This window comes from Natrix helvetica, assembly GCF_964273705.1.
Source record: "Natrix helvetica genome assembly, chromosome: 4".
NCBI classification, from domain to species: domain Eukaryota; kingdom Metazoa; phylum Chordata; class Lepidosauria; order Squamata; family Natricidae; genus Natrix; species Natrix helvetica.
The window spans coordinates 92058171-92130259 of NC_138550.1; the positions used below are offsets into that span (position 1 = coordinate 92058171).

Below are 72089 nucleotides of genomic sequence, written 5' to 3' on the forward strand. Positions count from 1 at the left end.
CATTGAATTAACACTGGGGGAAATGAAGATTATTATTAATTTATTGCTAATCTTTTATACTTTGAACATAACACATTATATTTACTGTTGTTTCACAAAGTGTTATAATAAATGCTTAATGTTTGGCGGAGAACTCATGGCTCTCTGAACAGAACAACTAGTCATGAAGGTGCTGGCAGCTGCCATTTATCAACCTTTGTAAAGCCATATCTAACATAGTATTCTAGAATTTTTTTTTGTAAAAAGTTTTATTGGTTTTAAAAACATTTATAGGGAAAAGGTAATAGGGTACATAGAAAATTTTAGTAGCTCCCAAGTTGGCAATAGAAATCCCCCCAAATCTCACACTTTTACAATTTTAAAAATAACATGTAAAGGATAGCATAAACAGAATTCTTATTTATGTCAACAACACGTTCAATCATTTCTTTCTTTGTCACTTTCTAGTATATCAACAATTACAATAATATTTCAGATATTTTTATTTTTGTGACCTGAGCCTTTTCGATATTGCTCCCTCCTCCCTGCCCCCGGGTGGAGCCGTGCCCCTCCTCTCCATATCTTGTACATTGCTGCTTTTCCCCCCACCTCCGTTAGCTTCGTCCTCTGGGAGGGAAAGATGTTTTTTAATAAAGGCCTCTGCCTCATCCACTGTCTTAATTCTAACTCGGCTTCCCTCCCAGAAAATCAACATTCCTTCTGGCAATAACCATCTGAACCAAATTCCTCTATTATATAGTTTCTTTGATAAGGAAGCGTACTTCCTCCTTTTTTCTCTAATCTTTTTTGGAATTTGCTTTAGAATGGTAATTTCTTTGTCTTGGTATTTTAAAGGTCCCTCCCTTTGGGCCCCTAGTACCTCGTCTCTCGTGGTCCTCCTGAGAAATTTAACATGTACCTCTCTTGGAACATTATGAATTCTGGCATATGCTGAATTGATTCTATAGTATTCTAGAAATTTATGCCAAGGTTGAAGACTGTATGAAGAACAGAACCTGGAATGCTACAGGAAAGAAGGAAATAGTTTAGCCAATGTGCCAATATTCAGTTCTGTCCCAAAAAATGAGAAACCAGCAATCCAGACATAAAATCTTTGAATAACTATTAGCTGAGCTGAATGATGTATTCTTTGTTTAAATCTCAGTCTAAAATCTGAACATATTCATTACTATTACTGTTAGATCTGGTAATGGAAAGGCACACTCAGGCTGAAGGCAACAACAGCTCTTTATTGTAACAGAACAAGTATGTACAATCCAGCGAAGGTTCAGTCTGACAGCAGCCCTTTTATAGGGAGCTGTCAGATCCTTCGACCAATGAGATTATACCTCTGTTCCCGCCGGAAGAGAGGACCTTGGTGGAAACCATTATAGCAGTTGCTAGTATCTAACACCCCTCCCGTCTTAGATGTAATCATCCTACTGGTAATGTAGTCACGCAGGTAGGCGGGCTTTTTGGTACTCTGCCAGACCTGCACAGTTCAGTTGGAGGGTGTTCTTTGGACAGGTCGGACGGACCTGTTTGCTCTGCAGCTTTGCTTGGTGGAAGCTCCTGGAACCTTTCACAGGCTGCGACTGGAGCTTCTAGAGCTGGTTTGCTTGGAGCTCGTTGCAGGCCTGCAACACAAGTAGCTAAGTATCCCGGTGTCTTCGGATTTGAGTTGGCTGTGGAAGGAGTGACTTCATGCTCTTTCTGGGTAGGGCTTTGGCTAACTCGAGCAAGAGTTACCTCTGGCTGTCTAAGAGTGGAGTTGGAGAGGCGGCCATGGAGTTGGTCAACATGCCTTCTCCAATTCTGACCGTCCTTGAGCTCTACGAGATAAGAGCGCGGCCCGGTGATGCCTATCACTGTGGCAGGAATCCACAGAGTCCCTCCGGCATAATTGTGGGTGTAAACTGAATCCCCTATGCTAACATTCCGAATTTTGCTTGTGGAGTCTGGGGGTGATGTGGCAGAATAGTTTGGGTGTAGCCGGTCTAAGTGGGACCTTAGCCGGTGACCCATAAGAAGCTCAGAGGGGCTTCTCCCTGTAGTGGTGCTTGGCATGATGTGTTGAATTAGAAGATAATGGTCAACCCGTGTTTGCCAATCTCCTGGGCCCATCCTGGATAAGGCCTCTTTTGCAGATCTCACCATTTTCTCCGCCTGACCATTGGAGGCCGGATGGAATGGCACTGTCACTGCGTTAATTGTTTGCTAGCCGAATTGATGAGTTACTGCGCAGGTCATAGGCAGGTCATAGGCCTTATCAGTAAGTGATGTACTGCGTCTGCTCATCACACATTCCAGAGACTTCTTTCCTTTTTTGATCTTTGTTTGTCTGCCAAGAAGGTGGACGATAATTTGCTCTTACCAAAATGTAACAATTAGATAGATTTGTTTATTTTCTTATTTCTTATTTTCATATTAAAGTTTGTTTTAATTAGAACTTGTTATTGGATCTTACTTTCGCTTTCTTGAAGATATGCTGTTTGGAAAAGCCGTCGGTCTAAGACCTCATTAGCTCAGGGTGAAATTTCCCCTGACAGGCACGACCAGGCATGTCTGATTCCCTGTGCTGCTAAGAAGGTCCCGAATTGCATGGCTGTGAATTGAGGCATGTTGTCAGAGACCAGGACATTGGGCAGGCTGTGTGTGGAGAAAAGTCTCCATAGTATCTTGATGACTGCCTCTGCCGTAGTGGAGGCCATGAGGACTACCTCTAGTCATTTCGAGTAGACGTCACAACTACTAGGAATGTCTGGCCATGAACTGGGCCAGCAAAATCAATGTGCACCCTAGACCACAGTGTTTGAGGTCGCTCCCACTCCTTAGCGGGTGCCTCTGGGGGAGCTGGTCTGGACTCCTGGCATGGTGTGCAGGTAGCCACCCATTCTTCAATCTTCCTGTCCAGGTTAGGCCACCAAATGTAACTCCTGGCCAAAGACTTCATCCTGACAATTCCACGATGCCCTACGCGTAAAGCCTCTAATACTGCAACTCGCAGTTTGGGTGGAACAACGACCCCCCCACAGCAAACAGCCATTAATAACAGACAATTCATCTCTCTTACAATAATACATTTTGAAATCAGACCCAACAGGAGCCTTGGGACACCCCCTCCACACCCAGTTCAAAATTTGTTTGATGGTGGAATCTTTTGCAGAGTGGCAGGCAACGTCACTAGACGAGACAGGACCAGTGTCTAAGCAGTCAATAAGAAGGACTGGCATCTCGGGGGTAGGGTCTGCAAGACGTTCTGGCAGTGGGCGGCAACTCAAGGCGTCGGCATGCCCCAAAGTGGAGCCTGGTCGGTGGATGAGATGATATGTGTAGGCCGCTAGGAAAATAGTCCATCTGGTCATCCATTAAGGAGCCCGAGGAATGCCTGCAGCTTGGTTTGATTGCGAGTTGTAGGGGCATCCTGAATAGCTTTAATTTTTTTTGTGGTCGGATGAATCCCAGAGCCGTCGATTAGGTACCCTAAGAATTCAACCCTTGGCACGTTAATTTGGCATTTTTCTTTTTTGAGACGGAGGCCTTTGTCTCTAATTCTGGTCAAAACAGTTCGTAAACATTTGAACAGTTGTGCCTCATTTGCAGCCGATACCAAGATGTTGTCAAAATAGGGGATGATTCCTGGAATCCCCTGCAAAAGCCGTTCCATGACGCTTTGGAACAGTCCATTGGCGATACTAACTCCAAATTGCAGGTGGTTACATTTGAATGCACCCCTGTGCGTCACAATGGTTTGGGCCTCCACTGTAGCACCATCTACAGGCAATAGCTGGTATGCCTGCACCATGTCCAATTTAGCATATACTTTGCCGGGACCTAAAGAATGTAATAAATGCTGTACAATGGGTATAGGGTAAGCGCTTTGTTGTAACGCTTTATGGATTGTGCATTTGTAATCCACACAGATGCGGACAGACCCATCAGATTTGACAGATGTCACTATAAGGGTCTCCCAGCATGCGTGACCAACCGGCTCTAGGATTCCCTGGCCTACGAGCTTGTCAATTTCCAGAACAATTTTGGGGTGGAGAGCAAAAGGTAATCTCCTGCGTTTTAGCATTAGGGGGGCTATGTTGGGGTCCAAATTAAAAGAGATTGGAGTCCCCACATACTTACCAAGACCGGTCTTCGAACTCCTTAAAAATTGCTTTGTCGCTTTCGTCTTTCAAGGCGTTGATACTGGTCACTTCTAGGCCCAGGGCTTCGAACCAGTCAAGCCCCAGGAAGCTGTGCAGGTCCCCGCTGTCCACCATCACTGGGAGCTGGCCGCTGTAGTTTTTGAATTGCACTCGGAAGGTGCAATTCTGAGTGGGCATGATGGGGACTCGGTTCCCCCAGTAATCGTGAAGGTGGATGTCAGGGGCGCGTAGATGCTGCTTCTTCAGGCTAGGGATAGCCCACTTGAGTGTAGACCACGGCATGATGGTCAGTGATGACCCCGTGTCGATCTCCATCTTGCAAGGAGAGCCCTTGATGAGGACTGTGACCTTCAGCTTTTTTGGTTGCCTAGTGCGGACTTGGCCGATTGAGGTGTGATAGGTGACTCTGTGTCGCCATCTGAGCGCCATGGTGGAAGCCGCCATGCCCCTTAGTTGGGCTTCTGCTGACAGTTGGGTCAGCTTCTGGGCTGCCAGGTCGTCGTGGGGTGCTTGCTTCTGCAAACCTTGGCAATGTGCCCCTTTCGCTCGCAGTGCTGGCAGATAGCGTCGTGGAAATGGCAAGACGATCTGGCATGGTTTCCTCCAGAGTTTGCACAAGGCGGGAAACACGGTTTGAATTTGCATGCTGGCTTGGCACGGCTACTGCGCATGTGGCAGCTGTCATCTTCATCTTCTGAGCTCTCGGCCTCTGTAGCCTCACGATGTACGCATGCACTCTTTTGTGCATCTTGTGGAGTGTTTTGGCACTGCAAGGTTTCTGTAGACTTAACGGCTGATTCAGATGCCCTGGCTTCGTCTAAGGTGATTTGTAGAGTGAGGTTATATTTGGCAAGTAACCTCCTCTGTAAATTAATGTCCCACACACCGCATATGATGCGGTCTAGTATAAGTTCGTCTAGGTCTCAGAACTCGCAGTACGCTGCAGCCTTCCTTAGTGCTGCAACGTACTCATTGATCGATTTGCGTTCCTTCTGATTACGAATATTAAATTCATGCCAGCGGACATGCTTAGACGGTTTGGGAGCCTAGTGTGTCCTCAGCGTCTGTTGGAGCACTGACCAAGCAACCGATTGTAGTGGCGTTGGCTCAGAGAGGTCTTTGGCTGTTTCGAACACTTCCCGTCCACAGTAACCGAGGAACATGTTCTTCTTGCAGCCTTCAGAAAGGCCCATGAGGTTGTTGGCTTGAAGGAAGCAGTCGAACCTCAGCATATATGAGTCCCAGTGCTTGGTGACAGGGTTGTAGAGAGTTGGTTGGGCGTGCATGGCCATTTTGTGTTCTGAGGGCGTTTTGAGTTTGCCGCTCAAAAATGGCTGCTTGAAACTGCGCTGAGCTCCAGCTAAATTTGCTTGTTGGATTGCTACGCTTTTTTTTGGTTCGCCTAATTGCTTTCCAATCCCACCCTGGTTGCCAGTGTTAGATCGGGTAATGGAAAGGCACGCTCGGGCTAAAGGCAACAACAGCTCTTTATTATAACAGAACAAGTAAGTACAATCCAGCAAAGGTTCAGTCTGACAGCAGCCCTTTTATAGGGAGCTGTCAGATCTTTCGACCAATGAGATTAAACCTCTGTTCCCGCCGGAACAGAGGACCTTGGTAGAAACCATTTTAGCAGTTGCTACCGTGTTTCCCCGAAAATAAGACAGGGACTTATTTTATTTTGACCCACGAAATATGGCCTTGGGTTTATTATCGGGGGTGGGTGGGGTGGGGGTCTTATTTGCGCCAGCCGAGCGAGTGGCCAGCACTGCTCTGATGTGTCCTGTTACCGCCCTGCGTCGGGCTGGGCTTTCTTTGCGAGGGGGACAATCTGGGGAGTGAGAGAGTTAGGAAGCCGGGGCTGGCGTGGGGCCGTTTCTCCAGTGAAGCGTGTGATTCATCCCCAGGGGTGGGCATTTTGCCTCCTCTCTGCCCTGGCTTGGAAGCTGCAGAGGAAACCTGCCATGCCTGGCGAGGGGGGGAGAAGAGACGACAAGAGAAGGCAGGTCTCGCTCCACACCTCTCACTTCTCCTCCACCCCACCTGCCACCCCTCTCGCTAAAGAGATGGTGGGGAAGGGAAGCAGCCTGGATTCTGTTAGCATTAGGGCGGGGTGGGAGGAGTTGGGCTGCGACATACGCGTCCTACCCAAGACTTGCAGCTCCGTCGTGTTTCTCGCTGTTTTGTCCAGGGAAGCACCCTGTAAAAAAAAATCTCGCGAGTTCAACTTCCGTGGACAAAACAGCAAGGAACACGACGGAGCTGCAAGTCTCGGGCAGGACGCATGTCTCGCAGCCCAACTCCTCCCACTTCCTGCACATTGGCAGTGGCGTCTCCTCACAGGGCTTCTCCCGATGTCCCAGGGGCGAAGCAACATCCCGTAAAGGAAGGCATGGAAATCCATACAACTGGGGATGTCAGAAGAAGCCTTGTGAGAAGACGCTGCTGCCAACATGCAGGAAATCTCCTCCCCCTCCCCCTTCAGATAGTCTTGTGGGCTGGCCGGAGAGGTCTTCAATGAAATTTGCTCTGTCTGTGCCTCTGCAGGCAGCAGTATCTCCTCGCAGGTCTCATTCTTCCTTCTCTTTGGCCGATTCTCATATATTTTCAAGCAAAACACTGCCAAGAGAGGGAAGTATCTCTTCTCCCTTCCTTGCCAAACTTTGAGTGTAGACGTAACGTTTCACAAAGCTCCTTAATCCACGGCTGTTGGCTCCCTTGCTTTTTGTTTTTTATACACATACCGACATACCCACCCTTCCTGGGAATGCCGTTTCCCACTCCCAAGATTCCGTTTCCAAGGAAAGAAAAGCGCTGGGGCCGCACTGGACTTTCCCCCCTGCCCTGACTCCTGTCAGCCTCAACTTTGCTCCTGAAACCCTGCGGGCCACTTCTCTGCTTGAGCTCAGCCGAAGGGGGGGGGGGCTGAGAGCAAGGGCGAGATGAAGCTGATTGCTTCCCCTTTGCCTCCTCTCCCAAAAGCAGTCTCGGGCGGAGCCACTTTTGCAGCAGGAGACTCAAGCCGGCCTTCTGAAGGGTACTGTAGCAGCAGCTATCCACAATTTTTAAATCATTATTTCGTCCCAATCCACGTGGCTCACTGGGCCACGTGGGTCGGGACGAAATAATGATTTAAAAATTGTGGATAGCTGCTGCTACAGTACCCTTCGGAAGGCCGGGGCGAGGCGAGTGGGGTGCATCACTTGGCCTCCTGCTGCTTTTGTGGCCGTAATCGATGGCAAAGGCAGCCGCACTTGCCGGAGGCCACGGCCTGAGCAGCACCCGCAAATCAGCTGTTTTTTGAATGGAAGCCGGATCAGCTCAACTGATCCGATTAAGGAGCCGAGAAGCGCTGAGGTGACTAGGGAAGGGAAGGGCTTCCTCCTGTACTTGCCATGGCACCCTTTCACTTGGGCTTATTTTCGGGGAAGGGCGTATATTTACACCCACCTCAAAAACCAGGCAAAAACCAGGCCTGGGCTTATTAGCAGGACATGTCGTATTTTCGGGGAAACATGGTAGTATCTAACAATTACCTTCATTAAGAGTATATTTTTTAATATTAACTATTAAAAAAATATTTGAGGAATAATTAAGTTTATTCATGCTATTAATGTAATGATTGAAAAAGCATGCAGGGTATATTTTAAAACTCCTCCTGATTCAATTATATGGAACAGAATTTGCTTTCAAAATGAATTTCAGAGAAACAGGATAGATTTATTTAGTGTGATGTCCGCTATTCCTTCACTAATTTAGCTGAGAGGTGAACAAGTTTGTAGGTGACATAGTGTATCATTGTGTAGTCATCTTGTCAGTCTTTTGCATTAAGGCATTCAAAAAAAGAATGTGATGTTCCTGTTACTGAAGACATCATACACATCCTGTTTGATAAAACACTATATTCTGAAGAAATGGCTACTTACTTGAATCCTTACCTAAAAAGTAAAAAAAAAATATTGGGACACTCAGAAAAAACTGTCTTACTTACTTCTTGGTGGGAATATACTTGCATATTACTAGCAAGATTGCAGTTTTTATTTCAAAGATGAAGAGAATAGACTGAGACTGAGAGAGTGCAGAGAAGAGCAACAAAGATGATTAGGGGACTGGAGACTAAAACATATGAAGAATGGTTGCAGGAACTGGGTATGTTTAGCTTAAGAGAAAGAAGGACTAGGGGAGACATGATAGCAGTGTTCCAATATCTCAGGGGTTGCCACAAAGAAGAGGGAGTCAAACTATTCTCCAAGGCACCTGAGGGTAGAACAAGAAGCAATGGGTGGAAACTAATCAAGGAGAGAAGCAACTTAGAACTGAGGATAAATTTCCTGACAGTTAGAACAATTAATCAGTGGAACAGCCTGCCTCCAGAAGTTGTGAATGCCCCAACACTGGAAGTCTTTAAGAAGATGTTGGATAGCCATCTGTCTGAAATGGTATAGGATTTCCTGCCTAGGCAGGGGGTTGGACTAGAAGACCTCCAAGGTCCCTTCCAACTCTACTATTGTATTGTATTGTATTGTATTGATCTGAAAGTGATGTAACAGATTACAGGAATGCTATGGAGAAAGATCCTACATTGAATGTACAAATGAAACTGGCTCATGTATTAATAATTAAAAGGGTTCAGCTGAAAGAGTGACCTAGATAACCTCCTTATAGTGAATTTATAAGATGTTAAAATTTTGAAGAATTTTATAAGGGACACAGAAATAAAATGGAAACAAATAAAGTTCTAGGACATTATTTGAGTGAATTAAAGATCAGGATTGTTAAAATAAAGAAACAATTTAAAGGTGGTTTACTTAAATAAGGTTAAAATAGCTTGTTCATCCTATTTTCCCCATAACAACAACCTTTTGAAGTGAGTTTTGCCAAGAGAGAGTATCTGACCAAAAATCATTCAGGTGACTTTCATGTCTAAGGCCAGACTCACGATCTCCTGGTTTCTAGGCTGATGCCTTAATCACTAGTTTTATCTTTTTAATTGTAATGTTTAATAAAGTTACTTTTAAAAAAAAAAAATGAAGAGGATAGAAGAACTAAAATAGAGTAAAGTTATCTGCTGGAATATCAACCAGATTTCTGGAAGAGGAAAAAAAGTTTTGAGAAACTTCAAAGTAGATTTTGGCATAATATTATTTCATTCCACCCCAAAGAAGATATAAATAGAGCTATAGAAAAACCATTGTGCACAGTGCCAAAATACTTCCATGGGTGTTTTTCTATACTTTTTTGTTTCCTATCAGCTATGTCTTAAAGGACAAAGAGGTAGTCATTCCAAACAACAAACACAGATTGTCCTTTTTATCTCTCTCTATATGTCCTGCTTTGTGTATGTCCTGAAGATTGCAAGATATTTCATGGAACAGTCTTCTTTTCTTCCTGATTCAGCTAATGGCACATTCTTTTCAAAAATCTCTTTTCACAAAAACTTCTTTTCATGGAAAAGTTTGTTCGAGGAAGATGGGGAAAAAGAAGAGCGAGTCATATCAATGGCTACATATTTTTTTCCCTATCATTTCTTGTTCAGTTTGCTGAACTTGAATAAGAATGAACAAATGGCTATAGTAATTAAACCAAGTCTGAAACTTTTGTCTCCACCCATTTTCCAATCATGTAGTGGAACGCCCAGAAGCACCGAGCAGTCTAGAAATATAAAACTATGTGCTCTGTAATAAAATAAATGAGTTCAGCAGGACATACATTTGTGAATACTTATATTCAATTCTGTTGCTGCATTTTTTTCTTGCCCTTTTTGTTTTTAGTACTGTGGATATTACTCAGTGGTGCATGATTATTCAGAGGAAAGCAGATGGATTTCCAGATGATTACCCATATAACAGGTAAGTCTAAAGGTATCATTGTCTTATCATCTATCCCCATCCTTCCAAAAATATCCTAGCTCTTACAGAGTTCCAAAAATAGAAAATAGCTTTAGGATTGCTCTGCAGCTGATCGAGATCTTGGGAATGGGGGAGATGGATGACAGTTTTGAGATGGATGACAGTTGGACGGTGTCTATGGGAAAACACCTGCAAGAAGGGAAGAAAAAGTTCTTGCAGGTAAAGCTTGTATTTCTGTGGGCATCTCAAAACGATCCATGTAATTCATTTGTGGATTTTATGAAAAGAAATGGAAAAGAAATACTTAAATCTTAAAACCCTTTTTCTTTTCTTTCCTGGGGGTTAGAAGAGATTTTTTTAAAATGTTCAAATACATTAGTTTACTTTTTTTAAACAACCAAAGAAACCTTCTTGAAGCTTAAGTATATTAAGAGTCTCATGGTGGAACTTCATAACTTCATTTTTCCCATGACTTTTTTATCCGCTTTATTCTGAATCTTGGCCATGTGCTTTTGACTAAAAAGGAATACAGTATTCTGCTTTTGTTTCTCGGATGATAATTTCACTTTTCCAAGCAACCATTTGTGATGTTCATTTCCCCATTGATTAATTGTTGCAATATGGTGGTGTAGATGTACTGTAAGCTAATAAGAAACTGATGTGTTCTTAGAAGTAATGAAGGAAGGTGTGTTTTTGTTGGGTTTTGTTTGCTTGTTTGTTTTGTATGTTCAAGTCATTGTTGACACCTGGCACCTGGTCTGCTTGAAAAAATCCCTGCAGTTTTCTGGGCAAAGTTTTTCAGAAGTGGTTTCCCCTTGCCTGCTTTTTATGAGAGAATGGCTAGCTCAAGCTGCACTTAGCCCTGAGGCAGGACTAAACTAGTCTTTTGGTTTCTACACTAGAGCCTTAACCTACTCCAATCTGGATCTCTAGATGTAATGATACATGGGAATGGCCTTGGGAAATTTGGGGAGGGGGAGATATGCTTCATAGGGAATGATTAGATGGGAGGCTGTTCCCACAGCTGCATAGTGGGCAGAGAAAGAAATTCAGAAAGTATCCTACCTAACCTATCAGGCTGAATGTTAAGTCCTTCTAGATTTGAAAGGTTCTGTTAATGGTTCTGTTTTACAATAAAGTAGAATTAGCTCAAAAGGTAGGGAGCACAGTGGCTCACAGTTAGGATTCTGGGCTGATGAATTGGCAGGCCTATATTCGAGACCTGGTTGATGGCACAAGATAGGGTCAGCTCCTGATACATGCTCCATTTCCTGCCAATCCAGCAGTTTGAAAGTGGAGGACTGTGAGCAAATAGATAGATACCACTTTTTTTGGAGGGGGGTGGATAAATGGTGATATGAAATGATCCCACAACTGGACATCTACTGGACAACAGTAATGCCACTGTTCTATCCTTTCAACCCAGATATGCTTTGTTTTTCCCAACATGACTGTAGTAGTAGCTTATCAGTTTATCTTTCATGTCTCATCTACCTGGGAAGGCTGATACTAATGCAGGAAAAATGCATGACTATAAAACTTATGACTTGCTTCTAGATACAATTAAGGGACCCTTAAATATTTTGGATGCAAGGTGATCACAATGTAATACTTTTCAGGATTCCTCAGGGTTTTCCTTACTAAGGTATTAGTAAGGGCAATCACAGCTCTTGGAAGATGTACCAATCAGTTGGTACTCAGATGACATAACACCCAAGACCATAACTAGAAAGTAAAGACAGATAAACCAGAAGACAGCACCATACAAGTGGAACTTGTACAACAATCCCTTCAAGAAAGATTATGGATCCAAACTTGGGAAAATGCAAAAATTTGAATTTTAGGTAATGTGCATTATTCCTTCTGAGCAGCACATTTAATTCAAGCCAAATAAAATGGTTGTGCATCGCAGCAACAAGGAAGAGGAGATGTGTTCCTTCAACGACACATACTAGTTCATTTTTTTATGCTCAGTGAAACATAGCAGACAAATCAGTTGTCATCCCTTCTTCTATCAGAAAGTGAAAAACACTAGTTCTGAGTTAAAGTGAGAAAACATTGGCAGATGTTGTTTTCACCTTGATTCCTCTAGAAGGGCAAATAATCAGGTGATGCATTCTGGCACTTCAGAACTGGTGGATGAATCATGCTGGACCAAACAGGAAGTGCAGATAGTTGCTAATGCATCATTTTGAAAGGAAAATAGGAGGGTTGGTAGAGCACAGAGACCAAAATTTCTACTTTAGTGGCATCATTGGAAACCTGCAAGGACAATTAAGGAAGTTGCAGGTGTTCCTAAGCAGAAAATGTGCATAGGAACTAAGTAAAATGGGGTAGGATAAGAGGCAAAACCATAGGTTGCATACAAATGCATGGGGAAATATTTGCTAGGCCTTTAAATCTGCAAGAATGTTTAAGGCATGCAAGGAGAAGGAAGTAGGAACATTTTAAAATAATAGGCTTGGATGTCAAAATACTAAGGCAGGACTGGTCTTTGTCTTGCTTTGTGTGTTTCACCATTTTCCCAACCCATTAAAAAAACCCTCACACATTCTAAAGAAAGCATTGTGTTCTGTTTTTTGGTAAATTTGATTATATAATATGGGTAATGACAACAGTTAATTGGGGTTTGGCTTGTGTTTATTTTAAACACAGAAAAGAAAGGGTGGCGATATAGAAGAAAGGAAAGCAGAGAAGACATGTTTAGTCTTTTCTTTGTATGCCATAAACCCAGGTTATAAAAAGAGCTAATCCAGAACACTTATGCAATTTAGTGCTTGCATGGTGACATCATTTTAACCTGTGTTATACTGTGGGGTTTACACTTCCGCAATATAATTATTTGTTCTCTATTTTGTTCAGTTTATCTTTAATCAAATTAAAATTTCATCTGAACACAGATAGTTTGGCAGAGGTTTCAGTCTACCAAAGCAAAAGTGAGATGAAATTCTATAAGACTGTACTTACATTTAGGAAACCTGATATTTAAGTTGTTTTTCCTTTGTGCATATTAAATATGTTAGTCTGTGTCACAAAATAAATCAGCATATTAAACGTTTGCAGTCACACAAAATATGTTTTCTTCAAATCGTTGCTTAAAAAGTAAATATTGTTTCAGACCAAAGTGTCACCATATAATAATAAAGGTGGGCAGGACATTTCACCTCTGTCAATGTTTATTTCATTCCAAATCATCATTGGCATTATATCTAGCTGGTGAAAGCACTAGAAAAAGGAGCCCACCAAAGTCTCATTGACTGATTTTTAAGCTGCAATTCAGCTCAAATCAAATATCATCTACTTTACCAATGCCCTTTCCAGGGCATTTTTATTTTTATTTATTTATTATTTTCAGTAACATCAGGCCAAAGAGAAGAAGATTAAATCTCGTTCACCTATACAGTTAGGGAGTGTGGATTTGTACAAGTACATGATGAAGCTCTAACAATTCTTATGGTTTTTCAATACAGTGTAGCTTTATGTTAGGTAAAGGTGTTATGAAGAGTAGAGCAACCGAGCAATGACTATATTTATTTGGAAATTGTAAATGTAAAGGTTTCATGGGATGATAAATCCTTCAGTTTAGGGTGTTTAATTAAATAATTATAATTCACTCTAGTCTGGACATCAGTTGGCTGAGATTACTCAGGAATCTCTTGGTCCACATAGGTATATGAACAAGAAAATGTATGGAACCTACCCACAAGTTTATATTCTACGAAAAAGATTAAAAACACAATCACATATGAGTAAGTAATATTTCAGAAACTAATTACGTAGTTTATAGGCTTACTTTGAACCTACAGAAACCAAGACAGGAGAAAAAGAATCAAAGGAAACCAGAAATAAAGGCAATAAGTCTGTTAGGATATTCATTTTTCCTGTGATATATAGAGAATTTGGTCCTGAGGTCCATCATTTATTTATTTACATTAAATTTAATACGGCTGCTTACTCCAATAGATGGAAAATTTCCTATATGACATAGAACCCCGTAGAAGGGCTATAGTCTCTCTGCTAGCCAGAATCTTCTCAAACCAAGTTGTGCTCTGTTCTCTCTGCCCATGGACCTAATCTCACAATGAACCTGAAAATTGTACATACAGCATATGCAAGTATACAAATCACATTTATGGCTGAAGATAGAAAAAATAATAATTAAAATCATAAGCCAAAATAAAAAGCTGGATATGAAAAGGTTGTCACATGCCCCAAATCTAGAAAACTGATCATTAGAATATAATCAAAGCTATCAATCTTTTAAGACCATGTAGCAAAGCAGATAAATATGTCACAGGAAGAAGAAGAAAAATACATCAGTTACTTTATTTTTGCTCTTAAAAGTCTGCATTCCTGTTTGAGGCTACCTTTTAGGGCAGTTAAAGTAACCTTTAGATGTTACAGCTAATCATCTAAGGTGTAATCTAAGCTACCTGCTACTCAAACACTGGTATGGTAATTTTTTTTAAAAAATGATTATTCTTGTGCTACTTTCCCAGATGGGCCGGCCCATTCAGAACCTCGCCAACAGATATCTGAACATATTTCTACTTTCCATGGAGAATGTGAAGAGAAAGAAAAAAAATCTGCTTTTAAAAATTTTGAAACAAATTTTTCAAACTTATATGGGTCAGGTAATACTAACATTTATTTAAAAATATGCTTTTCAATTTATAAAATTGTCTGTTTATCAGATCTTTTGGCCTATGATTCTCAGGAAATGGCTTAACATTTTTAATTTAATGGGTTTATTTAGGAAAGTTTGGAAAAATGCCTTATCTTTTTATAAAGCCAAGAAACAAGTGAAAGAACTAGAATAACTTTGTTTTTTCTATCCAGTTGGGGAAGTACAATTATGAAAACATCCTCTAACTGTGTGGCAATTCTTTGTTTTTCTTTCCATCATGTTATTTTATTGGGGGCTATTTCCTTAGATTTGTTGCCAGCTTGGAATGGTGAGGAATGCACCAAACATTTTCTTCATGAAGTGGTAGATATTATCTTCAGTTATATAAAAAAGGCCGTAGATAGAAAGAGCAAAGTGCTTGATTTCCACCATCCACATCAGCTTCTGGAAGGCCTAGAAGGCTTCAATTTGGAACTCTCTGATCACCCTGAACCTCTGGAGCAAATTCTTGTAGACTGCAGGGACACCTTGAAATATGGTGTTAAAACAGGTAACTAATAATATGTATTTAGTTCAGCATAATCATCTGTTCCCTAATTTTGTGGCCCTCGGGTTTCTTGTGCACACAATTTTCTTGTTCCACCCTGAGCAAGCATATTCTGAGGATTTTACTAGCTAAACTAATTTCATTACTTTTCATGCATTAACAAATGTCTGCAAATGCTAATTCTCTACAGAGACTATAATTTTGGGGAGGAGAGGGTCTTCTGCCTTTCCTGATGCTAGAGTTTATGATTTTAAGCATTTCTGAGGCAGACTTTTAAAATATAAATCTTCATAGTGCATACTTTCATGGACTGTATAATTTTTGACACTATTCATTCTCGGATGCCTCTCTCAGAAATGTCTTTTGTAATGCAGATTTTTGATGAGATTTTTGTTCTTTGTTCACTGTTGTGACATGAATGTTTTGATGGATATTGTAGTCCCATAAAAATGTGAACTCTTTTTAGATATAAAACACATAGGCACGTGGACTTTTTTACACTATCTTCAAACAACCTGTGGCTGCTTTATTGCAATAGTAAGAGTGTCTTAAAATGATGTATTTCTACCATATCTATTTTTAAGGACATCCCCGTTATTTCAATCAACTCTCCAGTGGCCTTGACATTATAGGACTTGTTGGAGAATGGTTGACAGCTACTGCAAATACAAACATGTATGTACTGTAATCTCAGTTTTATATGGGATTAATATTTAGTTGCTGTTTAAGAATGAAAAGACTGTACAAGCTCAAACAAAGGAAGGACTTTGTTGATAAAAAGATTCTTCTCCAAGGGTCACCAACCAGTGATATCTCTATATATTGCCTGTGCATATGCACACATGTGTGCGCACCAGTGGTGGGTTTCAAAATTTTTTGGAGCCTCTTCTGTAGGTGTGGCCTGCTTTGTGGGAGTGGCTTGCCAGCCATGTGACCGAGTGGGAGTGACTTGCCAGCCATATGACTGAGTGGGAGTGGTTTGCTGGCCATGTGACTGGGTGGGAGTGGCTTGGCAGTGATGTCACCGGATGGGAGTGGTCAAGACAATGTCACTGAATTCTTTTCCCCAGTGGATGATCTACAAAAAGAAGATATAAAAAAGGAAATTTAATATTTTGTGCACTTACTACTTAAATAAGATTAAAATAAATGCACAAAACAATAAAAGAGCTACTTACAACTTGTATTTCAAAGGGAATACAATACATATTTAATTTTACACATGTTAACAACTGCTGGAATTGTGTTTGCACAACAGTGGAGGAAACAAAGATATGAAAATGAAAAAAATATTAGAATCTGCAGGGATGAATACATTGAGAATTAAAATCAAGAAGGCTTCAAATATTTTTTCACATGGGATTTGTTTTATCAATTGCTAACTAACAGAAACAGCAATTAGAAATCTAAAAGTATGAAAGAAAACACCAATTATGTAAGGAAAGGTCACTAAAATGTATAAGGAAATATTATTAGTACTTGATCATTATTAATGTGTAGATAACTGCGGGACATTACACACCCACACACACAAACTATGACAGTGCCAGGAAAACACCAAAAAATAACAATTTCCCACCAAAAGACTGCAGATGAAACCAGTTTTTTTCCCTAACCCTAAAAACAGGAAAGACAAAGCCACTGGAATAAAAACAATCAAGGCATTGTGGGAAATTATAAAGGACAGTGCCAGGAAGCTCACAGAACCAGCAACCACCTCACAATTACCTAAACAACCAGGTATCACACAGAAACACACAAAATCTGGCAATCTGGCAACTACCATCAGACAGATGGTAGTTTGCACAGTGCAGCCGGCACCTAGGAAGTCCTAGGAGACCGGCCGCACCACGTAAGCTCCCGCCAACGTCCCCACCTACGCGCCCGTGCTTTCTGGCGGCCAGGCATCTTAGGCAAGTCCGGGGACCTTGCAAAGGCCTTGTGAGGTCCCTGAACTTGTCAAAGATGCTGGCCGCACCGCATAAGCTCCCACAGCCATCCCCACCCCTGCAGCCGTGCTTTCTGGCGGCCCTGTGGCCCTGTGCTATAAGTGAGCCCAGGATCCTTGCAAGGCCGCAAAAGGTCACCGGACTCGCTAATAGTGCAGGGCTGCAGCAGGCTGCTCCAGATGGCCTGCCACTACCCCCCCTGCCCCACGCTTAATTGCAGCTTATTCACCTCAGAGTCGGCAGGCAGCAATAGAGAGCCAAGCAGGCAAAAAGGTAAGTGGGTTTAGATAGGATTCTTGGAGGTGGGCAGGGCGATTGGTGAGTCAGCGATTGGTGAATCAGCCAATCAGTGAGCGGTGGGTAGGGCTAGGATAGTGCGGATGGGCAAGGGGAGTGGCTTCTGGACGGTGGGGGGGAGCGAGCGAGCAACAGAGCTGGGGCAGGTGTTCCGGAACTTACTTCCGGGTCCACCGGTGGAACCTCTTCTAACCTGTTCAGTAGATTTGACGAACCGGTTCTACTGAACTGGTGTGAACCGGTAGGAACCCACCTCTGGTGCACACATACGCACATGAACAAACACTTTTTAAAGTACTAAAACAAGATGTTCCAATGACCATTTTATATTCTAATGTGTTACTTTTATTTCTTTTATACTAGCTTTTTATATTGTCACCTTCATTTTTTCCATTTCCATATAGTTCTCAATTTTTATGTGTTTATATAGAACTAAGTGAATTTACCAGCTGGGAAGTATGTAAATCAAATAAATAAGCATTTGCAATGTATTGGAAGCATGTGTTCTATAAAAAGCCACATTTTTCTATTGAAAAAATGTTTTTCTTTAGGATTAAACTGCACATGCTTCCATGCTTTCTTTCTTAATAAGAAGCATATGCAAACAAATTCCCATCTGGCTTTGGACTATAGTTTTGAGAAATCGCTAAATTACCAGTACCTGGACAAAGCTGCCTAGTTGAATCCATTTCAGTCGGGTTTCAGGTCCGGGTACAGCATGGAGGCATTGGTTGTGTTGGTTGATGATCTCTGGCGGGCCCAGGACAGGGGTTGTTCCTCTGTCCTGGTCTTATTAGACCTCTCGGTGGCTTTCGATACCATTGACGATGGTATCCTATTGCGACGACTCGGGGGGTTGGGAGTGGGGGGGCAACGTTTTGTGGTGGCTCTCCTACCTCTCGGATCGATCGCAGTTCATGTTGACTGAGGGCAGAGATCGACCCTGAGGTGCCTCACATGTGGGGTGCCCCAAGGGTCGGTTCTCTCACCCCTCCTGTTCAACATATATATGAAACTGCTGGGCAAGATCATCCGTGGTTTCGGGGTATGGTATCATCAATACGCTGATGATACCCAACTTTTCATCTCTACCCCAAACCATCCTGACGATGCCCTCTACGTGATGTTCCGGTGCCTGGAAGCTGTGCGGATCTGGGTGGGGATGAACAGGCTCAACCTTAATCCTTCCAATACTGAGTGGCTGTGGTCCCCGGCATCCCGATTTGTGCATCACGTACCATCTTTGATGATTGGGGGATAAATTTTAGCCCCCTCAGAGAGGGCCCGCAATCTGTATATGCGGCTTAGTTTAAAAGAACATCTTACGGCCGTGACCAGGGGGGCCTTTTACCAGGTCTGCCTGGTATGCCAGTTGCGTCCCTTCCTGGATCGGGATGCCCTGTGCACAGTCACTAACACCCTCATCCTTTCTCGCCTGGACTACTGTAATGCTCTCTACTGTAATATGGGGCTGCCCTTGAAGAGCACCCGGAGGCTCCAGCTGGTCCAGAATGCAGCCACACAGGTCCTATGAATGCTGACAATTTTGTAGACTCATTAGTAGTATAGATAGTCCTCGACTTACGACTACAATTGAACTCAAAATTTCTGTTAACATTTGTTAAGTGAGCTTTGCCCCATTTTACGATCTTTCTTGCCTTAGTTGTTAATTGATAAATTAGTAATCCGGTTGTTAAATGAATCTGGCTTCCCCATTGACTTTGCTTGTTAGAAGATCGCAAAATATGACCTTGGGAAACTGCAACTGTCATAAATATGTACCTGTTTTCAAGCATCTAAATGTAAATCACATGGCCATGGGGATGCTACAACCGTCATAAGTGTGAAAAATAATCATAAGTTGCTTTTTCAATGCCGTTGTAACTTTCAACGGCCACTAAATGAACTTTTGTAAGTCAAGGACTACCAATAATTTTATGCCCTACATAATATCTCTGATGGTCCCACATAGCAAGGATACATTACATTGATGCAATGTAATATAGAGAGAGCAAATACCATAAAGAGATTAGAAGCTAATAAGATCCAGCATCCAAGTTTTTTAAAGGCTGATCTTACAACAGCTCCATTAGTATATTAAATGGGTAATTAGAATGTTACTGAATTTATTTAAATTACTTAAATAACAAATTTCATTTATTAACACATCAACAGTGAGAAATATGAGAAATATGAACCAGTTGCCAAGCATCTGAATTTTGAAATGCTGCACAAGTTGTAACTGTGAAAAATGGTCACATTTTTCAGTACCATTGTAGCTTTCAATGGTTACTAAATAAACATAAGTCAAGGACTACCTGTACCTTCTCCACCATTTTTTCTTTATTCAAGAGAAACAAAAATAATTTGGCATTTGTTGTTGAAAACAAACTTTAATGCTCAAGTAGTTCACCTACCAATATTAATAGTGCTTAGAGATTATAGAAGAGGGTAGTCCTACTCAACACAGAAAAATTGAAATACTTTTGCTCATACTTCAGTCACGTGTAACATTCTGAGCATCAGAATTCATCTCCATGGTAATTTTAACAAGATGGTTATTGTGCAAGAAATGTTTGTGGGGGGGGGGAACTGTTGAAAAAAATTCACAGGAGTCAGTAGGAAAGTTGTTGAGAACTCCAGATACAAAGAGAATTAATGGTCATGGTAAATGATACAAAATGTCAGCAAATGTAATCATTTTTCTCTTGTCATAATTTGGATGGAACGAAGAGTGCCATTTGTGATACAAGATGGCATACGTTCAACTCTTCAAAAGCTTTTAAAAAGGTTCTTTTTCATTGCTAAACAGTCTGATTGACATGCAGCATGTTTGATATTTAAAATTAGTGTGTACATAACATCCTTAAACTCTTAGTTTCCTAGGGACCTAAAACCTTAGGTTCTACAATACGCAACTATAGCTCCAACTCATCCATTTCGTATGGACGTGAAAACAATTTGTACTACTGTTCATATTTTATATACATTTTCTATTAGAAAGTTTCCTACAGTTCCTTTTCTTTCAAGGACATCCTTCTGGAAACTTAAATTTTCATATAGTTAAAGTTAGAATGAGCAAACACAACTTTTATGTATTGATTTATTCAATTTATATGCCTACCCATCTAGTAAGTTACTGATTTTCTATTTATAATTGACCATCTAAAGAAGGGAACACCCAAACACAATTAAATACAAGCTAGTATAAATTACATATCACTAGGCTCATACGTACTCATCACTGTTTTTAAAAATCTATTCCATATCTATTCATCTATTACTAAATTATATCACAATTTAAAATAACATGAGAAAAAATAGTATATTATGATTAGTAATTCAAGAACAGTTGGAAAGAATTCCCTTAATATTTCATATAATGCTGAAGCATGCTTAGTGATTAGTTAGAAAATGACAAATGGATAATAAGAAAAGCACTTGAGAAAAGTAGGAGTGACACTAAGAATTTTGAAAGGTTATTCTAAGTTTAGCTGCACATAAGTAGTTATAAGTACTTGCAAGTATTGCGGACCTAATTGGCAAAAGAAAGCTCAGGACCACATAGGTTGGAAATATGCAAAAGAGACCTTCCTCCTGTAGTGGATAGACAATGACTAAAATGATGAAGTACTTGCCCAAGGTACATATCCAGTGCTACATTCTAGGTGAGCCTTGGGATAAACTTCAGAAAAAACAATTGCTCTCAACCTGCCTTCCATTGAGAACCTGTACACTGCAGGAGTCAAAAAGAGGGCTGTGAAAATATCTACTGAAACAATATCTAATTGTTTCAACTTCCACCCTCAAAACGATGCTATAGGGCACTGCACATCAGAACAACTAGACACAAGGACAGTTTTTCCCCTGAATGGCATCACTCTGCTAAACAACTAATCCCCACAACACTGTCAAATTATGTACTAAGAGTATATGCACCAAAGACAAATTCCTTGTGTGTCCAATCACACTTTGCCAATAAAGAATTCTATTCTATTCTATTCTATTCTATTCTATTCTATTCTATTCTATATGCATGCATGCATTAGTCTAGCTATGTTTCTATAGTTTTATTTGTATGTATAGCTACTGGAAGCTGTGAATAGAACTTTTCTTTTTGAACCAGATGGAATTCTGCATTATTGCTTGCTTTTATCTTTGTCAAGCAATTTGGATATGTTTCGGTTTCTGCGTTTTCTGACTGTGTTATGTTGATTACATTAAAATACGTGAACAGGTTTACATATGAAATAGCACCAGTATTCATCATAATGGAGGCGATCCTGGTGAAGAAAATGCAGGAAATTATTGGATGGAAAGAAAAGGAATCAGATGGCATATTTTCTCCAGGTAAGTAGATTAAAAATGTTTCAGTGTTATTCAAAGTATGGGATCAGTGTAATCTGTTGACATTTAAAATAGTGAGTTCCAATCTTGCCCTAGGGATATAAGATGGCTGAATTACTTTGGATCAGCCAGTCTCTCTCAGTCCAACTCATGACACTGATTGTGGGGAAATAGGAAATAGGAAGAAGAGAGAGTGTTAGCTACATTTTCCTCTTGAGTTATTTATAAAAATAATAACTGGAATATATGTACGTACTGTACATACATACATAAGGATAACATATCTTCCTCTTTTTATTTCTGTCTACACACAAACACGTGAAGTCACTGTAAGGCAGAGAAAGGAAACTTTCATCTGCAGATAATGGTGTGTCTTGCAAGGCCTCTACATCCAGCCTGTGGAAGTACTTCCCCTCTGTTTCCAGTGAGATGACTATCTTTTCCTTACTCTTTCTATGTGGAAATAGGTGACATCTTCATATTGAGAGCAATTGCTTTTCACTCCTCAGTAGAATAAAAGCTATGGGAGGATAATGGGGCATGACTTCAGTAGAGGGAGGGAGGTAAAGGGAAGCAAAATTTTGGTCCCTGGCATGATCTATGTTACCACAGATTTGGAGACAGCAATCTCAGCCTTGGGCTCCACTCAATACTTTCTTCCTTCCTTAAAATGAATATAGAAATGGCAAAATCATTGTACTGGCTGCATTTACAGGTGGGTTGCTACCGGTTCGCACTGGCTCGGGCAAACCAGTAGCGGAAAGTGTGACTGGGTCGTTGATCCGTAGGGACGGCAGGCTCATCACGCCCCCGAACTGGTTCTCCGGTCACCGCGGCATGTTTTTTTGGACATTTTTAATGTTCTGCGCATGCACAGATCTATTTACAGGCACCTGACACACGCACACGCAAATCATATGCACACCAAACTGGCAGCAACACCAGCAGCAACCCACTCCTGGCTGGGTTGTCATAAGAACCCACAGAGAAAAAAGGCATACTTAGTCATTCTGTTCTACTCTCTGTTCTCAACTATTTTTGTGGCACCCAAAGCTTTATAACAAAGCTGCAAATCACCAGTGGATGAGAGATGATAGCAATTTTCACTGATCAACGAAGATGGACCATACCAGATTGAAACAATGATGCGCCATCTGAGTATCATAGCAGTTTGTGGAATTCAGCATGTTGGAATCAATGCAACATCATTTTTAACATTAATAAATTATGTTGTATCCTAGTGGATGAGAATGTAATTGGGTTAGTTGTATTTCCATAGCAAGCTTTCCGTGGCTTTTCTACACAGATCTTCCTTGGCAATGAAAAATGTCCTGAATGGAAATAAGCTGCCTCTAGAAAATTGCAATTGAGAACATTACCTGTGTGGATGATCCATATTCACTACATGGAATAACTTAAATTAATCTGCCTTTGGTATCTGAAATTTGTCTGTTTGACTTGAAATGATGAGATGAAGCATTAATTCCCAATGACACTCAGCTATTCAAATGGTAATAAAATCTAATTTTTTACCAGGGGGAAGCATATCAAACCTCTACAGTGTTTTAGTTTCTCGCTATAAATACTACCCTGAGATTAAAACCAAAGGCATGGCAGCCCTTCCAGAGATAATATTGTTTATTTCTGAACATGTGAGTATTTACGTGTGCAATCACACTTGTATAAAGTTATTTGACTGTGGCTGACTGCAATTATTTTAATAAGACGTGATTGTTGAATGAACACTCAGTGTGATGGAATGCCACAAGAATGTAGAGCCAGGACAGAAAAGATATCCGAGTCCTGGGAAAGTAGAAACCATGACAAAGAAATTCAAAGCAAGTCCACTTTCATTGTATTAACTATATGTTGGAATAGAGGAGGGCTTTAATAGGCTTTCAAAATTCAGTTACAATACCCAAAAGCATTAAAGTACATTTCAAGACTCTTAATGATTTTTTTCCCTGACTTTACCTACCTCCAAGGACTGACATTCACCAACTCTCAATTCCACTCGCCCTAATTTTAGCAATTGATTACTTACCACGAGAAAGTTACCTTGTTAAATGGGAGGAAAATGAATTTTTAATGTATAATTCAGGGCTAGTTATAGAGGTGAGGAAATATTGCTCCCTGATAGCAATAATGTACGTTTGTGGTTTCACTGCATTGTGAATTATTTCTGTCATGACTGCCGCAAGAGTTGTGCAAAACTCAGAGCAAAGTCAATGACTAGTATCTAATACATGAATTTTAGCCTAGAAACAGTTATTATAGTTGCAGTCATCCCTGCTCCATGTTGCTGGCACCATATGATTTTTGTGACAACTTAATGCTGTTGATTTCAATTTTGCAAATGGCTCTAGGTGTGTTATAATAGCAATAGCAATAGACTTATATACCACTTCATAGTGCTTTACAGCCGTTTCTAAGTGGTTTACAGTGTTAGCATATTACCCCAACAACCTGGATCCTCATTTTACCAACCTCGGAAATATGGAAGGATGAGTCAACCTGGAACCAATGAGAATTGAACTCCTGGCTGTTATTCTAGAAATATTATTATTATGTATTAAAGATATAATTGGGAGAACTGGAAAACTATGAGTAACAGAACTCCCATCAGAGGTGGGTTTGTACTGGTTTGGCCCGGTTCGGCCGAGTAGGCAGTAACTTGGCTGGCCACGCCCACAAACCAGTTCTATTGGTGGCACGGTAGGGGCCGCCATCTTGTTTTTTGCTTTTGCACATGTGCAGAAGCATTTTTATAGTTCTGCACATGTGTGCGTAGCATACAACAAGCATGCGCACACTCACAGCATGTCCCTGAGCAAACCAGTAGTAGAAGAAGCCGGAACCCAGATGTGAGAACATCAGATGTGAAAGACTTGCCTAATGTAAATTTCTATGCGCATAAAATGTTTCTCACTTTGTCACAATTTAAGGAAGATGACTAGCCTGAGCAGTTATAAATGAATAAACTATAAATCAAAGAATTATAAACTTTGATTATATTTTCCATGTGGATCACAACAGTTATATTATGGTGATATTTTGATTGTAGTTTAGACAAGCCACACTCAATTGGTAATTTAACTTATGAGGTAAGCTTTAATGAAAATAATTTATCTTATTTTATTGTTATTTATTTCACCCTCCCTATGGTAGGAAGGTAACTTTCTCAAAACAGATTCAAATTGTTTATGGTAATTGCTATTTTTTTGCATTATGCCCCACAATTATATGAAATTGACAATACTGAGAAAGAGAGGGGAAGCACTTCCACCAGTAACAAACCCCCCACAAAAGAAGTAAATTGTATTATGGTCATTGCTAATTGACTTTCAAAAAATATTTTGAAATCTTTTCTCCTTAGAAGTATTTAATTCCTTGATCACCTGACAAAAAGTATTGAGAATTTTGAAAGTCATCTGCTGCCTCCTCTAATATCATCACTATTAAGTCTTAATTTGTTTCTTATTTATACACACCTATTCACAGGTTAAAAGGGAAGCGGTGGTTCAGTGGCTAAGATGCTGAGCTTGTCAATCAGAAAGGTTGACAGTTCGACGATTCAAATCCCTAGTGCTGTGTAATGGAGTGAGCTCCCGTTACTTGTCCCACCTCCTGCCAACCTAGCAGTTCAAACGCATGTAAAAATGCAAGTAGAAAAATAGGGACCACCTTTGGTGGGAAGGTAACAGAGTTCTGTGAGCCTTCGGCATTTAGTAATGCCAGCCATATGACCAAGGAGACGTCTTCGGACAGTGCTGGCTCTTCGGCTTAGAAACAGAGATGAGCATCGCCCCCTAGAGTCAGGAATGACTAGCACATATGTGTGAAGGGAACCTTTACCTTTACCTATTCACAGGTTCCTCTAATTTGATTCAATGGGGTTTGCTACCAGATACAATTATAAGGATTGTTAAAACTGAACCGTAGTCCCACTGATGTTAGCAGACCAGTCATGGTTTTAAACTCAATGTTACCATGTTTCATTTTTCTTAAAACAAGGAAAGTTATAAAATTGTTGATCTCTAATGCATTTTGTGAAGTCTTTTTTTTTTTCTTCTATTTGATGATTTCTCCTCTACAGAGTCACTATTCTATAAAAAAGGCAGCAGCAGTTGTGGGAATTGGGGTAGATAATGTTATTGCTATCAAATGTGATGAAAGGTAAGGTTCTTAAAGTTTTGCTGCATAATATCAGTATGTACAATTCGCTTCCTCTAATGTTCTTTGATAGAGATGCATTTTCATCTTCCGGTTCCATTATTTTCACAAAATGCACCCCCTCCCTTCCCAGTAGGTTAAATCTCCCTGAGCAAATGACTTAGTTGTCAGTTATTTGACAGTAATTTCTACTTCCCTGGATCATTTCACAAACAACGAAAAACAGGTACTTTCCCCAGAGCAGCATAGGTTATTTCAATTACTGCCTCCAGACAATTTTTCCTCCAGCATGGTACAGATCTGCCATGAAGTCAAGGGATTCTTGTAAAATGTATCAATTAATTTCTCATAAATAATATATCAGCTCAAACTAGGTCTATTGTCCCCATTGGTGTCATCAAGATGTAGCTGCCGAAGTTTGTTGTCACAGGAAAAAAAATGGCTTTATGTATAAGGATATCAAGAACACCAATGAATATAATGAATGAGTCCATTAGAATGAATGATGCTTTAACGAAGAATATTAGTACAATTTAAAACAATAAATGAGTTTTTTTTCTGAACTTCTACTGTAAATCCAAGTCTACTTCCTCTCCAAGCAGTAAACAAATTTAATTTTATTATTTTATTTTGTTTGGCAAGAGGGAAAAAAGGATAAGGACTTCATTGATATCCTTTATCATTCCTTGAGATGGAAAAGGAGATTTTCATGGCTTCATGACTTCTATTGTGTCTTTATTTCCTATTCTCACAGTTTTCTGCATATTCAAAGGTGATTGTCTATTGGTAGATGACTCTACTTGTGCAGTTCCCACATAATTATTAATGTAGCTGTTAGATAGGGCAATGAGAAGGCAGACTCAGGTTTAACGCAACAACCTCTTTTTTTTACAACAGTCAAGTCTGTACAATCCAGCAGCAGTTAGGTCTGACAGCTCTCCTTTTATAGGGAGCTGTCAGACCTCTCGACCAATCAGATTGAACCTCTGTTCTCGCCTAAACAGAGGACTGGAGTGGAAACCACAGTAGCTTGTGTTAATATCTAACAGTAGCCTCCCTCTAAAAATGCATTTTTAATGAGAATATTGTTCTAAGTATTGAGGAAGTTTACCATGTATCATGAAGAAAATGAACAATGGAGAATTTAGACCTACAAACTCTTCCTTTCTTCTTCACCTTACTGTGTGGTTTTTTTGTGTATATAGGTGTGTCCATTTTGAGAATGATTGGATGGGACTTGATTCTCATGGGGATTTGTTCAAAAGTACTTATCTGTGAATTGTTTCGCTTGCAAAAGAAAGGGTTTTTTTTTTACATGTTTGGAAAATTTGAGCATGCCATCTTTATCAAATGCTACATTTCACTTTTTAAAACATTTAAACAGAGGGAAAATGATTCCATCTGAACTGGAAGAAAATATTATCAAAGTCAAGAGACAGGTTTGTTTGTTTTCTTATTGTATTGGTTTCATGCTTTATAGCATATTTATTAATTTGATAAAGTAGGCTACTTCCCTTCAAAGATTCATGTCCCAAGAAACCTGTAAAATCTTTCAGTCTGTACTCACGCAACTATTCCTCTGAAACATAATTTGGTTTATAATTTGGAATTATCATGCTAATGGCAATTTGGCTTTAGTGGGATATCTAGAAATATGTAGAAACGTTTTCTTTCATTTGTTTGTTTTCCAAAAGGGAAAAGACAAATGAGCAGATACCGATAGAAACAACAACACATTGTTCAGCTTTACTTCTAGTGTAGACATCCGTCACCAAAAAAAGCAGGTTAATGAGAGGGTGGTTTAAAAAGATCATAAAATTTTTCTTCTTCCTCACAGTTCAATTACACCCCAGAGAAGGATATCGTAAGTAAAATTGTCCTTTGGGCACTTCTTATATTAGAAAATGCTGGCATTCGGCAGGCTGCAAATATTTATAATAGAAAAGCAGTGGGGAAGGAGAAAATAGCATCCTTGTAGAGTAAGCTCAACCATAGTGTTATAGAGGTACAACTAGCTCCAATAATTTTAATATCAGGTGGGTCTTTTTTAAAAACATTTTCGAACTTAGCTGGTTACTCTGTTTTATTATATTTTTTACTGTCGCAAAAGCATATGTTCAAATTCTGTTTCACTATCAGTGCTTTGATTGCATGCAGTTCTTATGTTTATCTTATGTTTATTGTTCATGATTTTGAAGTTACTTGAGAAAAAGTGGTTTATAAATATATTAATAAAAAGATAATAAATTCAAGAACAGCCTAATAATGATGCAGAAGAGGAAAATACTGTGGTTTGGAACTAAAGGAAAGATTTTGAGCTTGGTAAGAAAGAACAGTAATTGCCATTATATCGCAATTTTAATTGAAAACACCTGGAAGTCTAACATTTAGAAACATGTACATCATTTTGGGTGTAGAGTCAAAAGTGATCGCAAAATAAATTAAAGGCAAGAAAAAAGAAATAATAATAAATCTAGTTTATATCTTGCAATATAATCTAATGCAAATGTACACAGAAAATATTAAAAATGGCAGCCAGAAACTAGCAACGAAACAATTTCTGTGTTGTTGTATAACATACCTAACCTAACTGAAGACATAAGATTAAAATATACAAGTCTATAGAACTCATATTTCTCTGCCTCACTATGTGCTTCCAGTTTGAAAGTAAAATCTATAAAAAGATCAAAGTTACTCAAAACTCATACATAGTAGAAACAGCAATGTAATATCTAGAAATTAGTCTTTCCATTGTCTCAGTTCCAATCTGAATCCATTACATAGATGACATCTTTGTCAAAATAAAAAATAATAGTTAAAAAAAATAGAATCAACCTTACTTACAAGGGAATCAAATTCACAGAAACAGAAAACAATACATTAACCCTTATAGATTTCCTAATTATACAAAAATACAGCATATTGCAAACATAAATCTTCCAGAAAACAACCCACCAACCAAATCTCCAACTGCAATAATCTCAGCCAAATAGCACATAACAATACTGAATATTAAAATGATCCATGACACACTGCAACACATTGGAATCACGTAAAGAAGAAATAAACTACTTACATGACACTTTCAATACACTAAATAGCCACACATTTTCTTTTTTTAAAAAAATATATTGGTTTTTTAAAACATTTATGGAGAAAGGGTACAAAGGTGCATAAATTTTTTTTGGCAACTCCCATACTAGTGGTGGAAGTCCCTCCAAATCTCATAATTTTTTCAATTTTGAAAATAACATTTAAAAGATAAGCATAAACAGAATTCTTACATTATATCAATCATGTGTTCAATCATCTCATTCTTTGTCACTTTCTAGTATATCAGCAATTACAATAATATTTCAAATACATTTATTTTTGTGATCTGAGCCTTTTTGATATTGCTCCCTCCTCCCTGTCTCCAGATGGAGCCATACCCCCCTCCCTCATATCTTGTATATTGCTACGTTTTTCACCACCTCCCTTATTTTCATCCTCTAGGAGAGAAAAATGTTTTTAGTGAAGGCTTCAGCTTCTTCAACTATGTTAAATTCTAATTCTGTTTCCCTCCCAGAAAATCAACATTCCCTCTGGCAATAACCATCTAAACCAAATTCCGTTATTGTGTAGTTTCTTTGCTAAGGAGGAATACTTCCTCCTTCTTTCTCTAATTTTTTTCAAAATTTGCTTAAGAATGGTAATTTCTTTATCTTGATATTTTAATGGTCCCTCCCTTTGGGCCCCTAGCACCTCATCCCTCGTGGTCCTCCTAAGAAATTTAACATGTACCTCCCTTGGAACATTATGGGTTCTAGTATATGCTGAGTTAATCCTATAAACCAGATCCATGTCTCACCACAACTGTTCTTTATTTGTCTTAATATATTCTGCTAAAATTGTACTCATAATATCTTTAAGATTTTCATTCTCTGTTTCTGGTAGGTTCTGGAATCTGATAAAAAAGGACATTCTTTCAAGTTCTATTTTTGCCATGAGGTTATCCAGGTCTAAATTTCCCTTCCGGACTGCCTTAACCTCCTTTTCCAGCCCAGCTGTCCCCTCATCCAACACCACAATTCTCTGTTTATTTTCTGTAATATGATGTTGTATCCCTCTGAGTTCGTCTTTGAGATCTGCCACCTCCTTCTTCAGCTCTTTTTGACTCCTCATAATTTCCTGAAACATTTGGTTGACAGATAATTCTTTTGGGCTCTCTCCAGCCCCTTATTTTTGTAACAATGAAGTAATTTTGGTCTGCTGCATGGTTGGCAGAAGCAAGAGCTGAAAATGACTTGCCTGTTGGTGGCTTTTTAGGTCCCATTTGTCTGAATTCAGAGATGATAAGTCTTTTACAAAGAAAATGGTGTCAGAGGAGTGCACAGCCGATCCGATCCAAGGTGGCAGGCAAAACCGAAAGTGAGAAGTTAGTTCTCCTTCACTGTTCCAAGGCACGGAGATACCTCAAAAGGGGGAAAGTCAAATAATCAAAATCCAGGAAGACCACGCAATAGGAGAAGTCCAGAGAGCCTTTAGGGGATGTTTTAAGACAATACCAGAGACTCCCCCCCCGAAGGTGGTTTCAAAAGGCAGACTTCATTTATAAGTACAAAAACAAAGACGGGGTGGGGGGGAAGCCATCTTGACTCCTCCTTTTGCAGGGAGAAGAGGAAAAGTTTCCATTCTTTAAGAAAGCAGCTCAGCAATCCCCTCTTGCAACTGTGATTACAATCTTTCTCCCATTGTTAATTCAAGTGGCAAGTCAGCCTTTGTTCTCTCTCCATTCCGATGTAGAGAGAGATAGTTTAAATGCCGCTTTGTCCAAGGGGGGGGGGGGAGAAAACACCCCCCTCTAATCTTCGGTTTCAAATAAGTTGAACACAAACTTACAGTTGTCTGTTGCTTATCCTTTAAGAACTATTAAAGAGATCGGGATGGGTCCCCCTCCGCCAGCATTCAGCTGCTCCAAGATTAACTCCTTCCTCCCGGGAATCCATTCGGCGAAAGGGTGGACAGCCCAAGATAGCCACACATTTTCATCAAAAGGTCAAGCCAACCAACAAAAATATAAATGTTACAAACCATAAAAATTATAGCCATCTCCTATCTCAAATTTATTTTAATCAAATTTAAAATAACCATGGTAAACAAACCAACAAAGTTCTTGAAGAATATATTAAGCAAACCAAAAGACCAAATGCTAAGTTGAGATAAAACAGAAATCATATATAAAATAAACTTCAAATACTGTGAACACCACATAGGGATATCGGGCAAACTTGCAGTCAGCAAAAAAAGTGATCAACTAATGTAGATTAAATCCTCTCTATAGATGTATTAAAAGAGTATTTCAGGTCAACATTCAATAACAGTCAATCATCATAGATTAATCCACCAGTAGCTGGATAGATTATAGACACTCCTCACCAATCTAATAATAAAACAAGCTACAATGCAGCAATCATAGAAAAAGAACAGTACCTTAAGAATCAACAAAGCCTTAGTTTCTACAAAACACTTGTCCGCATCCCATCTAAGAAAGCAGGCAAAACAGAAAGATATATATTCTTTGCCAACCTACAAATCTTCCAAAATATTTTCCTGGTGATGTCATCTAATAAGTCAATGAAATCTCTGCAACCTCAAAATCAAGTTAGAAGTCCAAGAATGGAACATGCCAACCTTGCCTTGAGCTATATGTATTCACTGCTGTTGTGAAAATGTGTTTCCCTTTCTCAATTCCAAGATCATACATACAAATTTGTGAGACTTTGGCTAAAATAGATAGACAATCTTTTCAGTCAATGGCCATGTTTACAATTTTGACATCAGATAATAGATTGTCTAATGCTTGCAAGGGAAACAAGATGGGTCCACAAAATGATTACTGTGGTGGATCAGTCTTTTACTATTGGTTTATTTTTTCAAGTGCTTCAGATGTGTCCTATGATCCCAGATTCTTCTTGGCATATTCTCATAAATTTTTTTTTTGGGATGCACAGACTCACCATTTTTAAATTTACTAATAATGTCTATGAAACTCAGTAGTACTTTAATAATGGTATGTGGGCTTAGAAGGTAAACAGGACTTAGACAAAGTTGTACTTTTAAGGGAAGTGTTAGATTAAGAATTATCCCAGAAGGCAACAGTGGCAAATCACTTCATATTGTTGTCCATATTACCATGAATCACCCAGAAATCAGTCTTCACTTGAGGGTGTAACAAGATATGCTTTGTTTGGTTGAAAGAAGGCATTTTATTTTATTTTATTTATTGTCATATTTTGTCATATTTTAATGAATGTGATATTTATTATCTGGTAGTTAATAAGGAAGGTGTTTAAAGTTATTAAAGTTTAAAGTACACAAGTCGTTACATACATGAATTGATCTCTTCTCAGCTAAAATGTCCTAACTATACAGAACCTAGCCACCCTATCCAAAAGGGAAAGATGTTTTAATTATAATAATGATTATGACAGAGGACAAATTGCATGTGCTTTAATGTAGGATGTTGTATTCTTTTTCAGGGGAAAAAAGCACTGTATGTTAGTGCCACAGCTGGGACAACTGTCTATGGAGCCTTTGATCCTCTTGCTAACATTGCTGACATTTGTGAAAAATACAATCTTTGGATGCATGTGGATGTAAGATCGCTGTTTTCACACTCAATGCTGCAACAAACTAGTGGTGAGATAGAAGTTGGGCTGCTCTACAAGCTGCTGCCAACTGTTCCCTCACCAATGTATAGGCCCAGCTTCTTCAATATGCAAAGTCAGCTTAACGCAGCTGACAAATCAGTTTTATGAGTCTAGAAAAAAATGTGTGTACTGATTGATCAAATTTATATGCAGCCCATTTTACCTTTCAAAATGACTCTGGGTGGTTTTAATGATTTGAAGAGAGGTTGTTTGTTTCTGTGGATATTTCAAACTCTAGTTTCTTTTCAGATTGTATAAAACCTATTTGATAGATGTATACAGCCTGATAAACATACACATGCACCAAAGACATGTGTATAAATAACAGTTATTAAGACAATCTAGAACTCAGTGAATTGGTTGATTTATAAAATTGATTTATAATTGCAAATGATGAGTAGAGATAACCATGAAAGATGTTACTTTTAAATATTTTACAATTTCCACATAAAAAATATATAATGATCATTCTTTGAGTGTCTAAATAAATTTGAAATAATATTTTCTAATTAGTCAATTTCATGTTTAAGTTGTAAGATGTATATTCACATTGCCTTCAGAAATCATGGGCGCTTCATCACTGGAAGTTTTTAAGAACAGACTGGACAGCCACTTAAAATGGTATAGGATCTCCTGGGGGTGGACTAGAAGACCTCCATAGTCTATTCTATTCTATTCTATTCTATTCTATTCTATTCTATTCTATTCTATTCTATTCTATTCCACTCCACTCCACTCCACTCCACTCCACTCCACTCCTGTTCCTGTTCCTGTTCCTGTTCCTGTTCCATTCCTTCACACTTGGTATCATTGATTCTCCAAAATTGGATATTCTAGTTTTTCCTTCCACTATTGAAGTATATAATTAATACTAACACAATAACCTTTATTTTTAATTCCTATAATTAAAAATAATCCTATTTTTAATTCCATTCTTTCCATTCAAGCACTGCTCCTCTCCCAGAATATAACAGAACAGAAAGAACTATTTCTACTTAGTAAAAAGCAAAACATTTATGAAATCAGACAATCAGACTTTTCTCTTTTCTCTGTTTTATCATTTTGGGATTTAGTTTCTCTTTTCCCTGATATTTTTGAAAGGTAGTAAGTAAGGCTGGCAAAATGTGATAACAGGTGGAATCTTTTCATTTAGATAACTGTGTGTTTAATTTTAATAGGCATCGTGGGGAGGCGGTTTATTATTGTCAAGAAAGCATTCCCATAAGTTGAGCGGCATTGAAAGGTAAGCATCTTGTGATGCAATTTATTTGTACAGCAGTGATATTAATATATTATTTTTGTTTGTTTGTTTTTAACCTCTCCCTGAAGAGAAGATAAAGAATATAATTACAACGATAATGATTCATGAACAACCAAAGTTGTTATGAGTAGCAGGGGGTGGCGGGGAATCTAGATCCTATTTCTACAACCTGTGCATCAATTGAAGGAGGAAGAGATATACTGTATGTTGTGCAAACAGAAAAAAACATTAATAGACCCAGTTCAGCTAATTGTCAGAGGGTACAATTTCCCCCTAAAAAAACCCCATTCACACTTGCAGTTAAACTGAACATGGGAATACTTCCCCCCAGTGACGTGCGGTGAGGTTTATGGCTGGTGAGGCTGGTGACGTCATCAGGAAGGCGGGGAATGGGACCACGTGTACAGGAGGCTGAGGCTGCCTCAGCCTCCTGCACACGTGGTCCCATTACCCGCCTTCCTGAGTCAACATGAACGGGACCACGGAGCGCGAGCCGGCGGAGCGCACTCCGCGGTCCCCTTCATGTTGACTCAGGAAGGCAGGGAATCGGACCACGTGTGCCTTTTCCCTTTTCCCTTTTTTTTATTTTCATGATGAGAGCGGTGAGGCTCTGCCTCCCCTGCCTCCCCTGACCGCACGTCCCTGCTTCCCTCATTTTATGTACAAAGTAAAAGAAACGGTAATAACCAGAAACTAAAAAGCTTATCTATAAATATATTTATTTTATTTGTTTGTTTTTATTAGATTTCTTTGCCACCTATATCACTATGAGGCAACTCCGGGTGACTTACAAACATTCAACGACAACAAAATCATGAACAATAAATATTTCTAATGACAGTATTACATTACAATTAAAAAGAGGAAGCAGGATGCACACGGGAGTGGGGTCTTCCCTTAATCCATCAACCACTTCCAGTCTGATGCTTATATACAGTGATTAGTGGTTGTGCACTAAGTTGGTGTGATTGTATGGTGCCTGAATCACTAAGAAATGCGTACATTTACAGAGGATCATAGTGTGATCGGTGATCTGTATATAGTTTTAGAGTTTATGTTTTTCCAGCTTTAAAAAAACCCTGATATTCTTTTCTTTTAAGCGTTCCACATTTAACATCCCTTTTCTTTCTATGTTTTTTTTGTTGAGTTTCTATAATCATATAGTTGCAGATATCAGCACAGATATTAATGCAGTTGCAGATATTATATGCAGATATTCTCTTCTTTAATTAGAGCCAATTCTGTTACATGGAATCCTCACAAACTGATGGGTGTTCCGTTACAGTGCTCAGCTTTTTTAGTCCATGAAAAGGTAATTTCCTTTTTTTGGGGGGGAGTCCAGGTAGGTCTACTTGTTTGCTATAAAAATAAGATTTTTATCTAAATAATGTTGGTATAATATTGCACAAGGAAAGATTTGTAGGACAAGGCACCCATTGTATCACATGGAAGCTACTTTTACTGAAATGAATTTGCTTACTTTTGAGCAATCATAGCAATAGCAAGAGCACTTAGACTTACCGTATTTTCCGAAGTATAAGACGTACCTTTTTTCCCTTAAAAAAGAGGGTGAAAATCTGGGTGCGTCTTATACACTGAATACAGAATTTTTGGCCTACCAAAACACCACCCCCTTTGCAAAAATGGATGTGCAGAGGGTTTGGGAGGCTTGCAAGGTGTTCCTGGGGACTGGGAAGGGCAAAAACGAACAAAAAACAGAGCTCTTTTGCTTGTTTTTGCCCGTCTCCCTAGCCCCCAGAAGCACTCTACAATTCTTTCAAAGCTCTGTATGCCCCCCTTTTTTGCCAAAAAAACAGGCTGTTTTTGCAAAAACAGGCCATTATTTGCTCATTTTGGGGGGGCAGCCCCCAAGTGCAGTCTACAAGCCTCCCAAAGCTCTGCATGCCCACCCTTTTTTTTTTGCAAAAAATGAGGCATGCAGAGGGTTTGAGAGGCATGCAGAGTGCAAAAACCTTTTTTTTAATTTCCCTCTTCAAAATCATGATGCTGATGCTTATACTCCAGTGTATTTTATAGTCCGAAAAATACACATATCACTTCACATTGTTTTTACAGCCTTCTTTAAGTCATTTAGAGTCAGCATATTGCCCCCAACAATGTGAGTCCTCATTTTACTGACCTCGGAAGGATAGAAGGCTGAGTCAACCTTGAGCCAGCGGGACTTGAACTGCCAAACTGCTGGCAATCAGCAGTCAGCAGAAGTAGCCTAAAGCACTGCACTCTAACCACTGTACCACCATGGATCTACAGGCAATAGAGATGTTTAGTGGAACTGGGGAGGGTTTGCTCCAGCACGAGCTTTCTACGGAATACAAGTGGGGCTCCTTAGGAGAAAAAAGTGATGGAACTAACTTGCAACCTTCCCTGCTGGCATCATCGTTGACTTTGCTTGTGGGGAAACTGACAAGGAAGATTGCAAAAGGTAGTCCACATGATCGTGAGACACTACAACTGTTGCCAAGCACTTGAATCATGAACCAACGATGAGCACAGGGCTGCAGTGACAGCCAGAATTTTGAGGACTGGTTGTAATTACCATTTGTTCAGTACTATCACAACTTTAGTCACTGAACAATGGCCATTAACTGAGGAGCACTTGTAATACATGGATATTATACATTTGGCTTGGTGGGAATCACAGTCCAGTCCCGATTCATTTTTAGAAGGATATCAGATCATAACAATATGTAAAATAAAATTGTTGGTAAAAGCTTTTCTCATTCTGTATCTCCTCTAGGGTCTCCTCCAAGCCTGCAATCAACTCCATGCTGACTATCTCTTCCAACCAGACAAGGCTTATGATACAGTTTATGACACCGGAGACAAGACAATCCAGTGTGGCCGACATGTTGATGTCTTCAAATTATGGCTAATGTGGAGAGCTAAAGTAGGAGCACATTCATTACTGGATAAAGCATCCGACTAAAGATGAACGAGTCGGTTTCAGTTTCTTAGTTTTTAATGTTAGATTTAGTTCCTTCTGTGACAAACTGCATCACTTGAGAATATTTTGTTCAATGAAAACTAATACTATTAATAAATGAATACACACATATCCATTTGCAATACATTTGAATGAATGAATGAAGAATAATATGGATTCTGTTCAGTATTTCTGGGCGTCAGCAGTAAAAGTATTTATCTACCATTGTTGGTCTTCTTTTTAATGAAGCTCTAATAATCTGCAGAGGAATCTTTGTATTCTTGAAAAGTCAGCTTCTGAAATTTCAATATAGCCATTATGTTACTTTACAGTGGGAGGACCTCATTTTAATTGTTTGTTGCCCCCAGATAAATCATTGACATCTTACTTTGCAAACTTGCAGTATATAATAGAATGACTCATGTTTGTTCTGCCTTTTGTATCTTACAGGGCACAGGAGGATTTGAAATTCTTATCAACACATTTATGGAACTTGCGGAATATCTTTATAAGGAACTCAAGACAAGAAAGAACTATGAGATGGTTTTTGATGCTGAGGTTAGGAGTTAAGAGTGGCAAGAAGTCTCTGTCTTACTTCTTTAATTTGTTAATCTATAGTTTCCAGATCCCACAAAAGTCTTCTTCACAAAGGATGAAAAGAGTCAGTTTGGTCTAGTGGTTAAGACACCAGCTAAAAAGCAGACCGTGAGTTCAAATCCCACTTAGCAATGAAAACTAGCTGGGTGACTTTGAGCCAGTCTCTCTCAGCCAGGGGTTGGATTCAGCCAGTTTGGACTGGTCCGAGTGAACCGGATGACCATTTTACATCTGGTTCTCCAAACTGGTAGTTGAAAGGACTGGCTGGCCACACCCACCTACCTCTGCCCCTCCCAGGAGTCTCCACACGGCCTGTTTTGGATGCCAGATAAGTGCAGGGCCCATGCGGAGGCTCTGGGATGGGAGGGCAAAAAACGGGCCTCCCGGAAGTTCCAGAAGTTCCAGATGTCTGGTGTCTGGAGGGCCTTTGGAGCCCAGGGGAGGCTGTTTTCACTCTCCCAGAGCCTCGAAGAAAGCCTCCAGAGCATGGGGAGGGTGAAACACTCCCCCACCATGCCGAGTAGGCCATATCACCATGGCCACGCCCATCCAACAATCTGGCAGAGAACGAGTTGCTAAAGTTTTTCAATCCCACCTCTGCTTTCAGCCCAATCTATGCCACAGGGTTGTTATTGTGGGAAAATAGGAGGAAGAAGGAATATTGCCTGTATTTGCCATCTTGAGTTATTTGTAAACACAATAAGGATAGGATATAAATAAAATAAATAAATGGGCACACTAAGTTAATTATCACAGAAGTTACAAAGGTCTTCCAATCTTTCTTGGCTGGATTAGAAGGAATGAATATGTTTTTTTCTCTTCCACCCACACCCTCTCCAATCCTTTTTTTTTTCCTAGTCTTTTTTTTTCCTTAGCTGAAACTTTGCATATGAACCTTCATGCAAGTGAATTCTTTGCATTACACATTCTGGGTGTGAATCAAGATTTCCAGTGACTAGGAATAATGAATCATCTTTTTCCCTAGGTTCAGAAGCTGCCAAATAAATTAATCAGATTAAATAAAAATATGTTTAAAAATGGGTATGAACCTCACATTTCTGCTTCAGCTGAGTAGAATTCTAATGCCTGAATTCTACATTTTCCAGAACTTCTTTACAAATTCATGTGGTTGCATATTTATTTGATGTTAAGCCCCAGAGATTTCCCCAAGCTATTAATGTGTAAAATGTAAAATGTTTCATAAATATGTGAACATCAGAAAAGGCAATCCTTAGTTTTCATAATGCCCCAGGAGAGAAAAAAATAGAGTAGCAAATGTGCAACATGAATCAAAAGACATAAAAATGCTTCACAAATATCAGTTGTAAAATTATAACTAAACTAAAAAAAGGACTATGAAAAGTTAAAATAAACATAAGTTAGATCTGGAAAGGTTCCACAGCCTAAATTTTGGTATTTATGGAATGTTCTTCACACACATCACTTTTTTTCTGAGCTAATGGAAAATAATCAAATTTAAAACATGTAATAGCTCTTGAGATGCCTCAGAGACTTGTATATAATTAATGAAATTTAAATAGACTGTGTTTTCACACATTTTATCTCCGTAGATATTAATAAACATCTCATGGAAATATCCTACACCTGAACCAACGATAATTCTCAATAAAATAAGTTAAAATTTATATTCATGCAGAAACAAATTCAGCCAATATTTAAGATTGCAGTGAAGTTAATAAAAACAAGTTTCAGCTTAATTCATTAAGATTTTTGACTCCGCAGTGGAGAAGTGACCCCTGAGCTATTTCATGATGTTTACTTGGGTTGGCGGTAGAAAATATTTTACCCTATGTTAAACAGGCATGAATAGTTGTGTTTAATGAAGAGGCAATTCTGAAGGAAGGAAGTAGAGTGGCTGAAGTTTCCAATGAATTTTTTTTAATGCTGGGCATTAAATGGAAAAGAGAAGAACTTGTGCAATGTCATTAGGTACAAGAAAATGCCAAAAGAGAAAATCATGGGCTTACCATGGGTTCATATTGATAGTAAGGGTTTTGCATAGAGTGGATTTATTTTAATTTTGTTTATAAGACTTCAGGTTACAACTTCCCCTGCCTGTTTGATGAAGTAGAACATTCGTTGCAGAAATAAAAATGTTTGATTTTACCTCTTCTTTTTTTAAAAAAAAAAATCTTCAAGCCTGAATTCAGCAATGTATGTTTCTGGTATATCCCACCAAGTCTTCGACATATCCCAAAAGGGCCAGAAAGAGACAAAAGACTTCATCAGGTAAAAAAGCTCATGTGTACATTTTCTGTCAGAGCAGGGTTTATTTTTTCAAACTTGGTAACTTTAATATGTGTGGATTTCAATTCCCAGAATTCTCTACCCAACCATTCTGGATATGGAATTCTAGAAGTTGAAGTCTACACATATTAAAGTTGCCAAGTTGAAAAGCCCTAGGTTGGAACAAGTGTTCCATGGAACTAAAATGTTCTATCTTCTATCCACATTTGAGGTAAGTTAAATATATTAGAGGACAACTCCTACTATCTTTACCGATGATCCATTGAGTATGACAGTACAGATGTAGGATCATGCAATTGGGGAAGGGTAGTCTAATCTACGCATAGTAGATGCAATCTGCAATGGCAGAAGGTCTGGTTTTGCCTTTAGCCTCTGATGGACATACCTGATTGTTTCTGTCCTGCATGGTGTCATCCAACATTTCATTCCAGTATGTTTCTACTTGATTTTTTTTTCTAATGAAAGACACACCATTGAATCGTTTTTTCATTTCCTTAATTTGCTTTATTGAATTATGATAAGGCATAAATAATACATTATATTACTTGAATACAGTGCTATTTATACCGTATTGACTAGAGAATATTAACACTAGCATGTTTAAATCTTTAGATGTTAATATCAATATGAAGACATCTCTAAAATATAAAAAATGTTAATATCAATATTAAGACATCTCTAAAATGTCAATATTGATAAGCATAAGGTTCACAAAATTTTTATAAGATATAAATATACAATTTAATTAAAAATATACAATTTAATTTAATTAATTAAAATTAATCATATTTCTGCCATCATTCCAAAATAATGGCTGCTACTACTTTTTCCTTAGTCTCTTCAATGCATTATCCCGGGAATTATGTATTGTTTTCTTCCCTATCTATCCAGGTAGCTCCAAAAATAAAAGCAAGGATGATTGAAGAAGGCACTACTATGGTTAGCTACCAACCTTTGGGGGACAATGTCAACTTTTTCCGAATGGTTTTCTCTAATCCAGCAACCAAAAAATCAGATGTTGATTTCCTCTTGGAAGAAATTGAAAGACTTGGGAAGGATTTATGATAATCAGAAAAAAAATGTATTATTAGTATTGTGGGGATTCTTTACAACAGAGTTTCTCAACCTTGACAACTTTAACAGGAGTGTACTTCAACTCCCAGAATTCCCCAGCCAGCCCTCTTGACTAAGAATTCTGGAAGCTGAAGTCCACATCTTAGAGTTGTCAAAGTTGTGGAACATGGATTGACAAAGGTCTGTTGTTATTTTTTTCATAAAAGTGCTGCGCTGTACTTTCCTTTCTTTCTGCTATTTGTTGGGGTGAAATTCAAAGGTTTGAAACATACTGGGAAAGGAGTTACAGTAGATCTGATGAAATATAACATTTTTCAAGAAACTTGTATTTGTACATTAAGTGGGTAAAGAATCTTACATGTCTTTTTATTCAAAGTAGCGAGCATTGTTTTTCCATAGGCTGAAGCCTAAGAAAACCTCTTAAAAAGTTCATACGATCATGCTATCTTGTTTGATCATAAGTAATCCCCAAGAGAAATCATGTGTGAGAATCACCATGCACAATACAAACACTGGGTATTTTAAAAAACCCACATAGACACATCTCATGGCACCATGCTCAGGGTCAAGTTAGATCCAAGATGGCAGTCCTTCTCACTGCACTCCACTAATTAATAACCAATGATTATCAGAAATACAGATAATCCTTGACTTACAATGATTCATTTAGTGACTGTTCAAAGTGACTGAAAAAAGTGACTTCTGACAAGTTTTTACACTTATGACCATTGCAGCAGCCTCAAGCCAGTGGTGGGATACAACCAGTACGCATCGGTATGGGCATACCAGTGCCTGCTGGGAACACCAGATACCGTTTCGGTACGGTGCTCTGGAGGGCCCACCCGCCTGCCCACTCTCCTTACCTCTATTTGAGCCAACTGGAGCATTTTCTCATGCACATAGGGCTGAGCAGCTGGAGGGTCACGGGTGGTGGGTACGCATGTGTGCACTGCGCACGTGGTGGACGCCGATCCCGTTCCAGCATACCACTGCCCCATGCAGACCGTTGCAGCAGCCCCATGCAGTGGTTGCAGCAATTTTGATGCAAAACTACTTTGCATCAAAATTTGGATGCAAAGACAAAGTGGAAACTGAAAATGATGACTGGAGTACAACTAGAAGTAATCCTTCATAATAAAGATTATTTAGATCCCTTTCAGTCAAGGCTCAAACCTAGGCATTGGGCAAAAACACGCTAGTCATTATTGTGATGGTCTATAGCAGGATGTGGGTGAGGGTGGCATACTTTTCTTAGTCCAATACTTTTGGAAATGCATGCACTAAGTCAGGGTTGTCAAATTCCCGGCCCATGGGCTGGATGCCACACCAGGTTTACCAAAGGGGAAAAACGTCCCAATATGTCATGACGCTGCCGTGACGACGTGAGTTTGATATCCCTGTACTAAGTAGATACAGGCAAGCAGTCAAAAGCCCCGAAGATGGGGTTCTTGGTAGCAACTCCATCACTTCAGAGTAGCTTATTCTAGATGCTGTTCCCATTCAATAATTAGAAAGATGGTGATAACAGCCTTACCTCATGTGGCATTTGAATGGAAGAACAGTGACAGCATAGGTAATGATTGCATGGATATTAATGGATTGATTTTATATTGAATGTTGATTTTAGTGGTTTTAAAATTGTAAGCCATTTGAGCCTAGTCAGTAGGCAGCATTAAATTATTGTAAATAAATGAATAAATAAATACAATCAATCAATCAATCAATAAATAGAGATTGTTTAATTCTTTGAAAACACCTCTGACCATTATCTACTTTTTTCCTACTGGTTTCAGATTTAAAATATTTAAACATTATTTTAAAAATGATATGCCATTTTTCAAAGTCATCAGATTTTCTTGGGGCATATGTCAGCATTTTCACTAGTCAAAGATGTATAAAAATTGTCACTTCTGGAACTTGTGCTTTAGATTTTCATCATGAATTTGAGAAAGATGGGGGTTAATAAGGCAGAAGCCAGTGTCCCATGTAGCCTGTATGTTGTGGACATTTGAATGCCTGAATAGGGATTGTGTCTCAAACAGGAGATTTGCCAAACACGGAAGCAGAATTTTATAAAAATTTAGGAGCAACAAACCTATTTTTCCTCAATGAAGCACTTCAGATAGAACTGCCAGATTTTTCTTTTGAAAGTTAAGATACCTGAGTCTGAGAATCATGCTAATGCAGAATTTTACAATTTAATATGGAGTCTGAAGAAATTGAGCAACTCAAGATGGGAATTAGCTCTACAGTCATGATCCAAATATTCCTATTCACAGTTCCTTTTCACAATTCTCACATATTACCTCTATTATGGCCTTATCTATGCAAAAACCAAGGATGAAGAATATGTGGTCCTCAAGGTGTGGTCTGAATTGCAGCTATCACTTCCATTTCATTGTAACCATGAAAGTTGAAATTGTTGGAAATTGTAGCCCCAAAGTTCCTCACTCCTAGAGTAAGCTGTCTGCCCTGGAAGTAAGAATCTTGACTTCATTCATTTTCAATCCAGTTTGGTTATTTCAGCTACAAAAAGGCTTGCCTTCTACAAAAGACTTAGCAGAACCGAAAAGGCTATCAGAGTTAATTAAATTCAAGGGACTGGATTTAGCTCCACTCATTCATAAGGATTAAACTACCTTAACCCAGTCAACCGATTTATATAAAAATAACCCAATAAGTTACTCCATTTTATTTACTTAGTTTTGAAGGAAAAAAAAGCTGGAGAAGAAGCTTGAAAAAGCAAGTTTTTCTATTGCACTGTTCACTGCCAGAGCCAGATTTTACTTTTATATATTAATTTAATCAATGCTGGTTATTACCTATAAAGCCCTACATAGCCTGGGGTTAGGTTTTCTGAAGGACTGCCCATTTCCCATGGTTTCTGACGGCAAGTATATGCCAGTAGAGTTACTATGCTTCAGGTCTTTATAAACAAACAGTGCCATCTATGAGGACCCAGAAATGTGCCTTTTTTTTACCATGGAGTCTCACAATGAGATTCCCTCTGAGCTCCATATGACTCCCATCCTGATCAAATTCTGCAAAACATTGGAGACCTGGTTGTTCTTTCAGGCTGGGATCAAGATGGATATGGACTCTTTATGTCTTGTATGGAGTGATTGGATCTCATCTTATTCCATCTTGTGCTTTTATTTTTATTGTGAAATGTCCATGAATGATTTGAAGTTGGGCAATGCCTAAATTGAGTTAGATAAATAAATAAATAGTGGCCAACAGCAACATTGATCTAGGGGCATATAATGAGTACACATTTTTTTTTTAAAAAAAGAATGACTCAGTCCCATAGATTCCAATTGTTTTTTTGTTTTTTTTTTGTTGGGCGTTTGGGCTGCAAGTGTTGTATTATGTTTGAGACTGGATGAGAATTTGAAAGGTCTACATTAAACTAAGTTGGAAATGTCATTACTAAAGTAGAGTAACTAATATGCATATAAATTCAACATTAGCCTAAGTATGTTTAAAGTAAGAATTACTTTCAACTAACATAGCTATCTAACAAAAATATCTAATAAGAATAACATTAACTTCTCAAATACCCACATTTGGTGTAGATTGGTCTAATTTAATTGAATTAACCAGAAAGAAAATGTATAACCTTCCAAAATCATTTTAAGTCTAGTCTTTCTACTTAAATAGATTGCTAATGGGCATGTCCAATTACTGAATATAAAAGTTACACTAAGAAATCAAAAGCCACCAAAATCAAGAAGGACAATCACACAAAGACCTGGCCATGAGTGAAAGAATGATTAATAATATCATTGAAATGTCACCCATTTTGAGTAATATGCAATTATAGCTTCAACAAATTAGCATCCAAGCTTCTTGCTGGGCTTACCCTAATGCAAATCATTCAGAGGGTTCTTTCTTCAATAAGGTTATAGAGATTATTGCATATCCTTTTCAAGATAACACCTGACTGACAGCTGAAATAATAGGATGATGATGTTAGAAATAATGGAAAATAAAATCACAGTAACCCTACAGTAGACGTAGCCAAGATTTCTGGGAATTGGGCCATAACACATTATTTCAAATCAATCTGGCTGAGTTTTAAAATCCTTGGGGAAAAACCATTTTCATTCCCACCAGTCAGAAACGTCTTTGACAGATAAGGCAGAAGATATCTTCATGATGGCTACTCCTAGTGTTCTGCAGCTTCCTTATCAAGGGAAAGCGTGGATTTTTAAAAATCTTTAGGGTGCTCTAGAAGGGAAAAAGAATCTTCAGTCTTTTGCCATTTGTTTCAGCCTATTCAGTGTCAGAAGTAAGGATGTTGGGGACTTCTTTTAAATTAAATGATTGCTAATCTGTTGTTATTCAGTTGCTAAGTCATGTCTGACTCTTTGTGACACGATGGACCAGTGGTGGGATTCATTTTTTTTTACTACCAGTTCTGTGGGCGTAGCTTGGTGGGCGTGGCATGGCGTGGCTTGGTGGGCGTGGCTTGGTGGGCACAGCAGGGGAAGGATACTGTACAATCTCCATTCCCTCCTGATCAGCTGGGACTCGGGAGTCAGAGAATAGATGGAGGCGGGGCCAGTCAGAGATGGTATTTACCAATTCTCCGAACGACTCATAATTTCCGCTACCGGTTCTCCAGAACTGGTCAGAACCTGCTGAATACCACCTCCGCAATGGACCATAGCATGCAAGGCCCCTGTCCTCTACTGTTTCCCAGATTCATGTTTATTGCCTCAATGACACTAACCATCTCATCCTCTGCCATCCCCTTCTCCTTTTGCCTTCAATTATTTAGTAATAGATTTGCTTCTTTAAAAAATTGTATTAATATCTTTGGCGTTTTCTCTGCTGTTTCTTTTCCCCATCCCCTCCAGCATTCATAGAAACTACCAACCCAAAGCAAACATAAATAAAAAGACAATAAATAGGATATGGAGAAAAATGCCACTAGAATTTCTCCACAAGGAGAAATGGTGGTGATGATGTTGTGAAGACGGAAAAAAAATGCAGCTGGGTGTGCTTCCTCCCTCTCCCTTTCGCATCAAACACTGGGTGGTAATAATATCCCTGGGATTGAGGGGAAGAATTTCTGATTTCTATTTATTGTGGAAATACAAGATATTAATTGAGTAGATAAAGCTCAAAATGGGGACATAATGACTAGGGTGTGCTTCATGTATGTAAGTTTTCTTAATTAGGCTTGGTGGGAATCTAGTAGCAAGTAGAAAATTCATTGGGATCTTTGGACTGAATAGTTGATTTTCAGTAAATTAGCAAAGATATATGATGCTGAATTTTTAGCAGTAGATATCATTAGCCAAACTATATTTAAATCTTCAGAAAAGTTGAGACAGGTTGTTGCTTCGAAGAGTCATCAATCACTGGAATCACCTATGTCTCCTATACTGCCAAATATTTGCATTTCTCAATATTAGAGAATAAGGAAGATGACCTTGATGGAGATATGAAGCTCTGTAGTCAAGGTGGCAAAGGGGAAAACATTTTCTAAGTCTAGAATGACTAGATAATGCTTGCAAGCAGTTCAGGTAGACGCTTCTCTAATTCACTAAAATATAAAAAGGAGGAAAAGGAAGAGGAAATACAATATGATCAGACTTGTAATCTTCTGTTATTATGGCCAGTCTAGATAAATGTACAGGTAGTCCTTAACTTACAAACACAATGGGGGTCAAATACCTTACAAGATGGTTGTTAAATGAGTTTACTTTTTTTTTTTTTTGCCAGAGTTGCTAAGCACATCAGAATACATATAACAGAGTTGGAAGGGACCTTGGAAGTCTCATTTAAACTTTATGAAAGGAGTTTTCCAAGAGCTACATGAAAAAGAAAAATAACTTATTTTCTCAGAGTTATATCAAGTTTACATCATTCTGTCATTACTGGATGAGAGTTATGATGATTTTGTATCGTCCCTCGAAGTCCTAACCTGAAATGAACTAACATTGACTGACATAACTGCACGCCTGTTGGAAGAGTCCAGAAGAAGGTTGGAAAGAGAACAACTGAGAGAGAAATCACCACAACATGAAGAATCACCTTCAATTGCCTATACTGTTAGAAAATGTTTTTCTTGTGGGGCTAAGGGGCATATAGCTAGATTCTGTAAAAATGCTAAACAACAGAATACTAGAAAGGCTAAGAAAAATGATAATGTCAACTTACAATACAATACAATACAATACAATACAATACAATACAATACAATACAATACAATACAATACAATAGTAGAGTTGGAAGGGACCTTGGAGGTCTTCTAGTCCAACCCCCTGCCTAGGCAGGAAACCCTATACTGTTTCAGACAAATAGCTTAGGTATGTCTACTTTGACTATCTCTAGAAATTTATTTATTTATTTATTTCAAGATTTATAGACCGCCCCCTCTCCCCGAAGGGACTCGGGGCGGTGTACAGGCACCTCATTAAAAACCAGATACAAAAAATAAATACCCTTAAATACCCTTAAAATTGAATTAAACCTAACAGCTGTACAAGATGATAAAAGTTAAAAATCAACCTAAAACCAACCCCAAAAAATTTAAAAATGCAGACTTGAGGGACTAAACTGGGATTAGGCCAGGCCGGCTAAATTGAACAGGTGGGTTTTAAGCTTCTTACGGAAGGAGCGGAGATCGGTGGTGGTTCTGATATCAGGGGGGAGGTCATTCCAGAGGGTCGGGCCCATCACAGAGAAGGCGCTACTCCTGGGCGTCGCCCGCTGGCACTGCCTAGTGGACGGCACCCGGAGGAGTCCCTCTCTGTGAGAGCGGATCGGCCGAAGGGATGTATGGGGCAGGATACGATCCTGCAAATACCTAGGTCCTGTGCCATGGAGTGCTTTAAAGATGATAACCAACACCTTGAAACGCACCTGAAAAGCCACAGGTAGCCAGTGTAGCCCTCGCAGGAGAGGTGTTACGTGGGAGTACCTAGTGACTCCCGCAATTGTCCGCGTGGCCGCATTCTGAACCAACTGCAGCCTTTGGGTGCATCTCAAGGGGAGCCCCATGTAGAGAGCATTACAGTAGTCCAGTCGGGACGTCACAAGCGCATGGGTGACTGTGCAGAGGGCGCTCCGGTCCAATAAGGGACGCAATTGGCGCACCAGGTGAACCTGGTGAAACGCCCCCCTTGCCACGGCCGTCACATGGTCATCCATTGAGCAACTGGTTGAACCAGGGTGCCGGTAGCCACAGCCACTCCGTCTTGGATGGGTTGAGCTTGAGTCTGTTACTTCCCATCCAGATCCGTACGGCTTCCAGACACCGGGACATCACTTCAACGGCATCATTGGGGTGGTTCGGGGTAGAGATGTACAGCTGGGTGTCATCAGCGTACAGATGGTAATCTACCCACAAATGATCTCGCCCAGCGGCTTCATGTATGTGTTGAACAGGAGAGGCGAGAGGACCGACCCCTGCAGCACCCCGCAAGTGAGCGGCCTCAGGGTCGAACTCTGCCCCCCTGTCAACACACATTGCGCTCGGCCAGAGAGGTAGGAGGAGAACCACCGCAAAATGGTGCCCCTCACCCCCAGCCCCTCCAGACGATGCAATAGGATACCATGGTCGATGGTATCAAAAGCCGCCGAGAGGTCTAATAGGACTAAGATGGAGGAACAACCCCCATCCCTGGCCCTCCAGAGATCATCCACCAACGCGACCAAAGCCGTCTCCATGCTATGACCGGGCTGGAAGCAGCAATAAGCCATGATTCATGGGTTGTTGATAGTGGAGCATCACAGTGCATTACTAGAAATAAGAATTGTTTTATAAAAATGTCTGCCAGAAAGCAACATGTATCTTTGGCAAATGGATGGAGGGTGAAAGCATCTGGTGAAGGTATGGCAAGGTGTTCATTTGTAAATGAGCATTTATCCATGTTGTATATATCTAAACTGAAATTTAATTTGTTATCAGTAAGAGCTCTAGTTAACATTGGCTATGTAGTAACTTTAGGGGAGATAACTGTATCATAGAAAAGGAAGGTAATAGGATTACTGCAAAATTAACAAATGGTTTATATATTATAACTGACGACCATACTGCTAACTCTGTGTATGATAATGTGAAGCCACATGATGAATGCATACATCTGCTACATAGGCGTATGGGGCACATTAATTTCAAAACATTGCAACAAACTGTAAAGTTGTCAGAGGGAGTGAAATTAAAACCTTGCAGTAAGTATTTAAATTGTAATGTATGTAGTAAGGAAAAGAGCAGGGTTACTCCAGCAAACTGATATAATGGGTTTAAAACGAAGGAACTTTTAGAAGTTGTTTTTGCTGATCTAATTGGACCTATAAAACCCAGTTTGGGAGGTGCCTGTTATGTTTTGAGTATCATGGATCAAGATATGGTTTCTGCTACTTAATGAAAGACAAGACAGAAACATTTCAACAATTTTTTAATTGGCTGAGATTTGTGGAAAGGAAGATAAAAGCCAAGGTTATTACTGTAGTTACTGATAATGGGACAGAGTTTACAAATTATAAGTTCCAAACTATGTTAAAAACAGCTGGTATTGAGCATAAATGTTCTGGTCCTTATAGACCTCAACATAATTTGTTTGTAGAACGAAGGGGGCAAACGTTACAAGCCATGACTAGAACCATTTCAGCCAATTCAGGATTGCCTGAAACATTATGGGGTGAAGCCATGATGTGTGATAATCATTTACTGAACAACGTTGTAAATGCTTCTACTGGAGAGGTACCATTTACTCTCTGGCATGGTAGGAAACCTGAGTTGAGCTACTTGCACATGTTTGGAGTTCCTGTATGGGTGCATATTCCAGCACAGATCAGATTAAAGCGACAACATAGAGCTAGGAAATTATTTTTTGTTGGTTATAACTCAAACCATAGATCTTATAGGTTATGGGAACTAGGGACAATTAAGATCTATCACAGTGCAAATGCGAAGTTTTTAGAGCATGTTGGTTGGGATAAACTGGAATTAAACAATGATGTAGTGATTGAAACCCAGATTTTTCCTAGTGGTAAAATAGAAAGACCAGATATAAAAATTAAGGAGGAAGTGCAAAGTCAGGATGAAGTGAAAAGTCAGGATGAATTAGAAGAACGGAAACAGACGCAACAAGAGAGTCCAATAGTGAGCCCTGAGTTACCCAGAAGGTCAACCCGTGTAACGCGGCCACCTGATAGGTATCAGGCATCTGTTGCATGTCAAGCAGATAAAGTTCCTGCAATGTATAATGAACTATTAATGCTAAAGAGGAGCAAATAGTTTGGAAAGCAGCAATGAACAGGGAACTGAAATCATTACAAGATCTGGAGGTATATGAGAATGTGAGATTACCACCAGGTGAAAAGGCAATAGGGTGTAAATGGATTTATAAGATTAAAACAAGTGTAGATGGAACAGTTACCCATAAAACTAAATTGGTAGCACAAGGTTTCAACCAGTTGGCAACTGATTATGATGAAGTGTTTGCATCAAGTTTAAAAGCCATAACATTGCGTGCATCATTAGTTTGGGCAGCTAAGCATGGATATGTAATAAATCATTTAGATGTTGAAACAGCATATGTTCATGCACCGTTGCAACACACTATTTATTTAAAGAAACCTGAAGGATTAAACACTGATAGCAACACTGATTGTTGGAAAATAAAAAAGAGCCTGTATGGTTTAAAACAGTCAGACTATGAGTGGAATCAATGCATAGTGAAGGAATTAGCAAGGATAGGGTTTAAAGGTGGATTAGCTAATCCTTGTTTATTTAAGATAGAAAGTGATGGTATGACTTCATTATTGTTATTGTTTACAGACGATATAGCGTTGATTACTAAAACAGAGCAGAAGGCCATTGAATTATTAACCTATTAAAAAAGAGGTTTAAAATAAAACATCTTGGTGAAATAAAGAAATATCTTGGAGTGAAGATAGATAAGACTAGAGGGGGATATAAAATATCACAGGCTGATAAGGTCAATCAGTTACTTAGGAATTACAAAATGGAACTGTGTAAACCTGCTAAAACTCCTATGAGTCAGGAATTTAGCAATGATGATAACAAAAGCCCAGTGTTTGATAAGAATATTTATCAATCCCTAATTGGTAGTTTATCTTATCTTAGTAATTGGTCTAGACCAGATATTTCATATAGCTTTAATCAATTGGCAAGGTTTAATGCCGAACCCACTGAACAGCATTGGAAAGCAGCAAAACGTGTATTAAGGTATCTGAAACAGACAATACACTATACATTATACTTAGAGCCTAAGGATGAGCTGATATTAACCACATACGCTGATGCAAGTTTTGCAACTGAAGTTTCCACACGTAAATCTACATCAGCTATCGCAATATTCTTGGGGAAAGTATTGGTTGGATGGCGGTCTATTCATCAAAAGCATATAAGTTTATCTACAATGGAGGCCGAATTTTCATGTTTGTCTTTGTTATGTACCGATTTAATTTGTTACAAGCAACTACTGATAGATATGGGAATTAATGTTCGTGAGCCTATTGTTGTATACGAGGACAACCAAGCAGCGATCCAGTTGGCAACAAATATTGCTGTAAAGACAAGGACAAAGCATACTGACTTAAGATATATGAATGTATGGCAAAGTGTTAGTTGTAAAATGATTACACTAGAATATTGTATGTCTGAAGAGAATGTTGCTGATCATTTTACCAAAGCACATGGTATGGTCAAACATAAACAATGTTGTGATGTTTATGGATTGAGAATGTGAAGTTGTTGTAAATACATTGACAACCCAAGAGGGGAGAATGTTAGGGATGTAACCCTAGGCTTGGCTTGGCAATGTATATAAGCTATGATTACTTTACTGTTACTTTAAATGCTTAAGAGATGTAATTGGTTTGTTACCTCAAGCAGCCACAAGAGGGAGCCAGAATGGCTGTTAGCTCTCTGTTTTGTTAGACGCTGGTCGGTGTATTGTGAGGTATTGTGGTTTGCTACTGTTTGCTATATTTTGTGTTTTAGACTGACTATTTTGATAACTGAATTACTGAACCGTGTATGACTTGGACTGTTAACCGGACTCTGAATACCTCTATATTTCTACATAGTAAACTACTATATTTTTATACTATTCAGTGTCTCTGTATGCTGGTTTGTGCGTGTTATTCCATATCACTCTCATTAAGCTTCTCTACATACTCGCTCTTCTAACGGGGAGCTTAATTACTTAACAGTACTAACGTTTCATGTCATCTTGATTCTGTCCCTCTTTTAATACCTTTTAATGTTTGCTCATATTTAAGTGGCTGTCCATTAGAACGCTTGGATTCCTCTCCCTGTTACTGCTCTTCAGCCAGGTATCACCTATTCTGTACTTGAAGCTTTGAAAGGGAGGAGGAGAAGTGAACTGGCCTAAATGAGCCAAAATAGAGTCAGTCCAATACAGAAGGAAGGATGAAGCAGATGAACAGAGAAAACAGAAAATAAAATACTGTGTGTCTCAACTGTTGCTTTTTGTATTTTGTAAGACATTTGGAATTGGAGTGTTTATGTATTAACTGTGCCTTAAAGATGTACTGCAAATTTAAGTGAACTACTCACTTGTGTGTAAGTAGTAATAAGGGATCTGCCAAATCTCATAGGTTTAATAGCTCAGAGTTGTTTACCTTTATGCTTGTGTTTGTGTATTCTGCCTTGTACACGTATTCTGATTCTCAATAAAACCAAAGTGCTGATAATGATATACCATAAAGTTATTGTTGACTCTTAGTAACTGCATAGTTCTTATTAAATGTAGATTTATATGGTTCCCTCACTTGCATGTGAGCAGAATTCTCCATGATTGTCTGTTTCTACCCTGGTCTTGTTCTTCCAACAGTGGACTCCATTGTGCAAGCGGTAAATGTTCACAACTGGAAGATTTGTACTTGAAGTTGCAAAAAAGATTAGGGAAAACTAGGCAGCAGACGTGTTCACAGTAAATTGCAAAGACTTCATGAAGATCCTACCTGAACAGGTTTTAAGGGAGACAGCCTCTTAAACTCAGGGCAGCGACATTAACAAATCTGGAAACCAGTGATTGGGTAATTTCTTTTTAAAGAAATATCTGGCTAGGATGTGTTCCTCATGAGACTGAAATTCTAGCTTCAGGAATTATTCAAAACTCATTCCTACTGTTTAATAAATAAGCAGTACAGTAGCCTCCGAGTTATTAAAGTAAAATGAGATGTTTTGGCCATATGAAAGAAAAATCCAAAATCTATATTAGAGTGAAGGATAGCTGGAAAGAAAGAAAGAAAGAAAGAAAGAAAGAAAGAAAGAAAGAAAGAAAGAAAGAAAGAAAGAAAATAGCAGGGAAACTCCCTTATATTGAGAATCTTAAATATCTATTTTCCTAAGTGTCAGAAGATTTAATAACTGAATCTACTTTATAAATCTAGCGCTACATCCAAGTGCACGAAAAATCTACTTTGTCCCATATTATCTATTTTCCCCGAAGAAGCACATTTGCCCAAATACCTGCATCATTTTGAACCTTTTAAACTTATGCTACATTTTCCCCATTAAGAATTGCAAAGATAGTCCACTAATTTTGAGCAGTCTACAAAGAATGCGTATGCTTGAATCCATAAAATTTTAAATCTCAATTTAAACCACAAAACATTGGTGAATATGTTTCTGCATGTCTGCTTTTTCAGCACTAGGTGGCAAAGTTAATCCACAATTGCTGATCCATTCATTAAAAATGTTGCCAGTGCTTGTGTGGTGCTCAATTTTATGAAAACTAAGTATCTAAATTAAAGAATTTCAACTTTATTTAGATTCACCAATCCTTTTGTTTAGCCAAAGCCTATATAACATCTCCCAGTCAACAACTTATGGCTAAATGACATTTTAATGTCATACAATAATGCATGGAATGGGAAGAGGAGTATGTCAATTTGTTACACAGTATATAAAATTAAATTTTTGCAATGCAAGGTCCGTAACCAACAAGGCCCCCCTCATTAATGAGCTGATCTCTGAGGGGGAGCTGGACCTTGCAGGGATAACGGAGACCTGGTTGGGCCACGAGGGTGGTTTACCCCTCGTGGAAATGTGCCCACCAGGTTTCCGCGCATTCCATCAGCCTCGGGCCCTGGGTATGGGTGGTGGGGTGGCGGTAGTTATATGGGAAGGTCTAGAGCCGAGGGAGTTCACTGTTCCTCAGATATCCGGGTGTGAGTCCCTTGGTGTGAAATGGGGCCCAGGGAGGCAGTTGGGTTTGCTGATTGTATACTTGGCTCCTCGCTATACATCAGCGGCCCTGCCCGAGCTCCTCGAGCTGATCTCGGAGACGGCGGTTGAGATCCCCAGGCTTGTGGTTATGGGGGATTTCAACCTGCCGTCGATGGGAGCAGCGTCTGAGGTGGCTCGGGAGTTCATGGCTTCCATGACAGCCATGGGCCTGACCCAGTTAATTCAGGGCCCCACACACGAAGGTGGCCACACATTGGACCTTGTTTTTGTATCTGAGCAGTGGACGAGTGATCTGGGTATAGGGGACTTTGTTGTTACACCCCTGTCATGGTCAGATCACTCATGTCTCCGGCTGGACTTCCCTGGCGCTACCCCCCACCGCGAGGAGGCGGGACCAGATGGTCCAAACTGGTACCGCCCCAAGCACCTGATGGAGCCGGATAGGTTCCAGACGGAGCTTGGGCCATTACCTGTAGCCCTGACCCGCGCTCGGTCGGAGGACCTAGTGGCCGCCTGGAATAGGGCGGCGGATGGGGCCTTGGACCGGGTTGCGCCTTTGCGACCTCTCCTGCGGCAGCGACCCACCCGGGCTCCTTGGTATACCGAGGAGCTGAGGGTGATGAAGCGCCATAGGAGACGTCTAGAGAGCAGGTGGAGGTCCTCACGCTCCGAATCTGATCGAACACAGGTAAGAGCCTATTTACGGACCTACCTTGTGGCATTAAGGGCGGCCAAACGTAGATATTGCGCTGCTCTTATTGCGTCCGCGGATAACCGCCCTGCCGCCCTGTTTAGGGTGACCCGCTCCCTCTTGTCACAGAGGACGCAAGGGGCACCCTTGCAGGGCAGAGCAGAGGAGTTTGGGGAATATCTGCAGGATAAAGTCACTCAGATCCGGAGTGGATGGGCCCCCCTCAGTGCACCGGACGGGCCGCCAACAGCGAGTCTTGTGAGACCATCCTGGGAGGAGTTTGATTCTGTTGCCCCCGAGGATTTGGATAGGTTGCGTGGACGGCTGCGACCCACCACATGTTTAATGGACCCGTGTCCCTCCTGGTTGGTACTGGCATCTTGGGAGGTGACCCGAGGCTGGCTTCTGGGCCTGGTGAATGCCTCATTGGGTGAGGGATCCTTACCAGCCGCCTTGAAGGAGGCGGTGGTGAGACCCTTACTTAAGAGGCCTGCACTCGACCCAATGGAGCTAGCTAACTATCGTCCAGTCTCCAACCTTCCGTTTTTAGCAAAGGTTGTCGAGAATGTGGTGGCGCAGCAGTTTCCACAACACCTTGACGAATCCGAGTATCTAGACTCACGCCAGTCCAGCTTCCGACCCGGGCACAGCACAGAGACAGCCTTGGTAGCGTTGGTCGATGATCTCTGGAGGGCCAGAGATAGAGGTTGTTCCTCTATCCTGGTCCTATTAGACCTCTCGGCGGCTTTTGATACCATCGACCATGGTATCCTATTGCGCCGGTTGGAGGGGATAGGAGTCGGAGGTACCGTTTTGCGGTGGTTCGGCTCCTACCTCTCCGACCGGAGGCAATGTGTGTTGACAGGGGGACAGAGGTCGACCCCGAGTGGAGTGCCACAGGGGTCGGTCCTCTCGCCTCTCCTGTTCAACACATATGTGAAGCCGCTGGGTGAGATCATCCGTGGTTTTGGGGTTGAGTATCACCTTTACGCTGATGATACTCAGCTGTATATTTCAACCCCAAACCACCCCAACGAGGCTGTTGAAGTGATGTCCCGGTGCTTGGAAGCCGTCGGGGTCTGGATGGGGGACAACAGACTTAAACTCAACCCCTCCAAGACCGAGTGGCTGTGGCTACCGGCACCTCGGTTCAACCAGCTGATTCCATCGCTGGCCATAGGGGGCGAACAATTGCCCCCTGTGGAACGGGCGCACAATTTGGGCGTCCTCCTTGATGCCCAGCTGTCAATGGATGACCATGTGGCAGCTGTGGCGAGGGGGGCGTTCCACCAGGTTCGCCTGGTGCGCCAATTGCGCCCCCTACTGGACCGGGATGCCCTACGCACGGTCACTCATGCGCTGGTGACGTCCCGCCTGGATTACTGCAACGCTCTCTACATGGGGCTGCCCTTGGGACGCGCCCAGAGACTGCAGTTGGTTCAGAACGCAGCCGCGCGGGCTGTGATGGGGAGTACGAGGTACTCCCACGTAACACCTCTCCTGCGCGAGCTGCACTGGCTACCTGTGGTTTTTCGGGTGCGTTTCAAGGTGCTGATTACCATCTTTAAAGCGCTCCATGGCACGGGACCTAGTTACTTGCGGGATCGCATCCTCCCACATACATCCCTGCGGCCAATTCGCTCACACAGGGAGGGACTTCTCCTGGTGCCGTCCACTAGGCAATGCCAACGGGCGACACCAAGGAGTAGGGCCTTCTCTGTGATGGGCCCAACCCTCTGGAATGACCTCCCCCCCGACATTAGAACCACTTCTGACCTCCGCTCCTTCTGGCAAAAATTGAAGACTCACCTGTTCCGATTAGCAGGCCTGGCATAATTACAACTGTCCCTCCTGGCAAATGTATTATTATCTGGTTATCTTAGGGTTTTTTTTAATCTGTTGTGTCTGTTTTAGGGATTTAAAAAAAATTATATTTATTTAGCTTTGTACAGTTCTTTTAATTGCATTTTAACCTCCTCCAAACTATACATATTTAATTTTTTATTGTATTTTGTGATATTCTCTATGGACTGTACACCGCCCCGAGTCCCTTCTGGGAGAGGGGGCGGTCTAGAAGCACCAAATATAAATAAATAAATAAATAAATAAATAAATAAATAAATAAATAAATAAATAAATACGTGCCTTTTTGCTACAGTGTTGCAACTTTGAAATTTGGAACTCAGAGGTGATGTCACAAACAATACCTGACATGCTGGACTGAATGCACACATGTCATTGGTTGAAAAATCAGCTAATATACTTCACCGGTTTTGCACTTTAAAATATTTTCCGAATGCCCCATAATTAACAAGCAGAAGAGAACACACACTGTTCAATAGATATTAAAAGCTTGCCAAAATGGATTAAACCAACAAAAAGTCTATATTTCTTAATGTACTATTAAGACTCCACAAACATCAAGGCATGAGAGCACGGACAAGTTGCTACGAACTAAAGTTCAGCAAGCTGCCAAATCCATCATCAGATGAACTTGAAATGTTCCAAAAAGACTCAACACTCATTTGTCCAGCCAAACCAACAAAGATAAAATTTTGAAAAGCTTTCACATTGTTGTCTGGTTGAATTTACATAAACACATGCACTGTGTAAATGCTCCTTTTGGCCTACTGAGTGTAACTTCAATAATGTCTTTCAAAATACACACTTGCTTCATTTTGAAAATAACTCTGAATGTCAATATTCACAAGATACAAGTCTATGTCATTGTAAGAAACCAACATTCTGTTAATGCTCTCTGTAAGAGTAGCTTTATTTATTTATAGCCAATAGGTCATATAAAGATACAGGATATCAAATACAGAACATTAGTAGAACCGTATGTAAAAATGGAACAAAAGGAACTGATTAAATAGAGTAAAGAAAGTGAATCTTATTTCGGTGTCACCCCTACGATTTACCTCAGTCAGACTCACAAATGCAGATCTCAACTGAACTACATTATAAATGGCCATATAAGTGATTTCTGTATTCTGACTGCCCATAAAATATGTGGTTCTAATATAAGACCCCCAACAGATCATTCGTTTAAATTGTGGTCCAAGAAAATTCTTATACAATTGATATTCAAATAATATATGTCTCTGGGGCTCCACAAAGGCAAGTACGTTCATTATGACGGACTTGATTAAATCCTACACATTTAACTATTGTGCCCAGCTGCTCAAATATTGCTCAAGTAAACACTGCTCTAAAATGTGTAGGCAATATTTGTACATTTGGCAATTGGAAAAGCACGTTTATAGTGGCTCATCCATTCCAAGGTGCCAACCTTTCTGAGGATGGCTTTAACTTTTTGTAAGTCTATATAAATATTGTTTGTTTAACTTGTTCTTCAGTTGTACAAGAGACAGGGAGAGAGAAACTAATCCTCTCTGTATTTACAATCAACATCACTGCATGACCAATACTTGAGTTGGAACTGAAGAATAGTAGAGTACACAGGCATACACATCTTTCCATTTATCTGCCTCCTACCTTCAGTTACTTTAGATATTTGTAGCTTACCCCCATGAAATCCAATTCAATCAATTCACCACACCAGAGGATGTGAAGAAAACCCCAAATCTCAGATTGCTGACTTTAGCAGGCAATAATTCAGACAATGCTTCTGTCAGTAAAGTAGGGGTTTGAGGGTTTTAAAAAAAACAAACATTTGTGTTCTGCTGAATAGAGAATTGTCTCCATTCTGTACGTGCAAAAGCAATGTGCACATTGTTTGATCTAGCTATATCTGTGACTGGCCATATAGAAAAATGAGTGGGTGGACAAAGGATTAAGCAAAGAGATAGGTGGTAGATTAATTGCACTGAAATTCAGGGGATTCGTGCACAAAGATCCCAGAATACATTCCCCCCACTCACCAAGATTGGCAGAGCAAGCTACTGTATATAAGCAGCCATATGGTAATGGAGAAGACTCCTGCGAGTGCCTTAGACTGCAAGGTGATCAAACCAGTCAGTCCTAGAGGAGATCAATCCTGACTGATCTTTAGAAGGCCAGATCCTGAAGATGAAACTCAAATACTTTGGCCACCTAATGAGAAGGAAGGACTCACTGGAGAAGAGCCTAATGCTGGGAAAGATTGAGGGCAAAAGAAGAAGGGTATGACAGAGAATGAGGTGGCTGGATGGAGTCACCGAAGCAGTAGGCGTGAGCTTGAATGGAGTCCAGAGGGTGGTAGAGGATAGGAAGGCTTGGGGGAACATTGTCCATGACTTCGCAACTAACAACAACAAAATCTCACATCCCTGTATTCTGATAATGTTATTCAGCTGGATAATGAAATGTCTGCAAGAAAACAACCAACCTCAAAAAGTCCCAAACCAAAGAGTTTCACCTCTGAAGAGCATATTTTCTCTACTAGTGGATCCAAGGACTACATAGACCCAAATGCAGTTCAATCCAGTGTGAATATCATTCAGGTTCAGCTCAAAGACTGAGAGAGAAGAGATGAATAATGCGAGGTCCCCATCTGATACACATCTCTGGGAATGATGAAAGCTAAGGACTCACTTGAGAAACTCACTGATTCATGCTGCACCAGATACAAGGCTTATTGTGAAAAGTAACAACATTTTAAAAAATAAAATAGAATTTTACATATTTATTTTTTAAACTTCTATTCTGCTGCAATTTAGTAGCACCTTGACCTTTGCTAGAGAGTGGTTAATTTTTCTGAGCTGTGAGACTAACTCGAAAAAGTTATTCAAATTCAAAATTTACCTAAACTGGAATCTCATCTTTGACTTGAGCGTCCTCAGTTTTACCACTATTTTAAAACTTTCCTTCCTTGCTTTGCATTTGGACTGACCTTCCTATTCCCATGTAAGTAAACAATATACTTAGAGTAAGTTGAAGTTGCTCTTAAGAATTTGTCATTATCAAATACCTTTAATATTAAATCACCCACAGGCTGTTTATTTCCTTGTTCTATTCCTCCATCTCTTAATTATAACAGCCCAGCAGTTTGTTTAGATTTTCATTAGCATAATCCAAGGACAGAGTTCACCTTGGGCAAGGACATTTGGGATATTGATTATCTGTCCTTTATGGCACAAGGTCAAGAATAATTTCTGTGCTGTGCTTATTAATATACATTCATAGGAATGGTACTGAAAATGTATCATTAATATTGATTCTGATTTTCAAGAAGTCAATGGGAATTGACACAGGTAGATAAATTACTAGAATGAATTTTGCTATTGCTTGCTAAAACTTTTCATACTGATAGATGTCCTATTGAATAACTTCTTGTTTTTCTTTCTCAAAATTCTAATAGCATGCTAATCACATAGTAAAGGGTTCCTGTGAGAACAGGTATATAAATAATTGGTTCCTAGTGCTCACAAAGAAATATAGTGCAATATACTGTATAGGCAACTTTGACTTTCTTCTATTAAGAGCATTGCTGGGAGCCATTACTAATGGCAAATGAAAGAGAATTTGGGATGTTCAGCTAAAGGTCATAATGCTAATAATCTCCCTCAAAGAAAGCAAAGCAGGTAGTCCTCCATTCACAACCACAATTGATGTTGCTAAGTGATAAATTTGCTAAGTGAGTTTTGTCCCATTTTACAACTTTTCTTGCTGCATTTGTTAACTGAATCACTGCAGATGTTAAATTAGTAACAAACAGGTTGTTAAGTGAGTTCAGCTTGCCCATTGATTTTGCTTGTCAGAAGGTTGCCAAGGGGGATCACATGACCATGGGAAACCACAACAGTCGTAAATGTGAGTCAGTTGTCAAGCATCCAAATATACATCTTGTGACCATCGGGATGCTGCAACGGTCATAGGTGTGAAAAATGGTCATAAATCACTTTTTTCAGTGCCATTGCAACTTTGAATGGTCACTAAATGAACTGTTGTAAGTCGAGGACTACCTGTACTCGTCCAGGTTTGTAGTGTCAAATTAGGCAACTGCTAATTGGAAAATTCGGCAAGGCTATTCCATAAATGCTTTCCTGGGAAACTAATATGTCAGCCATAAAACATTAGAAAGCAAGGAATGCTGGACTTCCGGTTCCGGCGGCTACGGCGACAGGCAAGCCTTTGCCTGCTCCCGCTCTCCCGGTGGGCTTCCCCCGCTTCTGGGGGGGCACAGGACGCCCCGGAGAGGCGTCCTGCCGAGGGAACGGCTCGCGGAGGGTCCTGGCGTCGGAGGCGGCTGGCGGGGGCTTCTCCGCTTCGTTCTAGGCACCGGGGAGCAGTCTCGGAGGGCGCCCATGTGTGCGCGCCTCGCCCCATGCCGATCGGAGAACGCACTCTTGAACGAAGCAGCGGCAGTATGGTGAGAGGCTTCCCTTCTTCACTCCCTCTTTCTTGAATTGATGGACTTTTCAGCATTTTTTAAAAAAAGTTAAACTTTCGGATTTCTGCTAGAGGTGCGGCTAGAGGGAGGGGGATTTCCCCCCTCCCTTGGACAAGCGGCTTGAGAAGATTTTGCTTTCGCCCCCAGGGGAAGGAGGAGGGGGGAGAGCCAACTAATGATGCCTCACCCTTATAAAAGTGACTTTCAGTGGACTTAGCTCCAGAACTTATGGGTGAACTGAGAACTTTCTGAACTTTTAAAATTTTATTATGCCTCTGAGCCCAAAGCTGGCAGGGCAAGATGGCACACTTCCGTTGTCTTCATGAACTGTGAAACCTGACTCCACCTTTAAAATTCAGGCTTCCGGTCTTTGTCTCCGAGTCACCCAGAGGAATCTCTTGTGGATTGTTCTTTTCTGAACTCTTTGGAGAAAAAACTTTCATCTATTGCTAGAGTGACTAAAGAAACCCCCATCTGTTTGGATCCTCTGCCTTCTGAATTCGCCTGCCTGCTCTACTTCTCCAGCTGCCCAGTTTCCACTCTGACTGATCTCCTTGCTTCATAAACCATGTCTCCAAAAAGACCACCTCCTGGAAAGCCTGGTTTTGCTACTTCTGCCCCAACGTCTGCAACGTCTAGTCCAGCTACACAGTCAAAGATAACAGAACTGATGCAACCCAAGACTACAGAGATAGACTTTCAACAAATGCTTCAACAAATTTTACAGGGCCAGGAGGAAATTAAGAAACAGTTAAGGGAAATGAAAGATGAAATTAAAGAGAATCAAGCCCAAATCTTTAAGAACTCACAGAGACTGGGCCTTGTGGAGGGTGGGGTGGCGGAGGCGAGGGGGGGGTAGAGGCTTTACAGAAGGGGAACAAAGAACTCGACATCCAACAAATGAAAACAGAGTTTGAGAGAATGTCCTTTTATCTTAGATTTCAAAATGTAATAGAAGCAGATGGGGAAAACATAAGGGACATTATGACTAATATGTTAGCTGAATACATACACAAAGATAAACAGCAGATGGAATGGGAGATAGACCTAGCCTATAGAGTGAATTCAGCATATGCCAGAACACATAATGTACCCAGGGAGGTTCACATTAAATTCCTTAGGAAAACCACAAGAGATGAAATTCTGGGTGTACAAAGGGGGCAAACACTGACATACCACGACAGGGAGATAACCATTCTAAAGCAGATTCCCAAAAAAATTAGGGAAAAAAGGAAAAGCTATTCGCAATTGGCGAATAAATTATACCAGAAGGGGGTGTGGTTTAGATGGTTGATGCCTGAAGGTATGCTGATATTCTGGGAGGAGACAAGAATTAGAATTAACACACCCATAGAGGCACAGGCCTTTATGGAAAAAAATAAAGCGAACCTAGAAAAAACAGAAGACACTACAACGGTCATACAGGACACGGGAGGGGCCGGAGCTCTGCCAGCGGGGGGTGAAGGGTCAACACCAAGAAAGCTCAGATCACAAAAATAAATAAGAAAACCACAATGTTATAAACAGACCGAAAGTAATAATGAATTTATAACTAGACTATATATTATAATTATATAAATTGATTGAAAATTATCTTTTCTAGAATTAATATGCTGATTCTTTATGATTATGTATTAAGGTTTGATATTTTGATGTAACCTAGGAGTCTGGAGGGAGGGGGCGTCTGCCACACTTGCAACTGCCAAAATTTGTAATCATTCCACTTACCCTTTTCCGCATAAATGTTTTTAAAAAAACCAATAAAACTTTTTGAAAAAAAAAAAAAAAAGAAAGCAAGGAATGCTGATAAACCAGGAAAAATTCTGGGAGGCAAGCAAAGGTCTGGAAAAGCAGAAGAAAATTACTCACTAGAAATGAACAACGATATATTTTAGAATACTGCATTTTTGTTCTCTGAAGTCTCCATTGTAGTCCTACCCCATTTCCTCATAGTTATACCCAAATTGTCTTCCTGGTGAGATTAGATATATAATGTACTATGCCAAATCAAATACCTTGCTGCTGGGTCTGATCTCTTATATAATCTGATTTGAATAAGTTTACAAAGAGGATGTATCCCTACACCTTTTTAGCAGTGTCTTTGCCTCAGGCATTGTCAATAAACCAATTATGCTGTATTATAATGACGCCCTGCACTCTGTTCAAACATACCCCCTGAGAAATAACGATTGTTGCTGTGAGTACTCTGTGTCACTAGACCAAAAATTACATAAAGATTTTGAAGTGAGAAGAGCTGATAAATATGATCGAGAATGAAGTGGATGACCTGTAATGATACCAATGGAGTTTAATACAAGAAAAAGTGGTGAACTAATTAAGGACACTTGGTGGATTACTCAAATTGTGGTCAAACGTGGCATGTCACTAGAACGTGTGGGCCACATTTGCATAAAATGAACTCCTCATATATTAATGGCAGATATGAAAGTTTAAAGAGTTCAAATTTACCAGCAAATATCGCCATGCTACAAGAATGAAGATGCGGGTTTTCTTCATAGCACTGTGAGTTAATAAAACATAGGCTCCTCATTATCAACCATAAATGAAGTATCCGTCACAAAGGAATATCATCACAAAGCTTCATCCATGGGGGAAAATAATCACAATCCAGGTTTTCACCAGGATAACTCTAGCTTGCAATTTTGGGAGGCAAAACTGGAATCCCACCAACTTTGAAACAGAGACTTTTAAGCAGAAAATGAAAGTATAAGGACATTTTGCTGCAACATGAGAAAATATGTTGTCACAAGCTATTCAAGAGGAAATTGAAAAGTAGGGCCTCACCATCTTATCTCATCTGCCAGGCAGCCCGGACTTGGTGCCACAGAACTTTCCCCCCAAATTTAAGGAATACTTCTGGGGGCATCTCTTTGACACAGATGAAGAGGTGGAAAGAAACTTCAGCCCCTGACTGAAGAGATAAAGTATGGAGTTCTTTTGTAATGGCTTTAAGAAGCTTGTCCACCATTCACAGAATCGTGTAGCAAAGAGTGGAGAAGATAACAAAAGAATTCATGTCAAGGATTATTTTTCTATTTCATAACAAAAGAATTGATGTCAAGGATTATTTTTCTATTTCATTTATTATTCTTTAAACTATATTAGTGTAGGTAGAGGCATTACATTTAATTCAGGGCTTATAGGTGTTTGTTGTTCCTAACCATGATGCTGCCAAAGTGACAAAATCTATATTGTGACATCATGGGCCATGATCTTGCCCTTCATATTTGCATTATGACATCACAGCCAAGAACATGAAGGGAAGCATTTGTGAACATAATTGTGCAACACACATTTTCTCATTTGCTTCCCACCCCAAAGAGCTGCAACTATAACCTCTAACCAAGTGTTGGCGAACCTTTTTGGCACTGAGTGCCAAAATATGCCAATGTGGGAGGGAGGGAGGGCCAGAAACTGGAAAAGCAGTTCCTTGGCATGCATGCTCAGGAGCGCTAGAAATTGGAAGAGCAGTTCCCAGGCGTGCATGTGCGCTAGGGAGCTGCTCTTCTGGTTTCCGTGCGTGTGAAGGCCAGCTGGCTGGTGTGCATGTGCGTGCCAGAACCCGGAACAGCAATGGGCTGGCGTGCCCGGAGAGATGGCTCTGCGTGCCACTTTGCAGTATGCATGCCATAGGTTCGCCATTACGGCTCTAACCAAAAGATAGAAAAATAGTACTTCTGTTTCAACCTTTTGAATTTTATGTAAGTTTGAAATTTAATTGTCCATTGACCTTTGTAGTCTTCAAATATTCTCACATAATTATCAGATAAAAATGCATCAAACTTCATTTGAAAGTATGTATTTTAAAAGAAAATATAACCGGAAAGGCACATTTCAATGTGCATTTCCATGAGCTATTTGACTGTAATTGCCTGGTCATGAGGAACAGGGCTAGAATGGATTTATGACTCAATATACTCAAAAGCCACACAAACAGGAAATAAACCCATTCAATATTCCATACTTTTATGCAGGATGCTCAGGAGTTTTTCAGCAGGTGAATGGGCATAGAAAAGTTTCATTTTAGGAGGTAAAAATTCACACCACTGCTCTCAAGCAAACTCTGAAAAACCTTGAAATGTAATGGAATGTTACTAACAAGCAAACCATCCAGAAACATCCTTTGTTTCCTTTAGCAGCACAAACATTATTCCTTTTTTCTTGGCATATGTGATAAGAAGGCAGCAATTTTAAAAAAAAACCCTTAACATCTTTGTTTAGGTATAGGTAAGTCTACCCAATGAAACACTAGACAAAAGATAAGTTCTTTAGTATTCCATAAGAAAAATAGAAATATTCTGGAAATGACTATGAATAAAGCTTATAGAAAGGTAAAGGTTTAGGCCAAATATTAACAATTCTTAATACAGTATTTAAGAATAGTGTAGTATTGAGGTAGTATTAGTCATCTTCCTATATTATATTAGTATTTAGCACTTATATTAGCACTACTTCCTGCATCAGAGGAAGAGCAAGATGCTACCAGCCCTTCTGGTAGCAATTCCATCAGATTCTATGATTTTCCAAATAAACCATCGACAAACACATAGAAACAAATCATACATGCACACCATTCAAAAGAAAAAAGAAAAAAACCAAGTAGGAAACAAAAATACCAGAACACCTCTCCACTCAGATAAGCAGGGATTAATACTAGATAACAGTCAAGCAAAAAACAATATCCTAATCAAGGAACTACAAGTAGAAAACCACATCCCCACCAAAACTGACAGGGCAAACTTCTATATATAAACTGAGAGCAAACCCCCACTCAATAATACTGATGATTTTACCTGATTGTGCAAAGACACATCTGCAAACAACCATCCAAGTTCAATGAGTACCAAGGAGTCCAAAGTTCAAGCCTAAGATACATACAATGCATTCTCTTGTTTTTCAAATGAACTGTTCCATTCCTGTGTTATTCAAGGATACAAATTCTTGGCTATATTACAGCAATTATCACCACTTCTCCACCGTTCAAGCCTAAGATATATACAATATATTCCCCTGTTTTTCAAATGAACTGTTCCATTCCTGTGTTATTCAAAGAGTACCAAGGACTCCACCATTCAAGCCTAAGATATATACAATATATTCTCCTGTTTTTCAAATGAACTGTTCCATTCCTGTATTATTCAAAGAGTACCAAGGACTCCACCATTCAAGCCCAAGATATATAGAATATATTCTTCTGTTTTTCAAATGAATTGTTCCATTCCTGTATTATTCAAAGAGTACCAAGAACTCCACCATTCAAGCCTAAGATATATACAATATAGTCTCCTGTTTTTCAAATGAACTGTTCCATTCCTGTATTATTCAAATAGTACCAAGGACTCCACCATTCAAGCCTAAAATATATACAATATATTCTCCTGTTTTTCAAATGAACTGTTCCATTTCTGTGTTATTCAAGGATACAAATTCTTGGCTATATTACAGCAATTATCACCACTTCTAGTCGCACTGATAGCAACATTCTATCTTGAGCAGCACCCCTGAAAAAATATTTCAGATAGGCTGAAACAGTTGTAAAGATGACCAAAGAATAGGAAACCAAGCTTGAAAAACTATGCATATAGTGAAAAACTATGATTGAAGGAAGATATATTAGCATTCTCCACATACTTGCAGGAGGGGTGGGCTGCTACAGGTTCACCTGGGTTCAGGAGAACCCATAGCTAATGTTATGGCCGGTTCAGAGAAGCTCCAAATCTCACCCCTGGGTGGCCCCGCCCATCCCACCCTTACCCTTCTACCCCATCCTGCCACTCCCAGGAGTCTCCATGTGGCCCATTTTGGATGCGAGGTAAGTGCAGGGTACATGTTGAGGCTAGGGGAGGGGGAAAATGAACCTCCTGTAAGGCCTCTGGAGCCCGGGGAAGCAGTTTTCGTACTCCCAGAGGCTCGAGGAAAGCCTCTGGAGCCTAGTGAAGGCAAAAACACCCCCCCTCTGTGGTGCAGGAGGCTGACTACCATGGCCACACCTACCCAGCAACTGGGCAGAGAACCGGTTGCTGAAATATTTGAAGCCCACCTCTGACTTGCAGAGATATTCCTCAGAAGAAGGAACTGATTGCTAGCATACTAGATTGGAGGAGACAGGATAATGGTCCTCACTTAAAGTAAGATAGATTTCTAAGGGAAAATTAGGAAAAACTTCCTAATGAGAAAAACTATTTAATTTTTTTATAAGAACTTTTCTTAGGATATTCTCAGGCAGCAAATGGACTACCATCTGTCAGAAATGCTTTAATATGGATTCCTAAACTGAGCTTGGATTGACTGCATGCATGCTTTCCACATTATACTTCTTCATACAGTCAGGTAAGTGTTGTGGCCCAGCAGGATCCAGTTGAGCTGCTGATGGACTCAGATAGTGAGGGATCATTTGAGTCTGCCCTGGACAACGCGGAGGACCCTGTGCAGGGTTCAGATTCAGAGCAGGGACCAGAGGGGCTGGTTGGCCACCAGGAGGCGCCTGAGACATGGAGCAGTGGGAAGGATCAAAGGCAGTTTGTCCTTGATGCTAGAGGGAGAAGGACTGAGAAAAGAAAGCAGCAATTACGTAGGAAGGCTCAGAAGATAATTCAGCACAGGTGGTTGGGGATTGGCCCCTCCTAAGAGAGCTTATAGGTGAGGCGTTGGGAGGGGACATTTGCAGGAAACAACTGTTCGAAATTAGCAGTGAAGAAAGTCAATGTCTTAGAGCCGTGTTTGAATATCTGGTTTGTTTTTCTTGTATTTTGAGTTATCTGGGCCCTCGGCCAAAGGGTTTGTTATCTTGCAATTAAACAGTGGCAAACAGCCAAGCCTGTGTTTTGGCTTGTTCACAGGCGTGGAGAAGGGGGGCGGGGGGTCAGAACAGCTAAGTATCTGGAAAACAGAGATATTGGAAAGTGCACTTACCTGCCACTTTCAAATCCTCACAATTTTATGCTAGGAGACTTAGATCCTTGGGAAAATTAATTAAGTAATGAGACCAGAGTGTTCTTTTCTTTTCTTTCTTTTTTTCCAATCCTCCTTTTTGTTTTTGATTTGTGTCTTTTAGGACTGAGCAAGCCCTAAACTATATCAACCAAGTATTTAATTAGATTAGTTGGGTCCACACATCATGTGAAATCACATTGGTAACCAATAATTTACTGAACAAACCACACAACGACTGGTTCACAAGGTGAAATCACAAACCACATTAAAACTTAGCCTGATGTGAATGTCCTGTTATTAACTTAAATGTCTAGATATCGATAAAACATAGGTTTTTATTTGCTTTACTTAATTACTGTGTTCTGCCACAAGAGAACATTTATGGAAATCAGCAAGGAAAAGATATAGTGCTTCCTGTTCTTAGTTTTTATATTTGATCCCTGTCATCTCCCCCAAGAATGAACTGTGGTCCTCTACTTGATTCACATGTTCTCTTTCCTAAATCTGCTGGCATACCTGGGGATATGCTTTCATTAAATTTGAAATATGAATCTTGGAAACCTCAGAGAGACAGCTTGTGAACATTCAGATTAATATTAATTATTCAAAATCCCATAGTAAAATATGTGGGGAACTATTGACTGGGAGCTGACACTGACAAAAAGATTAAGACTGAGTTTGGATTCAGGGATTTGAAGAACAGCCTCACTCATATCAGACTGATGCAGTTATCTTCAGTTTTGACTCAGCGCCTAAGTCTTGACTTTAATTTGGAAAACAAAGCTTCTTGTGACTATTATTGTAAATTGAGTATCAAAATTAATATATTCAGAATGTGTGTGTTTGTGTAAGAGCAGCATTTATACTTTAGGGTTTTCAAATAAAAGGATGGATTGATCCCCCTATATTTTGCAAGTAATTATTATGAAAATTGTTGTTATTGTTAGTTCTGAAGTTGCGTTTGACCCATCATGACCCTGCGATCAACGTTCCTCCAGCTTTCCTGTTCTCTACCATCCTCTGGAGTCCATTTAACCTCATCCTACTGCTTCAGTGACTCCATCCAGCCACCTCATTCTCTGTCGTCCTCTTCTTCTTTTACCCTCAATCTTTCCCAGAATTAGGCTCTTCTCCAGTGAGCCCTTCCTTCTCATTAGGTGGCCAAAGTATTTCATCTTCAGGATCTGGCCTTCTAAAGATCAGTCAGGGTTGATCTCTATAGGACTGACAAGTTTTATTGCCTTGCAGTCCAAGGGACTCGCAGGAGTCTTCTCCAGCACCATAGTTCAAAGGCCTCAATTCTTTGGTGCTGGGCCTTTCTTATGGTCCAACTTTCATAGCCATACATTGCAACTGGGAAAACCATAGCATTGACTTATGAAAATTACACAGAATCAAAAGATGCCTGGTCGACGGCATCCCGAGGAGGCCAACTCTGTGTGATCATACTTGACAGTGGAAGGCTACCAGTGGCAGTAGGTAGTCTCACAAGTACCCTGGGCCTAAGCCATGGAGCACTTTAAAGATCATAATTAACACCTTGAATTGCACCCGGAAAACAACCAGCAACCAGTGCAGGCCGCCTAAAAGGGGTGTAACATGGGAGCGCCCCATGACAACCTGCACGACCGCATTCTGGACCAGCTGAAGCCTCTGGGTGCTCTTCAAGGGCAGCCCCATGTAGAGAGCGTTACAGTAATCCAGGTGAGAAAGGACGAGGGCGTGAGTGACTGTGCACAGGGCATCCTGATCCAGGAAGGGGTGCAACTGGCGTACCAGGTGAACCTGGTAAAAGGCCCCACTGGTCACGGCCATCAGGTGTTCTTCTAAACTAAGCATATCCAGGAGGACTCCCAGATTGTGGGCAATCTCTGAGGGGGCTAAAATTTCTCCCCCTATCATCAAAGATGGTACAAAATGCACAAATCGGGATGACAGAAACCACAGCCACTCAGTCTTGGAGGGATTGAGCTTGAGCCTGTTCGTCCCCATCCAGTTCCGTACAGGCTCCAGGCATCGGAACAACAACCTTCTCTACAAAATGAAGGTTGGAGACCGGATGATAGTTGGCTAAAGAGGCTGGGTCCAGGGAAGGCTTCTTAAGGAGGGGCCTCACCACTGCCTCCTTCAAGGTGGTGGGAAATAACCCCTCTCTCAATGAAGCATTGGTAATCGCCTGGAGCCAGCCTCGTGTCACGTCCCGGGAAGATGAAACTAAACAAGAGGGACACGGGTCCAGCACACAAGTGGCAGCACTGAGTCTCCCCATAATCCTGTCCATGCCCTCGAGAGTCACAGAGTCAAACTCATCTCAGATAGTTTTCACAAGATTCATCCCCATCGACTCACCCGAATCTACCCAGTCAGTCCAAGCCTGTCTGAGCGATTTTATCCTGCAGATACTGAACAAATTCCTCAGCAATACCCTGCAAGGGGTCTTCTCAAGTTTCTTGATTAAGTAAGGAGCAGGTCACCCTAAACACGGTGGCTGGGCAGTTATATGTGGACATGTTAAAAGCAGAAAAATGTTGCTGTTTTGCCACTTTTGTCACCACTAAGTAGGGTTTAATATGAATTCTTACTAATGTTCGGTCGGATTCGGACTGGCTGGCCCTCCAATCACTCTCTAGGTGTCTTTTCTGGCATTTCATCTCCCAGAGCTCCTTGGTAAACCAGGGAGCTACCCGGGATCAGCACTGGGTCAGAGGCCGCAAAGGCACAATGTGGTACAAAGCCCCAGTGGCCGCCCTATTCCAGGCTTCTGCTAGGGCTTCGGTCGAACGGTGAGCAAGGTATTCAGGAAAAGTCCCAAGCTCCATCAGGAACCTTTCAGGGTCCATCAGGCACCTGGGGCAGAACCATCTAATCGGTTCCACCTCCTGTGGCGAGGGGTGGCAGTATGGAAGTCAAACCTAAAGAGGAAATGATCCAACTATGAAAAGGGTTGGATAGAAATATCCCCTAAATCTAGATCATTCATCCACTGTCCACGAAAATCAGGTCGAGTGTGTTTCCCCCATTATGAGAGGGGTCTTGAATTCACTGAGTTAGGTCCATAGCCATCATGGAAGCCATGAACTCCCGAGCTGACTTGGATGTCTCGCCAATGGAAGGCATATTGAAATTCCCCAAGACCATAAGCCTGGGGAAATCAACCGCCAATCTGGCTAACACATGTAGCAGCTCCGGCAGGGCCAATGAAACGTAGCAGGGAGACAGGTAAGTAACAAAAAGGTCCACCTGGACTCCAAGGCCCCACTTCACAAAAAGGGACTCACACCCGCCTATCTGAGGCACCGTGACCTCCTGAGGTCTAAGACTTTTCCTAATAACCACCACTACCACCCCGTCCCTGCCCTGGGCTCTCAGCTGGTGAAATGCCGGGAAGCCTGGTGGGCATAATTCAATGAGGGGAACACCCCCCTCATGGCCAACCAGGTCTCCGTAATGCATGCCAGTTCCACTCTCCCCTCTTGTATGAGGTCATAAATGAGGGGAGCCTTATGTACTATGGACCTGGTGTTAAGCGATGCCAGCCGAAGACTGTAATCCCGAGCACCCAGGGGTGCGAGAGGGGCAATGAGGGCTGGAGCGTGCGATCACTCTTAAACAACAAACCAGCATCCCCCAGACATAATTTGGCCCTAGGCCCCCACTGTATCTTCCCCTCCCACATACAGTAGAGATGGCAACCCCCCCCCAATGAAATGGTTTAATGTTTCCCCCGGAATCCCAACCCTTTTCAGCACTCCTGACCCACACCTATTAGTTAGCTCTTGCCTGTATCCTGGCAGACTCCCCCTCAAGTCTGTCTGAGCCATCTAAATCAACCCACCCCTTAAAATTTGATTTAAAAAACCCTGTAAAAAAATCCTAAGAAGCCTCTTCTTCACATGCCACCTCTCAGGATCCCAAGATCCGTCTTGATAAGCAAGAAGGCCATCCCCGGGAAAGGGGGAGTTCCTGAAGGGAGTAAAGTTCTGTCGCAGTATAATATAATCCAAAATGGAGTGACATCACAGGGAGATGGAATGGAGAGATGACATATCCATGTGGGGGCAGCCAACAGTGTTCAAGGGATAGTGGGAAGCTTATATCCATCATAGCCATGGTCGATGTTGAAGACAATATGTAAGGGTAACA

The 72089-nt window shown here is 40.3% G+C and overlaps 1 protein-coding gene across 1 annotated transcript; it reads left to right on the plus strand.

Annotated features, from left to right (window-relative positions):
• The first annotated feature begins 15763 nt into the window (after positions 1 to 15763).
• LOC309391836 (glutamate decarboxylase 1-like) lies at positions 15764 to 41092 on the plus strand. Its single transcript, XM_081952633.1, has 12 exons — positions 15764 to 15834; positions 21643 to 21755; positions 23289 to 23404; positions 25849 to 25928; positions 27310 to 27364; positions 32447 to 32563; positions 33796 to 33860; positions 35112 to 35190; positions 36637 to 36786; positions 37273 to 37380; positions 39580 to 39669; positions 40579 to 41092. Coding segments are annotated over exons 1-12 (1149 nt in total). The 5' UTR covers positions 15764 to 15832; the 3' UTR covers positions 40753 to 41092.
• Positions 41093 to 72089: the final 30997 nt, after the last annotated feature.

Excerpts from the sequence above, each read along its gene's own strand:
- LOC309391836 (XM_081952633.1), top strand. Across the intron at positions 25,929-27,309 it reads GCTATCAAATGTGATGAAAG|AGGGAAAATGATTCCATCTG; the intron begins GTAAGGTTCTTA and ends ACATTTAAACAG. Across the intron at positions 27,365-32,446 it reads TTATCAAAGTCAAGAGACAG|GGGAAAAAAGCACTGTATGT; the intron begins GTTTGTTTGTTT and ends ATTCTTTTTCAG.